Here is a 72089-nt window from a genome sequence, read left to right on the forward strand (position 1 = left end):
TAAAAATAGAACTTTATTAACGTATAAGGTTTAAGGACATGCAATAGTATGTACGTATCGTAATTTAAGAAAAAACAAACATCTAAGGTTGTTAAAACACAAGGAGGTTAAAAATATAAACATTAATTCTTTTGAGATCTGAGAATTTTGCCAATAACACAATAAATATTAGAATCGATAAATTTTTAGCTAAAGATTTCTCCGATAAATTAAAAAAAATATGTAGTTTGATCGAAATCGTAATCAGAAATATATGGCAGAGAAGGTTTCACCAAGAATAACTAATTATAATGGTAAATGACTTTGAGTTGGACCTTTCTATTATTTATAGCTTATAAATAAAAGGAAGGTCCAACTCAAAGTCCAAAATGTAAGGATATAGCTTATAAGAAAAGAGGTGAAGAAGCCCTTAGAAATAAATTAAAGAGGTTTTCGTTAAGGACTCTTTTACTGTGTTTAATTTATCCAAAATCTGTCTCCAATGGTCTTGTTTTAAAAAAACAAATATGCATCGAGCAATATCAGAAATGTGTTTCTTGTCCAATCGATTTCTTGTTAACGCCTTTTCACTTTTTAGTAGGTAAATAAATTATTTTTTAGGTGTGAATATTTGGAAAGTAACCTTTAGCTCCCACATTTACACAGCCTTTCCTGTCAATATTCATTTCGGCTGTGACACTCTCGCAGAAACGGACACCTAGTTGTCAATTTATCACACCTTGATGGGCGGTTCATTACCGAATGAACCCCTTTACGAATTCGGACCGTGTAATATATGGAGGCCTGAGGCCTAAAAAGAGGACTTGGCAAAAAACGCTCAGAAATATGAAACGCGAAATGATATTTGACCCTTGTCAAAAGGGGATCGGGCCCGACGATGTTATTTGCGAATAAATAGTGAATTTGCATGGGATAGCGTTAAAACTTTTATGAATATCGACGTGTTTATTATTCACTTGGCGCGCGTCCGGTGTAAACGTGTTTTTCAGTACAAAAAGCTTTCTATAGCAAGAACTCTTAAACTATAAACCACCTAGTGACACCACACTAAATTTACTTTGAATTATGTTTAATAACCACTTTAACTTAGATGAAAAGATGTTTGACAAATTTCAAATCCAAGATGGCTGCCACCACAGAATGGCAAAAGGGTTTAGACGATTACTACACGATTACACTGTAATGAAAGTCGGTGGTAACTAAAATTTTAAATTTACGTATTATCTTACTTATTCAAACCTGTGTATCACTTTTAGTAACAAGCTACAACACGACATTTTGATAATAAGTACTTCCATCTATAAAAATAAACCAAGACATACCAATGTCAACAATATCTATAAAACAAAAAGTAGTGCAAAGATTGCTGACCACTGCGATTTTCTGTTATTCCATTCCACTGAAATTGGTTGTGTCTTCTATTCGCCACTGCATTTTTCTAAGGTTCCTTTCTCTAACATATTTTGTTAATAATCAATAAAACCATAATCTTTAAGAGCCACAAAACTAGTGATAAACGACTAAGACACCGGGAGGTATCTTTGCATCGTTCGAGTCCATGTAGGACTGCCGTGCATCGATAATGCAGTCGTATTTATATCAAAATACCCACCAACTCAATGTCATGAATATTGGCTGTTAATCAAATATATAATTGTTTCTTGAAAACTATCTATTAACTATTTAATAAAACATCTGGCAAATATGAATTTATAATTATCTAAAGTTTAATTATTTACCCACTTTATAAATTTACTGTAACATTAGTGATTGTCTCGAATTGTTGTAGTTCAAGATACATGTTTATTTAGGATTCATATTGTGTGTAACCTACAAAAGTCCCTTAAATAAAAGAAATTTAGGCTCGATTTGAAAATCGGACCACGTGAGACTGAGTCGAAGATGCTAGCTACTAGAATGCTAACGATACATATAAATGATAAAGTCGATTTCACCCTAAAGGTCGCACGAATTGTGTGAACTATATTATTTTCCTTAACAAGTTTTCGCCTGATAAAACAAACGTAAAAGTGAATTGGTGTTATGATACAAAAAGTATCGTCTGCAGCGTGTGCGGCCACAATAAACGTGGGCCGCCTCGTAAACATCTGGAATAGTTGCTATAAAGATATTAGCAGTGGCATTTGGGTTTGCCAAAATGGCTGCCGTGTTATACCTACATTTGACACGTGGTGTATCAATTATTTCAATAAGACCAAAGGTGTCTAATAATAGCAGTATTTGTATTTTTCTACATAATCTGATTTTCCCGCTTTGCAAGGTTTGTCTTTTATTCCATGTTAAAAACGATCTCCTTCTGACATTATGACATTCAGTTAGAAATATCAAGTGATATCTTTGCTTCGTTAAAGTCCATACACGACTGAAGTGTATCGATAATGCAGTCGTATTTATATCAAAATACCCATCAACTGATTGTCATGAACATGACATGATGGTTGTTAATGTAAAATTTTATTAGTTTCTTGAAAACTGTTTATTAATTAAACATTAATTATTGACATATTGAAATAAATAAATAAATATTTAAGTAAATAAATAAATAAATATATATACTACGACAAAACACACGTCGCGTCGTGGTCATCGAGCCCCAAAGTATGCGTAGCTTGTGTTATGGGTACTAAGATAGCTGATGAATATTTGTATGAATATAATACCCATAAATACTTATAATATACAGATAAACACCCAGACACTGAAAAACATTCATGTTCATCACAGAAACATTTTTCAATTGTGGGAATCGAACCCACGGTCTTGGACTCAGAAAGCAGGGTCGCCGCCCGCTTTGCCAATCGGCTGTCAATTCGTTTAAAAAATCCAAAAAAAATTTACAAAATCAATTTTTTAAAAATCCTGATTAATTTTATAAAATATCTGGCAAATATGAATGTATAGTTATCAAAAGTTTAATTATTTACCCACTTTATAAAATATGAAGTAAAAAAATTAAACTTTTCTCGTAACACAAGGTTAATTTAGGATCATACCGAAAACCACATCTGATTGTAGCTCGTAAAGTTCTGAAATAAAGATATAAGCGTGTGTGTGTAAAGTGGCATTTGGGTTCGCGAATATGGTCACCATGTTTGTATAAACATGGTGACCGACTGGACAGGTGGGGTATCAATTTTTTTAATAAGGCCAAAATGTGTAGCACTCCTGAGAGTTCACCGTGATGTTGGCGTGTGAAGTCTACCAATCCGCACTTGGTCAGCGTACTAAACTACGCCTAAACCCTGGTGTGGACACCCTGTAGCGGGAATGGGTTGAAGTATAATAATAATAAAGAAGGTTCATATATATTTGAATATTTATGAAGCCTCTTCTTCACAGCATTTTCAGCTAGTTCAAAACTGAAACAAAAGAACAACTAAACATTTACTTTATGAGTCATGTCTGTGTGTCAGTAGTTTACTATCGGTTTCAAAGGCAGATTCTAAACTGCATCTTAACATGAAATCAGGGATCATCCCGTTGAAGCTAATTATATATTGAAAAGCAAGTAAAATAAAACCTTAAAAATAATTCTCGAAGTCTACGTACCCCTTTACCTGTCAAGGGGTGAAGCCTTTGATATTTTGATCCATCCGATCCATCTTTCCATCTTAATTGAAATCGTAAAGTCCCCTTAAACGGTGAACAGCTAAACGTTACGTTAAGGATCGTAAAAATGGTCCCCTATTTTATATTTTTGATAAGCACACTGTTTTATGGAGGCTATATAGTGGGGTTTTAGAGAGCAGCGATTCGCAGCTACGCTGTCGATAAAGAATCGATGATAATAATAAAGTCGCTTTTACAAACCGATTAATATTATTGGTCCGTTCGTAACAGCTTTTGAAATATTAATTTTCGGTACAGAAATGATCGTATCCATACAAAAAATCAAGCTCTCCGGCCAAAAGAACGATATAATCTTGAGTACAGATATACATTGATAGGTAGACTTTGAAAGGTAAACATGACATTATTGATGGCAACTATGCCTTCACACTTACTAGGAAAACTAATAGTTACCTAACTGTGGTTTCTTTACCCTTCCGGTGAAGAGTTTCTCTTTATATTTTTGCTATTAGCCACATCAAACAAGCTATAGTTACTCAAAGGCCTATTAAAAATCAAACAAGAAATTCAGAGAACTGAACATTATTGAACTGAAAACTTCTCTAGCTGACACAGCTTATAGGATATGGGTATAAACGACATGCTGTCATATATGTATGCAATATTTATCACTGCAGTAGGCAGTTCCCATCACAGCTTTTAAGCTAGTCCAAAACAAAATAAGAATTAAACATTTAATTTAATCATCGTCTGAACCTTGAATGTTTCCAAAAACACACTTCGTATTTTATTTTCCATAATATTATATAAGTTCGATCAAGCAAAATACATTTTTCGTGTACAAAGCATGACACTAAAAATGGCTCATTTACTGCCGTCACAAAACAGCGCACTTCAAACGAATTTATTAAGAGTCATCAAACAGGGATTCGCAACTTTAAAAGCCAGCCTTTTGACGCTCAGAGAAATGAATAATCCTTTTAAATTTGACTCCGTTCTTTGTCCAAACAATAGACTTCATCAGGAACAACGGCGGCCTAAAACAAAACAGGCCATTTGCCCGCTTCAAGATTGACGATGAATGCCAAGTTCACTTTGAATTAATAATTTGATTGACGAGTTTTGATTCACGAGCTACACTAGCCTTTTCTGTAAATAACATAGTTCTCTATTAATTTATTTAAAGATTTATTGCGTGATTCATAAAACAAACACACATAAAAGTATTAGTGCAAAGGGTGACAAGAAGTGGTATCTTCCACTGCACAGCAATGAGCTACAGGAAATCGCAATAAAATAAACATATATTCAAAGAATAGTACTAATAATGAAGGTTTGTTTAACGCGTTCAAAGTATCAAAAATTTAAAATTTTGTTTGATTGAACGCGCAACTCTCAATTGAATATTTGAAAGCTTAATTTATATTAGGGTAGTTGCAAACACACTTAAGTTAAACTTAAATTAATGATCATGTCTAAATCTAAATGAATGAACTAGTGTTACTATTTTTAGTTTTTTAAGCGGTCATAACCCAGTCTGGAGGACTTCGACTTCACTTTCGGGGGAGCGAGTACGAGAACGCACCCTAAAATTTTCTAAGTAATGTGCGTTTTAAGAAGTTAAAATATCACTTGCTTCGACGGTGAAGGAAACACCATGAGGAAACCTGCATGCCTGAAAGTTCTCCATAATATTCTCATAGGTGTGTGAAGTCCGCCAGTACGCACTGGGCCAGCGTGGTGGACTACGGCCTTCGGGTTCTAGATTTCACTCACCTTTGAGAACATTATGTTGTTATGTTTATTTTCAAAGTAATTTTGTTATTTATGTTCAAAGTTGAAGCAAGTGATATTTTAATTTCTTAAAACATACATACATTGATTATTCTACTAGCCAAGCCCATATCCATATTGAGGAAGTGGTGAAAAAATGTCGGCGGCCATCTTGGACTGATTTTCATCAAACATAGCTAAAAAACCCCGAATGAATCACCTTTAAAACACAAACACCTTCGTTTTTTATGTGAAATATCTTCGTGAATAGATAGTTGAAATGCTATAATAAATAAAAAAAATAACTCGCTATTGAGTAAAATGTATTTCTTTTTATAACTCGAGATAATTAAGATTGCACTGTTCACTGAGTCCTATTATCTAATAGGCATTACGTACCGCAATACGAAATTAATTATTATGAGCCTCGGCAATTTTCTATTCTCCGAAGAAGGTATTACGGCCATTCTAACAATATATTCTGTATTTCTTAGGGGCATTTTGCCATACAATTTTCTTTTCTTCAAAGCATACTTACTTTTTAAAATATTGTGCTCATTTTAAATCTGTTTCACTATTCGATTTATTTAACACTGAACTATTAGACATACAGATTTTTACTGTTACGTGGTTGATACCCGATGTAGTATAAAGCTTCCTAATTCTAATTTACACTAAAAAAAGTACACAGTTCAGAACATAGTAACACAGTACACAGAGAGCTACACAGTTCAGAAAAGTAATGTCGCCTGTTACCTTCACTGCTGAAAGTTAAATAACGAACTTTATGTACTGTTAATGAAACCCCTTTGGTGACATCAGGTCTGACCGATGAGCGCTAGAGCTAAAAAAATACCTTATTATCGGCATAGTCGATAAAATAAATGTACTTGAAAAAGATCTAAAACTACTACTATTCATGTACAATGTGGATTAGTATTATTGGATGGATACGTGTTTATAATACGCTCCGCTTCTTATGCCATACGTCACGTGCATGTCGAGGTCATCGGCGATGCGAATCCATATAATCTTCACTACCAAAAAACGTTGCTTAAGAAGTTTTCACTTCAAAAATAGGGCTCCTTTTAGGTTCCATTGTTCCTTAATGAGGTCCGGAACTCTAAAGAAGCAAGAAAACTGAAGTACTCATTTAGTTAGGTATATATTAGCTGACCTACTAAGGAACTACTCGCCATACTAACTCCATTTAATTTCTGCGGCTGATAGCGGTCGTGTTTATACCTAAGCGGTGACTTCTACGCCAACAACCATTTGTCAAAACTTTGTTAGTTCTCCGTGTTTACTTTTTTACCTCAAACGCAAATTAGCGGTGATAGCCTAGTATGTAATGCATGACTTCCCTTTTGGGGACCGAGTAAGACCCCGGCACGCACTTCTAACTTTAGGAGTTACGTGTTTTTAATTAAAATATCTTAAACGGTGAGGGAAAACATCGCTAGGAACCTGAGAGTTTTCCATAATTTTCTGAAGGATGTGAAATGTACCGATCAGCAGCCAGCATGGTGGACTACGGCTCCAGGAAGCTCAAGGAACAGTATTTTGAAAATATAAAGCAATTAATGGGAAAATCCCTTTATGGAGCACTGGGTTGGTACACACTCATACACAAATTGCTCAAGAGGGTACTTCCCTTAATTAGCATTAACATATCTCATGTTTGGCCAATTTTAATGAATGATTGTTACAAGCTATGGAATTTTATCCGAAATAAACGTTTTTTTTTATTATACGAGCCTTTCTGATTGTAAAAGGCGACCGTGACTTGTAGTGGGTTGATGATGAAAATAATCGCTAAAATATCGTATTTTTCTAATGATACATGATTCATGAATTATGAAAAATGTATTTTTAGTCATCCCTACTAATCCCTGCTAATATTATAAATGTGAATGTAAGTTTGTTTGTTACGCTTTCACGCAAAAACTACTTAACCGATCCACATGAAATTTTGTACACATATTCTTGGAAGTGTTAGAAGTAATATAGGATACTTTTAATCACGACATTAAGCTCGGTTCCTTTGGGAGAGGGGATGAAAGTGGTTGACGATTTTACACCATAACTCCGACAAATTATAACCGATTTAAATAATTATTTTTGTCTAAAGAGGTTATAATTTGTGTTTTATTTTGCCCAAACTGTGGTTGGAGATATAGGATAGAATACTGAAAACTAGAAGAGGGGATACTGAAAACTTTAAATTTTTTTTAGATCTACAACTAAATTTAATGCCACATCAAAAAACCAAATCAAACGCAGACGAAGTCGCGGGCAACAGCTAGTTGTATATAAGTGTGATTGGTATTACTTATTATTAATTAATATTGTATTAATTATTATTACTTATAACTTAAAGTCTGATCTGTGACTATATTTCCACTATTCCAATAAAAATTTCGAAATTTTTACATCACTTACACAACTTTTAACGGAATTACGAAATACTGTTGCAGGGTGCATAAGTATATTTCATAAGGAATCACCTTGTAAAAAAATAAAATCAAAAGAAGCATATTTATTTTTTCATACCAACTAATTCAAAACATTTTAAGTGTTTACTTCTGACAACCCTATTGAAGATAAAAGACTGACACGCGCATAGTTCTTACGCTACGCGTACTATTGCATGTGATGTTAGGGCTGCATCTGATTTCTTTGCATGATTGCATGGATGGCAAAATTTACTCAAAAGCTATTAGCGTTTCGGTTTCACAGATAAGTCTCATAGACAGTAAATAATTTACCTCTAAAGCCTCTGAAGTATTATTTCGGTTTTCATTTACACGTTGTATATACACATAGTTTTGCACCGAAGAACTGAGAAAATCTCTGCGTGTATCAAGTATTTTTTGATTTCAAACTATCAGTTACTAATTTTTTTGCTCTTGCAAAATTAAATAATCTTTAGCTATGGAACAAAGACTTTCTAAAGATATAATTGGCTGATATTTTCACGAGTAGGTACGGCGATGACACCCGCCGAGCGTTTTCGCGGGAATTAATTTCATTAAATATATTTTTTATCAATAAAACGTTTAATTTCAATAAAAATAAAATATTTTTTGGATACATTAGATTGCCTAGGGGTGCTTTAAGTTTCACTGATCTAATAATAATCATGCCATCGGAATTAGTGGCCCTTATTTTGGTAACTCGTTTGGGCCTGTGCGGTTTTTCAACGTGAGAAAGTTAATATCTACAATTAAAATGGTAAAATACGTGATTCAGGATTTAAAATATTCCACCACCAATTGGGTTAAAGAAGGAAAGATATGTTTTTTGTTTGTACGCGTTCATCTTTGGAACTATCAGTGCGATTTTAAAATCTTAGTTTGGCAATTTCAGAGGTATTACGAAACAAACCTAAAGGGTCTAGCAGACCTTAAAGAGCCGGTAAGTGCCGTGATCAGATTGGTCTTGGAAGTTTATATTGTTTAGAATAGCAAATAAAAATGGAAAACGAACGAACGGGGAATTTCTAGTTCACTAATAAAATTGGCAATGTTAGTGCAACATTAAAATGAAAGTGAAGAAAAAAAAAGTAATTATTTTGCTTCTAGACTGTAAAAATATATAAACTTTTTTTTTAATTCCATCACAAGTTAGTCCTTAACTTATGACCTGCTGCGCTTCACCAACAACTGGCTAACCTGTTAGGGGTAATCAGTTTCAGTTAAATCGCTTAGCGGCGCAACTTTGTCGGTAGGGTGGTTACTATGGCCGAAGACTCACACAAGATCAAACTTCTATCATATTACGATCCTTTATGTTACATTACAACAAATCATGCAGTGTTCACAGAAATCCCATAATCGATTACTAAACCAAGTGAAGTCAGCGACTAACTCGTAGTTACAGAGGCTCGTTAAGAACGATGTAGCTTTAAATCCATCCGTACCAGTTCTTAATGACTTTACTTATTTGCAATGATAATTTGCAGTTTTTAAGGCTAAGCACCGAGACACTTAACCTAGAAACACCTAGCACTTGTTCATTTACCCAACGCAGGTCAACTATTCTAAAAAATGAGTTTTCCATTCGTCAGTACCGTTTCAAACTAGATTTTGACATATAAACGAATGAGCCACTGAATGCAAAGTTTAATTTGTTTAATTAATTTTAATGCGGACAATATATAATAATCTAGGTTATTTTTTGTTCATTAATTTTACTGCACAACTAATTAGGTATCATCATTATGACAACCAATGGACGTCCACTGCTGGAGATAGGTCTTTTGTAGGGAGTTCCAAATACCACGGTCTTGTGCCGCTTGGGTCCAGTGACTCCCTGCAACTCTGTCCATGCGTGTATGTCCTGTCATCTGTCCACCTCGTCGGGGGTCTACCAACACTGCGTTTACCGGTACAACATCGCCATTCCAGCACCTTGGGACCCATCGGTTCTTCAAGCAATTGCCCCGCCAATTGCCACTTTAGCTTCGCGACCCTTTGAGCTATTGAGCTATGTCGCTAACCTCAAATTCATACGAAAAATTAAAAATATGATAACAATATGATATTGTTGCATTAATTATAGAGAATTTAGGTTTTATGAGTTGCCGAGTGAAAACCGATCGGTAATATAGGCATTGCATTAGTGAAATCGGGAATAAGCCTGCGATTGTCACACAGTTTATTTTTTTTTATTCCACTACAAATTAACCCTTCACTGCAATCTCACCTAGTGGAAGTGATGGTGCAGTCTAAGATGGTAGCGGGCTAACCTTTTAGGGGTAGTCATACCCCTAATCGGCTTCTACGCGACATCACACCAGAACACCAAATCGCTTAGCCCCACCTCTTTGTCTGTAGGGCGGTAACCAGTCACGGCCAAACCATAGAAAATTCAGAAGTTCGTCATATGTAGCTAGTTTAGATCCAACTCACGATGTTTTGCTTCACCGTTGAAGCTGGTGATATTTTAATTGCTTAAAACGCACATAACTTAGAAAAGTAAGTGGTGCTGGGATTCGAACTCCGCACCCCGAAAGTGAAACTGAAGCTTAAACCACTGGGCTATCACAGCTTCGTCCGGGGGTAGTAAGTAATACGAGAAATTATTACTGGTAGTATAGCTGGTACTACTGGTATGACACATAACATAATTAATTTATGAAGGTTTTTTTAAATACATTTCCCACAATCAGATTAAAATGTAAGATAATGTGTAGGTACAGCTTGATCAAGAAGTCTTAACTTATCCTCGACCCTAGCCTTATGCTTATGTGGATTAGGATAAAAAAGCTTGTTTATCCACTTGTGTACAGTCTTTTAAATTTCATCTATAAAAAATATATATATATATACTACGACAATATACACATCGCCATGTAGCCCCAAAGTAAGCGTAGCTTGTGTTATAGATACTAAGATGACTGATGAATATTTTTTTATAACATACATTATACATAAATACTTATTATACACAGATAAACATCCAGACACTGAAAAACATTCATGTTCATCACACAAACATTTTCCACTTGTGCGAATCAAACCCACGGCCTCGGACTCAGGAAGCAGGGTCGTTTCCCACTGCGTCGGCCGTCGGCCGTCAATCTCATCATTTATATACATCCATTCTTTTTTTAATTTGCAACAATGTTAAATTATATAAAAAAAATACAATACTAATAATTCATAAAAGAAACCCACTCCTCCGCTTACGGGGCTTTTGAGTGCCCAAGCAACCGGCGCTCAGGGCTCCAGAGTTTGGAACCTTCTCACTACGCCGTTTCAAGATCTACTGCCTTCTGTATACGACCTTGATCCAACAACCAAGCGAAAGCTTGTTAAGATGTTGGTCGAAGCTTTTCGCGTGAAGAGTTATTAGGTACTTCCATTCTCTAAGACTTAGTATCTACCTTCTAGATTATTTGTTAGTGTTTGCGTTTGTCTTTATCATTAGCTTCATAATGTAGATTGAAAATAAAAAAGTTTTTAATGTGGATGTAGGGAATGATAAAGCTGACCGACCCAAACATGCAACAGTGGAATTTTGAACCTTCTCTTAAGCCGTTACGTAAAGCCGCGCTAAATTATAAAAAGGGGACGAAAACCTCCGGAGTTTATTTGTACGCCCGGAATAAATCTCTGAGATTCATTTGTACAATTTTGTTTTTTCAGATTGCCGTAAATGCGAGCTACAAATACAATATGAAACAAACATTAGATTTCTCATGAAGATTGATGGGGGTTTTGTTTCAAGCTTAAATATTAAGACCGTGTTTACCTTTGGGGTGTCTTAACTCTGTTTCATTTCTTACTCATATATATTTAGAAGGACATATATTTATCAATTCACTTGTTACCTGCCGACGTTTATGCAAAATTTCATAAAGATCGGTTGAGTTTTTAAGGCTGAAAAGTTGATCTATCCCATAAGAGTGCATGTTTATTGGTAAAATATAATATAAGTCTTTGTTATGCCCCACTACCAGCCACTAATCTTTCTTTATCCAGAATCTCTATCGATCAGTTGCTCTATTGATTTTTGAAAGAAAGGAAACAAAAAGTCATACTTTTACATTGGTAATAAAGTCAAAGTCAAATATTTCTTTAAACAAATAAGCACATAGATAATAGTCTAATCCTTCCAAGCACTTTATCAGCAATAGAGTTATACAAATGTGGAATGCCTTGCCTGAAGATGTAGTGACTGCAGAATCACTGAATCAGTTTAAGAATAGACTGGATAAACATCAAAAAGACAAAGAGCGCAAGAAATGATATAGACGCATCAGCGAAAGCTGCTTAGTCTATTATATAATAATAATAATAATAATAATAGATGGGCACTTTGGTTGCTTTAATTCAATACAAAATGTGTACATAGTTGTGAGTAGTGATGGCGATAACTACATTCGTAAACTTAAAACTAAAGTTACGAGGGTCTAAGAAGAAGCCCAAAACAAACTTAGTTCTCAGGTGTATTTTTGTTATCACCACCTCACATTGTCATTTGAACATATTTAAGAAACAACCTATTTAGAACAATAGTGCACACCCCAGCTTTTTTACCAATTACGTAATCCTTTATACAATAATAGGTCTTTTTTATAATCTTTCGTAATATTAAAAGGGAGTATTAACGAACCCCCTTTGATGTAATAGAAAGACACAATTCCTTTATTGCAACCCGTAGAAGAACCAGAGTTACCGACATAGCTCAGCGAGTTGCAAAGCTGAAGTGGAAATGGGCGGGGCACATAGCTCGGAGAACCGATCCCGCAAAGGTAAACGCAGTGTTGGTCGGCCCCAAACGAGGTGGACCGACGAAATCAAACGAGTCGCTGGGAGCCGCTGGAAACAAGCGGCCCAGGACCGTAGATTTTAGATCTCTCTACAAAAGACCTATGTCCAGCAGTGGACTTCAATCGGTTGAAGTGATGATGATGTTGAAATAAGTAGAATATTTTTATTAAAATTTAAATTCTATATTTTGCAGAAACATTTTACATAAGGTTTTTCAGAGTTTTTGCAGTAGGTATAGACATTGTTTCGCCTTAACAATTGGCATGCAAAACTGTTTAAATAACTAACACAAAGTCACATTATACAATTGCAACTAAATAACAGTTAAAATAAATTCCGAAATTAATTCACTGTTCTTACCATCTTGGCAATTAATACACCTAGAAAAGCTGCAGTTAAATTAATAAAAAATAACGAAATTATTTCATCGCAAACATTTCATACCAAAATTTTTTCTCAATATTTCTTAACTAGATAGATCATTGTCTACAAGATAATTATTCTAGTTGGCAACGAGCCAAGAATGCGTTTAATAACAAGTATTCATTACACTTTTTCCGATGTTATATAACAAAAGAACATTTTAAAAGGTAAGATGCTTAAAGACTGTGTAATAAACCCTGTACAGTAATTGTAATAGAGTGAAGAGCTGGTATTATGGCGCTATTCTGAATTCATAATATGCTTCATTCATTGACTCCTCCGAAAGTACAGGCTTATTTCCCCTCCCCGGCGTTTGTTCTCTTCCTGGAGATGTATTTTCGGAGGCTACAATGTTTATCTCGACTTTCAAAGTGATACACTGTTAAAATGAACTGCCAATTCGCTTAGTTATATTTTGGGTATTCAATTAAAATGTTTTGATGCATCAGATCACATTATTATTTTGTACTAGTGGAGGCCTAGTGATCATAGTTCTACCATAATTAATTAAAATTATAATTTTGAACATTATTTAGGTTAGGACAACAGTCAAAGCTTATGTCTTATGTCTCTTGAAATTTGATGGCACTAATGAAAGAGTAAGTATATATGCGTGTGTGGCAAACTCTTTGTTAGTGTGTGTAATGTTTTTTTCTTATTAATTTAATGTACTTTTAGGGCTTAGTTAGAAACATTCAAATAATAAATAACATTTTGCACTCCTCCTCTGTATAAACTATAAGTGTGGGAAATTTCATACTCCTCCGTCTGCGTTTTTGCTTCACGTATCGAAGTTAGCTTAAATATATGGATGCAAGGATGTCTATTTAAAATTATATATTTAAGCTAACTTCGATACGTTATTTTACTTGGAATGTTGTGTACATTAGTACAAAGGCACTAAATTTTGCACGACAACCTTTTCGTCCTTGTGTATTATGAGTAACGAATTGTCAGGGGTGACGGTAATCTGTTTTTATTGTCGCAAGTCTAATGGGGTAATTTTTAAGTGCCAACCTGTGTTATTATGTTTGTGTAATAAATATTAATAATACTGTAAAGATCTGTTAAGATAGATACTGGTCAAGTCTATTTCAACGTTAAATCTTAAAAACAAGTTGCACGCATAACAAAAAGACATGCAACTCAAAATTTGTGAGTTTATAAATTATCTACTACAACGATAATTGTGTTTGTACAACGTTCATTGTGTAAAGAATAGGTAGTTTTTTACAGCCGTGCAGTTCCGTAGTTCCGGAAAAATTCTTTGTTAGATCGTAGTTCTCTTCTAAATTTCAAGTTAACATTTAATATAAGTTTGTGAGAGAATAAGCGGTACTTTTAATAATAAAAACCATTTATCATTTATTGGGAGTTCTAAAATCCACGGTCCTGGGCCGCTAGTTTCCAGCAGCTTTCAGCGACGTTTGATGTCGTCTATTTACTTCGCTGGCACCAGCGCGGGGCCGTGACATATGCGGGGTCACGATCACGATGTCACGGTCACGGCCACGATGGACGGTGCAGTCCCAAGCACCTTGGACCTGCAACGTCCATCGGTTCTCCGAGCTATGTGCCCCGCCCATTGCCACTTCAGCAACTCTAGTTCTTCTATGAATTTGAATACTTTAAACAGCTATGACTAAAATCGCTCGACCAACTTCACATCCGTGTGTATCTCGAGTTACGTATTTAAAGAGTGGCGGTAATCTGTTTTTATTGTCGCGCCTATAATGGCCTCATTTTTAAGTGCCAACCTGTATTATTATGTACAATAATTAATATTAAACATTAAATATTATATTTCGTTTTCATCGAAATTAATCAAATAAATGTAAAGTAAACGCATCTATTGTCGTGGTGTTTAAAATACTCGTATGGGTTTCTCTAATGTATCTTGCTGAAAGCATTCTAACCTGAATCTGTATAATTATTTACTTTTTTTTTTATCAAAGATAGGCCAGCGCTTGACGACAATCATGACCGTTAGAAAGCAATGATGAGGTCTAGATTGGAGCACGCTTGCCTAGAAGAAGCCTATTCAATCTAGCCTTGAAGGTACTCAAATTATACGTGACAGGAAACACAGTTGCCGGGAGGGCATTCCACATCTTAGCGGTGCGTACCAGAAATGTGGATAAAATACGTTGCGTGCGTGTTGATGGAATATCAACCACATAAGGATGCCACCGCTCACGGTATCTAGATGTTCTGTGGTAGAACGGGGAAGGAAAATACTATGCATATTAATACTAAAAAAAAAATTGTACTAATGTTATAAATGCGAATGTGTGTGTGTAAAATTAATCAATAAAATGTAAGGAAAACGTATCTATTTTCGTAGAGTTTAAAACACCCGAATGGTTTCTACTGTATCTTTCTGAAGGTATAGACATTCTTAACTGAATCTCCATACTATGCATATAAATACTAGAATTACTAATCCTTACTAATTGTGTTTGTTTGTTTTTTGTACATCTTTAACGCCCAAACTCAAGTCCCAATCAACTCGTTTTTTGGCTTAAAATTAGTTTAAAGGACGGAGAGTAACATAGGCTACTTTTATCCCGGAAAAATGACTAATGTTTTAAATACGAAAGCTCGTTTGATTGTTTGTTTGCTTGTTCTTTCTTTACGCTGCAACTAGTTATATTTAGGGTCGCAGCTGGGTGCAGAGTAAAAGATGTTCAGACTGATATAAATTCATTAGTCTAAGTCCTAAGAGTTACATTACTAAGTATTATAAACTAAATTTATTAACTATGCTCGGCCGAATTGTGGCACGAGCTCCCTAGCCTAGGTAATTGATTCCCATAGGAAGCCTGGTCAAAAAGGTATCGCATCACGATTCAAAGCTAGCCACCGAAATTTGCTGCGCCGAGGTAACTTGAACATAATGCGATCGGCCGCTTCTTGTTTAGCAGGCAGTGGCGTGCATAGAGGGTATGCAGAGGGTATGCAGATGATATAAAATAAAGGAAATCTCCAGTACGAGTTATAAACACTTAGTGGTTGGTTATTATAACTCTTACAATGCCTATCCTTAAGTTTTTTATAACTCGTACGCGAGATTTTCTTCATTTTAAATCATCTGCATACCCTGTGCATACCCTCTATTCACGCCACTGTTAGCAGGTATACTATGGCTATCCCGTGGGTATGCCTGCGTAACAAATTTGACAACTAATCAACTTTATTTTTGGAAAATAAAATTAGTTTAAAGCTACTTTACGTCGCGTCGTTTCACCTATTTTTAAGACCAGAAAAACAACGGTTGCCACGAAGAAAGCGGGCAACAGCTAGTATTATATTATAAATAGTAAAATTAAATAAAAATCTTCTATCATTATCACTTAGTATAAGCTGTGAATGCAGTCAAGTGCTGATTGATACATAAAAATGTAAATCTAAAGCGTATATAGACGCCATCTTGCTTCAAAGAGCTCTATATACAATTATTAGATAACTTAATAACATTTCCCGGAACTCTCCGAAAACAAATGGCGGAGCAAATCAGCTAATTTGTAAAATTAACAACACTAAGATAAACGACCTATATTGAAACGCTTACAGCTTTTACTGTGTAGCCATCTGTTTCCGAACTCTCCAAACTGTACGAATTTCAGTGAGCACCCACTCACCTACTTAATTATCAATTCATGCATACATTTTATTTATATAGGGTAAGATTTTAGGAAGGCTCAGTAAGCCGAAAAATGAAATCACTAGAAATTGCAATGCCGATTATCGCAGTGGCTAGTTCGATTCCCAAAACTGTAAAATGTTTGTGTAATGAACATTTAAATGATTTTCAGTATCTGGGTTTTATTTGAATGAATAAATAAAGAATATACTTTTATTGTACACCACATAAACATATAGAAAAATTGTAAATAAAAAAATTACAAAAAAAGTATACAATTTGGCGGCCTTTTCGCTACATTGCGATCTCTTCCAGGCAGTTTGGATTATCTTTTATTTTGTGTATTATAAATATAATGATATTAATAACAATAGTATTCATCAGCTATCTTAGTACCCATAACACCAGCGTCCATGTGTGCAGTGTCGTGATATATATTTATTAGAACGAAAAGACATACAGAAATTAAGCGTTAGGCTGCGATTTTGTGGTGTGCCCAGTGGGCGTTTAGTTTTGTGACTGTTTGCCCGAGTAAGTAATGACCAATCAAACTATCGTAAAACTAAACAATACGCAAATAGCTCGCTAACTCAAAAGTCAATACTGTTGTCTGTAGCTACTAAAGTTGCCGACTGAGTTGATCAGGCATACCACAGCTTATAGTCAGTCCCAACTGTACTGTTACAAACTTATTTTTATAAGCGTCATGTATTTTTAAGCTGTTTTTTTTCTTTTAAATTTCCCAACACAAATCGTAATCCTGAATCACATGTTAACATTGTGCTGCACTAAAGAACACGTTTTATTTGATAAAATTTGAGGTTGTTATTCTTCTCAGTCGGTTCGCTCTTATCAGAGCATTCGTGGCCGTCACTTAAGTGTTGTGGCACGCTTGACTATTCGTCGCCACTCCTCTCTGGCAACTGAATTTCTTGCACTCTCATGTAAGGTGAGAGCTACTGCAGCCTTTATTTGGTCAGCCCATCCCATGGGTGATCTTGCGCGGGATCTGGTGTCCTCGATTCTTCCTTGGACAACCAGACGTCCCATGGAGTCGTTGTCTCTTCTTGATACGTGACCAAAGAAAGTGTAAATACGAGCCTGTACTATGGGGAATAGAGAGGTTAGGCATCTTTAAAGGCAAGCTCATTCCAATGCAAATTCTTCATTATTGCTTTCGATCAGGCATAACATATCAAAACAATTTTTTATTTACATTGTTGGTTCAATAAAAATCTATCGATTACTACGCAGTGTCCGTACTCAAACGCATAATCGCTTGGTTCTATCAGGTAAGTATTTAAATAGAATGGCAAACAGCATTATTGCTTTAGTCCCACTCATAAGAAAATAGCGCATACAACAGCAAAAACTTTACTTTGATGACATACATTCAATAACGAGGTATTTAAATTTGTACCTCAATGAGCGTTCCTAAAATTTCACCTTATAGCGCTTAAAGCAAGCTTATTCCGTGTAAAGTAAATAAAATGTTATTTAACTAGGCGTCTTCGTTAACTGAATTAGTTTATTCCTTTATTCTAGCTAACACGATTTTCTACTCGACTTATTTAAAACAACGCAAATGATTTTGATTATACTCTACAGTTGCTGGTTTCTGTGTAGTTTTTGTTTGGTATTATTCTCTCGCTAGCAAAGGTTGTTTTTCAATGGTCCAAAGGTCAGTACATGAGAAAATCTATTTTAATAGTAAATTAAAATTTTGCGAACATAATATTATTGAAGTGTAACTTAATTATATGCGGTAGAAACCAATTATAATGAAGTAGTTAACAAGGAATGGACAAATTCAACGATAATGTAAGAAGCTTGGTCGGCCACAAAGTTGTTCTACTATATCTTGTCAACTGAGGGCATTATCAATCCATTATCGCGGGTGTCGGGTCAAAAATATGAAAGGTTCAGAACGTAGTCTACCACGCTGGCCAAGTGCGGTTTGATAGATTTTGAACGCCTTTGAGAACATTGGACGGAACTCTTAAGCGTTCGGGTTTCATCACGATGTTTTCCACCACCTTTAAATCAAGTTTTACCATTTAATTGTTTAAATGCACATAAGTCAACGATGTAATTTTTCTACCATTTTCTCATCCTATTTCTACTCATATTTACTTCATAAGGTAAGATAAGAAAATAGGTAGATATACTGTTACGTGGCGCGCATTTTTACCTTACTGGACTAAGTGCCAATCGCGTATGAAACAAACCAATGCAGGCACCCAGAGAGTATGGAAAGTAATGAGAAAATAGGTGCTTATAACGTAGTTTTTTTTGCACTGCAAAGTAGTTCTTGACTGCAATTTCACCTGCAGGTAAATAATAATGTGGTCTAAGGGCTAACCTTCCGCGTTGTTAATGATAATATCCATTACATCAAAATTATCAAATCCTTTAGCAGTTCATTGCTGGACTAGAGGCCTCTTATGGTGAGAGAGATTGTCCATAATTACCACACTAAACCCGCCTAGGGTTTGTATCGCAGTAGATGGTGGTAGTAGCACAAAGGGCCCTCCCCCTTCTTCGTTATATTTCCTTAGTCGCCTCGTACGACACCTACGAAAAGAGAAGGGTTGGCCACAAGTGTATTCTGATCTGCAGTCACCACACTGCATAATGTCTTTTAGGTATGTCTATATAATCAAGCAAAAAGTAGGCCATCATTTTTCCGCTCTACCATTAACCAATTAAAAGGAGATAATAACATACGTTTGGTATACTGACATCTACCAACTTACCGTTCGGCGACCTGTCGACCATTACTTTGATCCTTTCCGGCCCCTTTTCATCTTCCAAATGATAACAAATTCGCTATCGAGGATTTACCTGTCACAACTAATGATATAATGTTCATAGCTTCTTCAATTTAAGATTAATATTTTGGCATGATAGATTTATCAGTACCAGGAAACAAGCAAACACATTTTTTTTATCCCGCTACCCTTGTCGTACTAAGGATAGTTCAAAGATACCACAATTAATTACCAGGAGATAATAACAAACGATTGCTATTCCGACATCTACGAGCACGCCACTCGCCCACCTGTCACCATAACTTTGATCCCTCGGCTCCTTAATTTATCTTAATACGAATCATTTGCTTGCTTCTGAGGATTCACTTGTCATAACTATTTACTGATGGATAACTATTATTGTTGAAATATATTTTTGTCTATTTTTGTCTAGATATAGTGTTCCTTTACCTAATAATCAGAAGTAATTTGAATATTTTTTTTACTTTTCTTGTCTATTCCTTCCGATAACAAATCTAGACGAGGAAAGGACATTAATTACCAGGGCATAATAACAACGATAGATATTCAGACATCTGCGAAATCGCCGCTCGCCCACCTGTCACCATAACTTCGATCCCTCGGCTCCTTCATTTATCATCCCGTGAATCATTTGTTCACTTCCGAGGACTCACCTGTCAAAACTACGGACCATCTGTTTGCGGTTATCTCGAGTTCGAGATTGGAGTGTCTTATTATTTTCATGATAATATAGTAACGAATTATTTGACCAATGACAATAAATTTATAATCCTAAAAACCCCAAACAATACCAGTAATAAAGGGGTGGTCATAGACCGAACACATAGAAATCTGACTACATTCATTAATTCCATTTAACTTAAGTTTATGTTCCAGATTAAGGTGTAGTTAATAAAACAATGGGTTACTTTAAACATAATACTAAAACCTGCGTGTGGCATAAGAACCAAGAAACCTCATAAGTCCTTGTCATGTCTTTTCCTAAGCTAATTAGAGACCTAGAATTTGATATCGACGTGGCGACGTGTGACCTACTCGTAGTTGCTCCGACAGACATTGTTACTCCCAAGGGCATAATTTATAACTAAGCATCAGCATTCAACCAATACAGTAAATTATAATCTACTTGTGTAAAAAAATACCTTCTTAAACGTTATAATGATGCAGCTGTCAGAATAGTAAAACTCGAAGTCCATTCCATTCTAGCGCAGTATTGCTAACTTTAGTCTTTTATTTTCAAATATAACTTGTGATGCGTGCACACAATTGGGTTATGATATCTATTCATGAACTTCAAAATAAAGCTACGAAACTTCCTCAATTGCACCCTAATCTTAGAAGTAGTCCATAAATAATTTTTTTGTTATCCCAATGCTACGCCACAAGTTTTATGACCAATTTAACAATTTGCAATTCTAATGATAACCCTTAATGTAGCGCTAGTGATATTGTGAGTTGGTGTTAACAGCGAATACTTTTGTGGACTTTTTAAACAAGGCGTGTTTGTATCCTCATAAATTTAAAAGGATAAACGCCTTAAGTTGAGCAAAAGATTGATCAGTATCAGCCCCATAAAAAAATATTATAAACTACAGTGTTACATAGCACTACACATTACTACTAAAAGTATATATATATATTATACTATATATTATACTACACTTAGCACTTTACATTTATTTTCTTTATAATAATAATTGATGGACTGAAAACCATCGCCAATATAAAAAGCAACACTTACAGATGAATGATGAATTTCAAAATTCAAAATTCATTTATTTCAAGTAGGCCTAATACAAGCACTTTTGAAAAAAATTGCATACATATTCCTAAATATGTCTTACAAAGTGTACCTACACATTTTTCGTTTTCATTTCAAAGTGCCGCCCAACACTTAGCAGACCGTGTATTACACACATATTCCTAAATATGTCCTACAAAGTGTACCTACACATTTTTCGTTTTCATTTCAAAGTGCCGCCCAACACTTAGCAGACCGTGTATTACACATATTCCTAAATATGTCCTACAAAGTGTACCTACAAATTTTTCGTTTTCATTTTTTCGTGTTTATTTCAAAGTGCCGCCCAACACTTAGCAGAACGTGTATTACACACATATTCCTAAATATGTCCTACAAAGTGTACCTACACATTTTTCGTTTTCATTTCAAAGTGCCGTCCAGTGCCCTTCAACCTGAGGCGTTGACTGAGACATTGAACCTGTAATGTATATTTTATTGTAATTTAGAGATTTCTGTTTCTGGTCATATTTGTAGTTGTTATTATAGCAGTTTTAATATTTTTTTCAAATTATTAACCATAATGAATCATAGGATCGATGATACGGCGGGATTTGAATCTCTTAGGTCATTAGGCTTCTACAATTTGATTAATGTCTCAGAAATTACAGGCATTATTAATTATTTTTAATCACTCAATTACTGTGTGATATAATCTAAGTTGCTTAAAAAGTTGAATAACTATTCATACATTTTTCTTTCTTTTATTAAAACCATTTTAAGAGCCTAGCACACTAAGTTATACTTAAAAAGTGTCCTCTGTGAGTTTGGAACTTTTTTAGAAACAAGAATTTATTTCAGAATAGGTAGGTACTTTCTCATTGGGAAAAATACTTCTTTTTGGAAATATATAAATAAAACAACGAAATGCCGTCATAAAAACCATCAATATATTTACACTGTTATTTACATATTTACACAACGCCAACTAAAGTTTACATTTATATTATAATTGAGTTATTTTATTTACACCGCGAAATAATGTTTCAATGTTTTTATCATACAAGTAAATTAATTATAATACTTAAAACTACAGCAGTGCTTAATATCACAATCATAATAATTATAATTGTAATTAATAACATTTTTTGATTGACTCATTGTATTGAACACCACAATTCCGAGTTTACAAAAAAGGGTAAAGAGCTTTATAAACGGGTTATGCATCGTGTTGTACATCATAAAAATTACAGAATCACGCGCATGGTTTCGATTGCAACTCCATGGCTATGCAATCTTGTAATTGTAATAAAGTAGTCCGTTTAAAAGCTCCTTTAGTTACTTACATTATCATTTTTTATAAAAGTAAATTTAAAGTCCTATGGTCCTATTCACATAATAGATTTGGTTCTTAAAATGAGTAAACTCTTAATTAAAAGAAAAAAAATACATGTTTATATAAACAAAATTATTAACTACCTTAACAAAGTGTATAAATACTAGTCGGTATATGCTACCAACCTCCGGATTGCATTGTTTAAAAAATACAGATACCTATCTAAAAGATCTAGTGGATATAATATTGCATTTAAAATAAGCTAAACATGTATACCCGGATCTGAAAATTTATACGTACATTCCTACGGTAGGAACCAAATAGTTGAACGACGGACGCGAGACGCAGATACCCATACATGTTTTGCTCACGTCACGATAATTCCCGTAGCCAGCACGTAAAAGCTCGAAGTCTGCTTGTTTTGCCGATCGGCACAAAGTGTATGAGAGCAAAATGCTTCGAATGGCGTGCATAGGTTTCATTTCTTCATTTTATATCTCCAGTACGATTTATGAAAAACTTAAGGATAGGGATTGTAAGAGTGATTAAAATTCTACCCTTAAGTATTTATAACTCGTACTGAAGATTTTTTTCATTTTATATCATCTGCGTACCCTGTGGATACCCTCTATGCACGCCTTTGCGAGAAGGTATATTATACCGAATCTATTGAGTTTATCCGAGTATGACTGTAGCTCTGAAGTAAAATTGCGCGCTAACAATGAGACGCACTTTGCGATTAAACATTCCCCTATCTCACAAACGCGTGTTAATATAAATAACAAAAGAAATCTCCATAAAGTTCGCCACTATCATAATTCACAGTACCCTCGATCGTTAGTCAAAGTCGCTAGCATGAAGTTTCAACATTAGTAATGAGTAAAGAAAATATTATCGCGTCTTATACCAACTTGTTGTTACTGCGTCTTATTTTCATCTAAATTGGATTATATTCTGATCAAGTTAATTACAGTGATTATGAATTGATTGGTTATTCAAAATTCGTTAATGTTCAGTTTGAAAACAACACAAAAATTAATATTTTTTAAATTAAAAGCGACTGCTTATAAGAAATTTGCCTCGTATTTTATTTTGTTATGGAGTAATTATTTGATTAATGGAATTACTGAAAATAATAACATAGGGAATACAATGTACGATAAATAATTGTACATTGCTGAACATATCTGTTTAAATGAAATAAGGCTGGCCATCATTTGGGAATACGATATTATGATATATCAGCGTATTGTATTCGATACGGAATAATAATATTGTTACTAGTTTACCGTCATCCTATATTAAAATATTCTTTCTTTGAATAAATATGTTTGGTACCATCTGCTGAATAAAATTTGTTCGAAAAAACTTCGATGGAATAGAATTTTATCTCGCAGACCTTTTTGTCTGAGTTTCCTAAACTTACATTGCGATTTCTGTGAAAACCGAGAACTCTATTCTATATCAAACAGTACGGTTTAAGGTGTAAAAGCACAGTACATCACACAGCATAGGTTCCGGAAAAGCACAGAACACCGATAAAAAATGTGTGATTTTTTGACGTGACAACGTCTTATAATTCGATGGAGCCAGCTGCACGCACGAAGACGTATGCGGCGTTACCTCGCTCTGAGGCGTTCCATTCAAGGCTTGAAGTGCAAGCGAGAGCGCGGAACGACAAAGAGGCACAATCGGCCTTCGCGTTCGACATCTGTCTCTCAACTACTTGAGTGAGCGATGCGTCCGCGTGGACAGCTTCTATACAATAATACATTTACATGTTTTCGGCAAGGATGAAGTGCAGTGAAAAGTGAATGTGGTGTCAATTGTTTATAGCAACGATAATATCTATCAAACAAATAAAATTAAAATTGTCTTTTGAAAAATGCAACCATTCCATCAGTATTTTCTTACGACGTTGTCACGTTCAACTATCTTCAGTAAGCCGACTTTACAGACAACCAATTTTTTATCTGTCTCTATGTTTATTTCATTGTCAATAGGATGGGTCGATTTGAATGAGTTTTTCTAAGGACAAAGGTCTAGCTGTGAAATGCTACAAGACCATTTTCTAAACTGAGAATGCATTTCTTTAGGGTTTATGTATGTATGTATTGACGTAAGAGTATGTATGTATGTGAGCTTCATAATTCAACCATAATTTATAAATGCCTGAACCAATTTGAATGTATGATATACCTCTCATTAGCATCTTTATGAGTGACACTGGCTATAATTTTATTAAAAAAATCAATATGGCGGCTTTGTGACACTGTTTTCAAAATATGTTAAAATTTGTATAGTGTTCGGCAGTCGTGTTTTTAATTTAATGCTACCAATCGTCAGAAAATCGACGCCCATTTTGAAGACGTTGATTGAATTGCATAGCTATAACTTAAAAGAAAATTTTCAGATAGTAATGTTTAAAGTTAATAAATAGGTCACCGTGGGAGTCGAAATTTGGTTTAGTGGTCATTATTAAATACGAAAAAAATATTTATCAAATCATAAACTCTACAATCTTTAGTGTTGCCCTTAAAATGCAATCTTCCGTGGCTGGCAGTAATATTAAATTTTTACATCCCCTTTTATATTCATCCGACTCGGAGCATAATTAAAAAGATAATGAAATATTTCATCACAAACTTTACAGCTTGCGCTTAGTTATTATCTTGTTTTTTTATGTAATTATATTAGTGCAGTAACCTTTGTAGCTGGCAACGAAGTGTACAAGGTTTTTCTAAAGGAAATACTAGGACTACATTCATTTTGCGAAATGTAGTACAGCCTCCCTGTAGAGGGACAGAGTTTGATACTCAGCACGCACCTGTAACTCTTTTCGGAGCTGTGTGCGCTCTTTATTAAAGCAATTGGATTATCATTTGCTTTGAAGGAAATCGTCATGAGGAAACTGGTATATCTGTCAGAGAGTTATACATAACATTCTCATAACACTCTCATTCTCTCATAGTCGTGTAATGTCTACCAAACCTGACTTAACCCGTCTCATTTTGATGACTACGATGATGTACACAAGCGATACAGAGTGGATGCAGTAATCATTTACTGTTTCGGTATACATACCTACTTAGGGCTTAAGCCCACAACGTAATATATGTTTGACGTATGTGTGTGTGTCTGTCAAATTCAAATTCAAATTCAAATTCATTTATTTCAAGTAGGCCTACTTTATAAGCACTTTTGAAACGTCAAGTATGCATGTTTGTGTGACTCTACCACCGGTTCGGAAAGCAGATTCTACCGAGAAGAGCCGGCAAGAAACTCAGTAGTTGCTCTTTTCCAACATCAACATTTACAATCATTTTGCTATCTTGCGGGAGATGAGAGCGAGGCTGGCTGCTTCCATTCTACCTTGTCATTGAGGAATTCATCAAATGTATAGTAACCTCGCTGTACTAGATGCGTTTTTACACATTTTTTAAATGTATGCATTGGTAGGTCAAGAATTTCCTTAGGAATCATGTTGTAAAAGCGTATACTCAACCCCACAAAGGAGTTCTGCACCTTTCGCAGACGATATGCAGATATCACTAATTTATGACCGTTTCTGGTAAGTCGATTGTTAATTTCAGCTTTTGATTTATAAAGAGTAATATTTTGCCTCACAAAGACTATATTATTATAAATGTGTGTATGTGTGTATGCGTGTGTGTCTGCGTGTGTGTGCTACCGAACGGATGAACCGATTTTGATTTTGTTTTATTTTGTTTGAAAAAAAAATAAGTCAGGAGTTCTTAGCTATGTTTGATTAAAATCCGTCCAAGATGGCCGATCACATATTTTTTCACAACTCCCTCAATATGGGTATGAAATGGCCTTCCATTTCATACCCATATTGAGGGACTTGTAGAGTAATGTTACATAAAATAAAAATAAACTAGAATTATACAACAATTAAAATAGATAGTTAGATAGATACTTAATATAATTAATGTTCTTTTATTTTTCAAATCATTATTTCATAATGATCCTCAATTTATATTAAACAAAAGTTTACAGACGCGACATGGCTTAGATAATACGATATAATTTACAACTTTATAAAGTTTAATTTTGATTTTTATAAGCAAAATAGTTTATAATACTTCACTTTACTCAATTTATATGGCTGGCGTGAACCAATACACCAAAAATCATTGATGGCCTCGCGGAAACCGCTGTTTTATATAATATTTTAATAATAACACACGTATTACGACTTAAATCTAAAATGCGACTACGTCTTGATTGCGCACTAAGGAAATAAATATGTAAACTATAACATCTTTTTATTTCCCTGATGTTTTATGATGATATATAGTCTAAGGTAGTAGTGGTATAACCTGTTAGTGGTATGACAGTTATATTAAACCCAAAGAAACCCCTACCCAGTTTCTACGCGGTATCATACCGCTTGGCAAATCACTTACCGGCATGTCTTTCTCAGTACGATGGTAGCTAGCCACATAGAAACACAAATTTCATTTCATTCCATTTCCACATCCAAAGCATCCCACCAGACCAAACCAGAGAACATTGAGGAATTTATTATTTGACTAAATTGCCCTCTCCGGCGTTCAAACCCCCCCGGGTTTGAACGCCGGAACGCCTTCCGCTTATAAGACTTACCACTTCGCATGAGATAAACTCATACTTCAAGTTTATTGGGTATTTTCGGTTCTCTAGCTCCGAAAATCCCAATAAACCTTTGTTTAAATAGGACCAACAAAACAATACAACCTTTTGAATGAAGTAGAAAAACATATATGAATCTTTAAGAAATGAAACTTTTGAAATTTTCACTGAGAACTAAAACGTTTTTAGTTACCTGAAGTTTGGTAAACAACAAAAACCTTGGGATGACGATTTAAGTAGCGGTAGCCTCGTGGTTGTTGCTTCAGGTCACTTTCGGGGGGCCGTGTTCGAATCCCAGCACGCACCTCTAACTTTTCTAAGTTACTAGCTGACCCGTGCTTCCGCTGTGCTCCGTAACGTCGTTGCACCAAATCGGTTATTACCGGAAAACGCAAATAAAATGACATTTTCTAAAAATGAAACCTAGATGGATTTATCGCCCCCGAAACCCCCTGTATACTAAATTGCATGGAAATCAGAAATAGTGGGTGCTACAAAAAAAAACTGGGCCACTAAATAAAGCCTATCGAATTGGTTTGATACTAATGTGCTTAAAAATTACTCGTACCGATCACCTACGCGCCGTAGCACCTAGGATTTAAGTCGTAGCACACGTCGAATAAATTGTACCTATAGAAACTTCTACATATCAGTCTGCAGTGTAAAATTTATTCTAATTGTATTGACTTAGAGTTTAAATTACTATGTTGGTTCTTCGTTCGCATTACTGTGGTCGACACCATTCAGTTTCACCCTCAAAGTAGTGCTCGATGAAAAGCTGGCTGCCGTGAAATCCTCATCCATTGAGTTCAGTTGTGAGTAAACCGTTTTTGGAAAGGGCGTTGGGTGCTTGCGTCTTTTTGATCGGAACTGAAATAGAAGAATTATATTAACACTAGCTGTTGCCCGCGACTTTTTTTTTTATGTGGCATTCAATTTAGTTGTAGTTCTATAAAATTTATACAGTATTCAGTATCGCTAAGCCTTAAATGAGGGGTTTGCTGCTGTCCGCTGAGGAGTTCTATCCTCTATCTTCAACCACATTTATCAGATCTACACAAAGTTTGGGCAAATTTGAATACCTATTATAACCTCTATAGTAGAAAAATAATTATTTAAAACGGTTATAATTTGTCGGAGTTATGGTGTAAAATCGTCAAACACTTTCATCCCCTCTCCCAAAGCAGCCAAGCTTAATGTCGGGATAAAAAGTATCCTATATTACTTCTAACACTTCCAAGAAAATGTGAACAAAGTTTCAAGAGGATCGGTTAAGTAGTTTTTGCGTGAAAGCGTAACAAACAAACTTACATTCACATTTATAATATTAGTAGGGATAGGGATAGGGATGACATCATAAGCGGTCATAGCCTCGTGGTAGAAGCTCCTGCCTCCCTTCTACCTTAGTGATGAGTAAAACATCGTGAGGAAACCTGCACGCCTGAGAGTACTCCATAATGTTATCAAAGGCGTGTGAAGTCTACCAACTAGCACTCGGTCAGCGTGGTGGACTTCCGCCTTTATTAGAAATAAAAATAAACTTGTAGCGCAGTTTACTAGGCTGCAAAAAATTTGTAATTCATTTAAGGGTAATTGTATATCATTTTACAAAAAATTACCAGATTAAATCCTTAACATGTATCTCAATAAGTTCAAAGTTTATATAAAACGTAAGCTTATAGAGAAATCCTATTATAATATTAAGGATTACATGTATGATAAAAAAGCTTGGGTATAAATTTCTCTATCATCTTAGCTAAACATTAACTCGACTTCGAGATCGTGATAACAAAAAAAACTGGCTAAGTTTGTAGTGGGCTCTTCTTAACCAGGGCGCGTGTGGAACCCTCCTAGCTTTCGTTTTAAGTTAACCAATCCAGTTATCACCATTTAAAATTAGTGTTAACATGTTAAATTTATGAACGCTTCACAAGTGCCTGTGATAAGGTGTACATGAATAAAACATTTTTGAATTTGAACTTACTGGTCTTATCATATTTTGTACGACCTACCGCCTATCTGACGTTCTTTCCTTGGGAATGTTTTTGAATTGTGATTCTAACACTTATACCTATATAAATAGAAATATCGAAAAGTCCAAAAATATTATCGTGGTATGTACCCGTTGAACTATATTTAACAAATGTTGATTAACCACGAACATCAAAGTTTAAAATCTTTAAACATCCACACTTTCACATTCATAATATTATATATTAGTAGGATTAAATAAAAAATACCAGACAGCTCTCGGCCTGTAATTTTTTACAATAAAAGTAACATCTTTTGATCTACGACTTTTTTTTAACTCGATAGTTTGTGAAATATTAAATATTCCATATTTTACATAGCTGCTCTATTGCTTGTTACTCTGTAATGTACCATTGGCAACAACGAGCGAACCACGACTCTATCGTGCCTGCTCGCAGCGATTTGGCAGGGACAGTGGACTATGGTGACTGTTTCGCTGATCACATGTATTTGGTTTCACAGTGTAATGTTACTACAGAAATAGCATGATTTATTATTTTTTTAAATTATTACTGAATATTAGAAAATCCGAAGAACAAAAGTCTGTTTTAATTATAGGAACTACAAGGCCGAGAGCCTTTTGGTTGTGAATCTGCCTTCCGAACCGGTGGTAGAATCACTACAAACAGATAGACTTGACGTTTCAAAAGTGCTTATATTAGGCCTACTTGAAATAAATGAATTTTGAATTTTGAATTTTGATTATTTAACCCTGTATAGTATAGCACAAAATTTACTTCAGCGCAACTAAGATTATGAAAGTCTGATTTCTTCACATTAAAAGTTTTTTTGTCTTGGTTTGCGACATAATTTTTAGTAAAATAGAGAGTGGAAACGATAAGTAATTATTTCCTAAGTCTATGGGACATCTAAAAACATGGTAGGTACTGGTATTTAAAATACATCAACCAGAGAGAAAAAGACTACATACAGAGCGCACGGTTATAGACTTATCAATGACCTTTGCTTTCAACAGAATTTACTTCAATTTAGATCTGAGTGCGCCTTTATACCGTATTAAAGCTTGACGATTAGGTATAAAGTTTTTCAGACGACAAAAAGAAATATCGCAGAGGTTTTATGCTGAGCGTAAATAAAACTGAGGAATAATTTCGTTGAGTACCCGCCTCTGGCGCTTATAACCAAATGGTTTATTGCGAGCCAAAAAAATGGCATTTTACAAGAGAGGTCGTGTATTGAAAAAAATGTAATAAAACGTGCTAAAAGAAGTATTTTCATTGTAACGTTAGAAATACTTTTGTTTTGATATGTCAACTTGCGTTTTAAGTAGAAAGCTAGGCATTACATTATAATTAGATAAATAAATAATAAATAAATATACTACGACAATACACACATCGCCATCTAGCCCCAAAGTAAGCGTCGCTTGTGTTATGGGTACTAAGATGCCTGATGAATATTTTTATGAATTATATACATAAATACTTCGAAAATACACATAAACACCCAGCACTGAAAAACATTCATGCTCATCACACAAACATTTTCCGGTAGTGGGAATCGAACCCACGGCCTTGGGCTCAGAAAGTAGGGTCGCTGCAAACTGCGCCAATTGGCCGTCGGCCGAATTATATGTATGTCGGCGCGAAGGTGTTCTAAACCTCATGTAGCGGCGTCAAGATTTATCGAATTATCTTCTTTCAAACTGTTTGATTCACAATCATGTGTTAAAACTCACAACATAATTTTGTAAACGCAATTTAGCCGGTGTCAACAAGTTTTTAAAACAGATGATTGTACAAGCATGCTTTAGTATAAGTACCGGTGGCCGATATCTCGCAGCTCTTTATTACTCGAGAAGTAGGACCGTTCGGACGTCTGAAAGTGATCGGAAAAAAAGAGAAAACTGACAAGTTGTGGTTTTAATTGTGATGAACGGAAGTATTGAACATAGTGACGGCCGATTGGCGCAGCGGGCAGCGACCCTGCTTTCTGAGTCGAAGGCCGTGGGTTCGATTCCCACAACTGGACAATATTTGTGTGATGAAGATGAATGTTTTCAGTGTCTGGGTGTTTATCTATCTTAATATATATAAATCTCCTGTCACGAAGTTTGTCCGCGATGGACTCCTAAACAACTTAACCGATTTTAAATTAAATTGACACACCGTGAGCAGTCTGGTCCAATTTAAGAGATAGGATAGCTTAGATCTTTAATTATAGTCGCAATTTTATTTTATTGCAAATTATTTGTCTATAATTAATTGACAGTCATATGTTATATATATACTCATTTAAGGCTTGGCGATACTGAATACTTTAAAAACAATATCAAACGCAGACGAAGTCGCGGGCAACAGCTAGTATGTTATAAGTATTTATGTATATTATTCATCAGTTGTCTTAGTACCCATAACACAAGCTACGCTTACTTTGGGACTAGATGGCGATGTTTGTATTGTCGTAGTATATTTATTATTTATTTATTTAGTGACGTCAGTATCGCTGACGTCACCCTTTCTCATATACCATATATTTATCATACGAGGCGACTAAGGGAATATAACGGAGAACGGACGGTAGCGTCGTCTGTGCTTCTGCTACCATCTACTGCGACCAACTACCTGTCTGCCCAGCGTGGTGATTCCCCCGTAGTAAGAGGCTTTCAATCTAGCAGTGCACTGTTAGAGATTTTTTTTATTCCACTACAAGTTAACCCTTGTCTGCAATCTCACCAGGTAGTTAGTTATGATGCAGTCTAAGACCGGGCTAACCTGTTAGGAAGTATGATAGGCATACCCCTGATCGCGGCATCGGACCCGAACACTTAATATCTCAACGGCAAGTCTTTGTCGGTGGGGTGGTAACTAGCCACGGCCAAAGCACCCCACCAAAACAAACAAAAAAAAATTATAGATTCCCAAATTGCGCCTACAGGGAATCGAACCCGGGATCTAAAGGCTATCGACTCGACTCGACACCGACACGACATCAACTTAACGGAAGTGTAAATTATTACAATCGAAAGAACAAAGAAAATGATGAATTCAAGGATATCCCAAAAACCGTCCTTGAAAATAAGGAAAATCGTTTCGCCTTTTGAAACCATTATAAACGGATACAACTATTCTATGGCGTGTTATGATGATCACATTTCCGTAAAAGACGCGGTTAAGACATGCTATACGCGTTATATACGCGCACGCACGCACAACGGAGTCGAGAGCGCTAGGCTATTTTTCGTGACGGCATGTAGGTTAATTTTAAGGCGAGTCAATAGATATTTTACATAAAAAAAGCCTTATTAGTGTATTCATAGATAAAGATTATTAAATAAGTTTTTCTTTCTGACTTGTTCTATTCTATACAGGCGTATGTAAGTTTCACAGAAAAGTTACGCATCTACGGTGAATAGGCAGCCCTAAAAAGGCAACTTTCCTTATACATTAACTCGGCTATCTTTTCCACGTCCTTGCACAATAAAGACTCCCCTTAAGTACTATCATAGCGACGGGTATAACCACAACTGTCACCCGCTCTTAGTAGGTATCAATAAATCATTGTTTTCAGATTGTCTAGGGGTCCGTAAGTGCGATATCGACAAAACTTTACAGTCTATCCGTTGTTATTGTCAAGATATTTTACAAGTGTATTACTATGTGTGTATTTGCATAAAACTTTGATCGCAAAACACGACCTCTATTTGTCGTGCTTTATTTTCTCGTATTCGCAATTCATCTATAGGGCTAGTATGTGCACCACGAGAAAGTTATTTCTACACAATATCTGTATAGAAAAATATACGAGTAACGGTAGAGATAATTATCTCGCGGCGCGCATGCTAGACCTACTGGGCACTAAGTCTCTTATTCTAATAATGATGTCGCAGTGCTCGATGTGTCGAATGACAAAAAGTGTCATTCAAAGGAAAAAAATTATAAAAAACGATAATCATTGTTAAAATTTTCACGTTTGTTTGCAATCTGCAGTTGTTTAGTATATTTCCAAATTTACCTATTGCAAACGAAGCGGTGATAGGGCAGTCGGTAGGACATCGACTTCACTTTCGGGAGGCCAAGTTCGAATCCCAGCCACCCACCTGTAACTTTTCTAAGTAATGTGCTTTTTGAGCAACTAAAATATCACTTGCTTCAACGGTGAAAGAAAACATCTTGAGAAAACCTGCATGCCTGAGAGTTCTCCATATTGTTCTCAAATGAGGGTGGAGTCCACCAGACCGCACTGGGCCAGCGTGTTGGATTACGGCCTTAACCCCTCCTCATTGTGGAAAGAGATCCGTGCCCTCTAGTGGGCCGGTAATGGGTTGATATCATGATGATGATGGTCACGGTTTTTTATAAGGATGCTTCTAAAAATGGCAACCCGACCTGGGAAAAGAACCCAAGACCTCGTGATCCGTAGTTGAACATGCAAACCACTAGACCAACCAGGCAATTGTCGAAATAGTGTAATATACTAAATAAATAATTCCCGTTGGTTCATTAATCCTTTTTGTCATTGATCGACCATTGAGACACATTTGTAATAGCAGACTTGGAGCCATGAAGCCGTGATCGATTTTCTGACTGTTTATTTAAAACCAGGATCTCAAACTTGACCGCGACGCGGTGTTTGAGCTTGTAGCTTAGTGTTTGAGCTACGCACACAAGGTGTTTAATTCCTTGCACAGTAGTAGAACTTCGGGCGGTTCCGGAGATGCGGGAACGGATCTCCGGAATCGCCCAAAACGCCGCGCCGCGTTATTTCGGCCGGTTAATAAAGTAGGTACTAACTAATTAATTTATGTGAACATTTTTAAAGCAAAACTTCTTTAGCGACTAGGGAGTAACTCAGATTTTTCTGACGGAAGAAACGCTTACGTCAGACGTCTGTGTAGTTTTTACGCTATTTAAAAATAATAATTTGGATTGGTCGTAAGTATAAGTCACATACTCCACGCTTCTTGACTTATACGCCAGCTAGTGGCAAATATCATAATCAATTTGGACTATTTATTTCCACTATTTTCCAACGGATCAATTGTGAATAGAAAACTTTCTGACGATTGCGACATTTTATAATATTCAATGACAAGGTTATATTGCCATGTGCTGATCTAACCTTCAATTTTCTACTCTCAATTATTCCTTTTAACAAATGAAAATATTTATAAAATTTGAAAGTGATATTAATGAATTTTAAATAGAATATAAGATGAAATAGTGAATATAAAATGAAATGGCGGAGACACAGGAACTTTTTAATCTTTCATCAATAAATAATAATAAAAGTTTACTTCAATCACGCGTAAAGGTTACACGCCCACACTTTTTTTGTGCATTCGTATTAAAGCGATGTTTCAACTTATATAAAATTTAACTAATAATATGTGAATCCTCACTAATAATATAGATGCGAAATTGTATCAGTTTGTTTGTGTGTTTTTCCTTCCTTCACATTAACTAAGTTTCCAATTGAATACACGATAGTTAATACGCTTTATTCTTCTACACGTCAAAGTCAAAGTCTAATATTTCTTTATTCTAATAGGTACATAGATGGCACTTTGATGTAAAATATGACATAGAAGTGAATTGATGGCGATGACTAAATTCGTCAACTTAAAACTAAAACTACGAACTTAAAGCTAGAACCCTCGTAGTTTTAAGAAGAAGCCCACAACAAACTTACTTGGTTGTTTTTTTTATCACCATCTCACATTGTTATATAAAACTATTAAAAAACACCCAAGCATTTTTGTCGTTGACGTAGTGCTTAATACTATAATATGACTTTTCTATAAGCTTACGTTTAATACAAACTCGCGTTAGCCCTTAACTGCATCTCACCTGATGGATGATGCAAGATGCTAACGGGCTAACCTGTTAAACTTGCAGCAGTTACCCCTAATCGGTTTCTACGTGACATACTGGAATGCTAAATCGCTTAACAGCACAGCTTTGTCTTTAGGGTGGTAACTAGACACAGCCGAATCCACCCACCAGACCAGTCTAGAGAAAATTCAGAAATCATAAATTCCCAAATGCAACTGCCACTGGGAATTGAACTCGGGATCTACCACCTAAAACCTAACGCTAACCACTGCGCCAAAGAGGTCGCCTTAAAACTTACTTAAAATATGTTTAAAAGACTTACCATGAGTGTTATCATAGCTACAGATATGATCAGAACGGTCGCTCCAGCGCTTATCACTATCAATAAATCCCGGTCCCATATGTTCGTAGGGTCTGTTGCATTGTCGACGAAGAACGAAGCTGTCATACGCGTGCCAATGTTGTCTGCAATGCGTCGTTTGCCAGCTGACGAGCCGTTGAGACAACCACCTAAACCATACTAGTGTTTAAAACAACGAAACAAAATATTATGAAAATTAAGCTTAATTTGCTATACTCCGTGAACAGCAGGAGAATCTGTATGGTGTTATTTATAATTTCTTCATATGGAGGGTAGAGGTAAGGAGAGTCATCTTATATGGGAGGAAAGTTGAAAAAGTGTCCAGTTGTATGCGCTAAATAACAGTTCAAAAATCCTCCACAATGGCGCTGGTGGATGCACAGGGTATGGTATGAATGTAGCAATCGTAGATGAATTGAAGTATGCCGAGTTCGAAAAATTTAATGTCATTATCGACTAAAGTAGTTAATTATTGAGAATTTCAACAACTTACGTTGTACAAAATATTGTGGTAAATATAACCTTACTTCCTTGTTTATTTTTCAAGCCTACTCTAACAATATTTATATTTGGCGCTTCTTTTAAGAGTTACCTTGATGCAAATGTGGCGCCATCCTAATTTAATACATTTCGACGACACTTTTTCATATACACAGATGATCCTCCTTACCTCTACCCTCCATATTTCTTCAATCCTTATACTCCACAGCAACAAACAAAATTATAAAATTTAAGCGGGTAGGTGAATAATACAGTCCAACCGCCAGCTAACAGGCGGCGTATATACAGGTTGTTCCCAGAATAAGATATCAATATTCTTCTACTTTCTGAAAATACTTTTTGAAAACATTCTTTATATTTTTTTCGATGATGATCTACAATAACTCTCTAAACATTATTATTATTATTCCAGGAAAACCAATAGTCAGGAAATAGCTAGAATTCAAAATATTTAAAGTTTACTGCAGTTATAAAAAAATTAAATTTATTTTGTAATTTGAATGCAGCTGATCCAATTGCTACCACTGCTGCATCGTGCCCTAGATATTTAATATAGGATTATCCTTAAACACCAAACTATTAAAAAATGTTCCTAATTAACGGTACTCGTCATACATGCCTCCCTAGTACCAAAGACTCCTGTTATTCCTTTCATAACATAATTATAATGCAGTTTGTATATTTTAATATTAATAATGTTTAAAAATTTTGTTTTTAATGTAAATAGTCATTCGACAGATTAACTGGGCCACTGTTGTCAGATAAAAAAAAAACCCTTTAAATATACCCACTAAATGTATTCCCAAATTACCATAGTTGATAAGTCGGGAAGCATTTTAATTACAATGAGTCTGATGCCCGGAGGAATCTCTCCGAAAGGGTCCGGAATTATGTCATGCGGATGCTCAGGGGAACTGATTGACTTTGCGATTAAAGGGGATTAAAACCTTACCCCTTTAAACCGAAAGGTACAAGGTATTCAACCAACAAAAACATACCTAAAGAGGATTGAGGTCAGGTAGGCCGGACGTAAAACATATACGAAAACCAATACATCAATATCTTAAAATTTGAAAAAGACATAATTGCTGACCCAGCATAACATGGGATACCATGGAATACCTTTCGAACAAAATAAACATAATTTAAATCGACTCTGCCGGGAGCTACCACACAAATACACACACACACACAAACACATATACACACCTCCCTCTATTTAGTAAGAAGTGGCAGTTCGAAATGGGAACAGGAAGGTAAATAAATCAACAAAGGTATTTTAAGAAGTTAGACTGCAAAATAATTCGTGTGAACAACCCATTTTGCTACTCGAGACGTTCGCTTTTCCGCACTAGAAATTCATATGCGAAATATATGAGCCGATAACTCGGTAGAGGCCTCTGTAGTGAGCCATGCAATGTGATATGTTAATAATGGTCTACGGTTTGTAATACAATCTATACGTTAAATGTAAGGCTTCCCGGACTGTCTTATATATGGATATTGATAAGGGACCTATGTAATTGATAAATTAGGGATCTATCGACTTACTTCTAAAATAGCAAAATCGTTACAGTTGTATTTATGATCAGAGGTAACATAGATAATAACTTATTATTATTTTACAAGATTTTTGTGGCCTGGAACCTAGTCTTTGTTTTTTTCAGTTAATACCGGTTAAAACCAAACCAAAGCCAAGCCAACCAAGCCCAAGACAAAAGTATACTAAAGTCTAAACAGTACAAGCTGTATTTGTGTTAAATTTCGTCAAAATCCAGTGGTTGAGCCAAAAATAGATAACAAACAAACAAACAGACACACTTATGGATACAATCCACAATAATAATAAATATACAAATAAAAAATACTATAAATCCGAATTTTTGTTTGTTTCCTTTGTTCGGGTCAATCACTGCACTGATTTAGATGGCATTCACCTCAAATATCGCTTGTATTCTGAAGTCGAACATAGAGATTTTTTTATCTTGAAAACCACTTGGATTACACAACAGCGTTTATTAAAGCAATTATTAATTTTTTGTCCAGTAAAGTCAGTGCCCTTATAAAGTTTATTGTACACAACAAATAAAAAAAATGTAAATAAAAAATTAACGAAACAATATACTATTTGGCAACCTTAGCAATCTCTTCCAGGCAACCAACACAGGAAAACACAGCTCAAGAAGAGAGGTAGGTGGTGCATATAAATAAACATATATATTTGCATATATACATCTATATAAATACATACGAAATATAATAAAGTTACACTATTATAAATAGATACTGATAAGTATATATAAATTTTATTCACTCACCCACATCTCTATCACAGTGGCAACAGTCAGTCGACTGATTGGTACTTAAATATAATGAAACCATGCTTTCTGTACAACACGGCAAGCATTTGTGATTCACTCTGAAATAAATAAAGAATTTTAGTAAAAGACCGACACAGTAAAAGATTTCAGTAAAATCGCTAAAACCTCCTATTGAAGCAAACGCATCTCTATAGAAGCGAAAAAATATTTAATACCGTTTCAAAGAGAACAATGGTATCAGATATAACGAAAATATGTCAATGATTTAAAATGTTTATGAATGATGCATTTAAAATTTTAATGTCTCATTTCTGCTTACTTTAATAAATGCAACGGAATCGTTTTGTACATTATTCATTAATTGTATTAAAATTTTTGATGAGTCGTAATTTATTCTTATAAATTGTTAATTTATAAACTTACTAAAAACTATCTATATTCTTCTGATGAAATAATTTTTTTACCGCCAATAATCATAATTAAATAATGAAATAACGCATACAATTATTTAGAGTATTAAATTGTACGGTAATTTTTTATTTATGAAAACATATGAATGGTAGCTCAAATACTTTCAAATGTATTCTATTTCTTACAACAAAACATTTTATCATCCATATAGCTAAAGTTACAGAGCCATGAAAATCTCTGTTTTGAGTATGCTAGTCGTGAATGAGGATTCATTTAGGGTTACCAAAATTTTAAATCCCGGGTACCTACTTTATGTCTGTGCCTTAACAATAATGACTCACAAAGTAAGTTTTTTTTAGTTTTGAAGTAAACCTATCAATTTTGTATGGAAATGTTAAATCATAGAACAAATAATGGGATTCTCACCTGTCTAAACGTAGAGGATGTGCGCAAGTAACACAACTAGTAGGCCCAGATCCCGAGCAAGACCTACAAGAATCGTGACACGGACGGCATGTCCTTGTTCTAGGCTCATAATACTGCGAGCTAAGGCACTCCACACATAATCCACTCTCTAGAGAGAAATGCGGTGGACAGGACGTACAACGCTGAGGCCCGGCCCCATGACAGTCTTGACAATAGTGGTGACATCTTCGACAACTGTCACCCCACGTAAAAAAGTTTTGCGGGCATTCAGGCCTACATTCTCCTGCTGCCAGTCTCCAATCCGGAGGACAAGAAGCGCACTGGTCTCTCCGCGGACCGGTACAAGTCTCACAGGATAAATAGCATTTAGAGCAGATCCCTTCATCAGGATAATATCCAGACGCGCAGGTCGCCCGACACGTACCAGATTGTAACCTCAAAGAGCCAGCGCAAGACGTACAGTTCAGCCTCGACACACATTTTGTGCAAGTGTGTGGACATTTGGAACATCTACCCGCCGTCTGATAATACCCTTGTCCACATTCCGCAACGCACCTAAAACGAAACGTTTGTTAGTCGAATTCCCGACAAGGGTATAGAAGGGTCCGCCTTAATAAAGAACCCTCACCTCGATCCCTGCAATAACAACGGGCTTGAACAAGATAAACAGTCCCACTCATTTGATCCGCTACATTTCTCGCAAGTGGAATGACAGTTTTTGCAACGCCCTCCTTCGTAATATTCGCCTGTAAATAAAAAGTTTTCAAACAAAGGGCTGTGACGGTGTGGTGTAAAAGCCTCGGTATGTTAAATTGACATTTTTCAACCCGTTTGCGCTTGTATAGAAATGCTTTGTTCAGCTTTGTGTTGCATTTTATGCTATTTCTTGAAAATGTGAAAGAGATATAGTCAAAACGTAATTCCAGAGCGTTGATATTTTTACATGAATCTTAAATTAAATAGTAGTACAACTGTTGATGTAACGATAAGTTTTATTATTAAAGTTTTTGTAATTTTGATAAAATTTAATATGGTTGTTCGCTTTTACGTAAATTAAATAAATTAAGCATAGCACTAACAAATATTGCCGTGGCAAATCTTCAAAAAGTCTTAAAAAGTTACCCCTTATTTACTTTCATTTGAAATTATACCTTTAATATTTATTGTTTTTTTATGGATTTGAAGTCACTACGAGTTTACTCTTTATCGAGTGCTGTATGTTGAGCTGAATTTAAAGATCATTATTTACATGTGACAAATAAGTTTATTTAGCCACGTTAAGCTCAGTAAATGAAAAGGTTCATGGTTAGTTTAATGTTTTTACAGTGGGATGGACATATTAAATTTAATTAAAGTTTTGAGAAAATACTTACTAGTGTCACATTTTTCATTTCCGTTCGGCTGACAATTGCCCCTTTTATCCAAAATCCATTTCTCCTGGCAAACAGAACACAGTGTGTTTGTGCAAATTGAACATCCAATCGAGCACCTAAAACGACATATACATTTATCTCCCAATAGAATAACTGCTGGCATAAGGACAATATTAAATCGGGGTTACTACTTACGGTACACATTCTCTTTTTTGAACGTCCGCATAGCTTCCGGTAGGGCAATTGGATATACAGCGATCTTTAAATGCGTAATCACCAATACGACACGAAACACATCCTGTTTCACTTGGACCGCTACACGATTCGCAAGATTCATGGCATTGCAAACAACCTAAATCGTCTTTTTGAAACGTGCTAGATGGACAGGTTGCTAAGCACGATCCGTTGTATAGCACATAGCTGTGAGCACACGAGGAACACATATCAGCTTTTTCTGAACATGTGTCACAATGTTCTGCGCATGGAAAACAGGCATTTGCATCTTGGTCTTCATAGTAACCATCTGGGCATTGTTGTAAGCATACAGCTAAATCTACAACAAGGAGGTGAGCTGGAGCACATGTCAAACAAGAATCTTGTCCAGCCCCGGCACACGTTTCACAAGACTCGTGGCATGGCCAACAGACTCCACCCTGATTAACAAAACTCCTAGGGGGACATCTCGACACGCAAGAGTTATCCAAGCGATAGTGTTTGCAAGTTACGCATTGCGTTGGTCCTTTCCCATAACAACCCTGCGAGTCACATTCTGGGTCACATAACCTCTGCACTTGCTTATCATTTGCATCTGCTAAAACATTTTTTCTCTGAGCCGAAGGAATATTTTTCTGATAACTACGCCTATCTGAAATGCCGAGTTCAATTTCATTGAGAAAGTGGGAATATTCCGACGCGTCATATACATCGTTAATGTGATAAGGCTTCTCCTCTTGTTGAACGTTATTGGAATTGAAATAACTTTTATTTCGTAATCTTATTGGATCCGTGGCTGTACCGTAGAAAATAAGCTGCCATTTTTTCAATACCCCTGGCTGGGTAACGTGATTATTTCCTGCGTTTATTATTTGAAGTGTCCATCTTCCCTCCGCATTTTCACCCCAAAAGTGAACACTTAAGAACGGCCAATCGTCGAAGTTTGAACTAGTGGCATCGTGCGTCCTTTCCAACAAAAGGGTAGACGTAGTACCCATTGGTGACGTAAGCAGTATCCGTAAGTTTCCTCTAGGAAAAAAACTCAGTGAAATTTTACATTGAACATGTTCCAAAAATCTGACCTCGTTTATCGTACCACTACAGCCATTTACGTCCATGTGAACGGATATCGTATAGCCAAAGGAAATCTCGATCGACCTGTCCTCGTTTATTTCTTGAGACTTACATATGTGTTGCGGCGGTACATTTATCCATTGTTCGGCCAGCGAAACCATTTGACCAGCGTCCATAAGTCCGTAACCAAATTTATGACTTACTTTTCGCATCACACCATTAACGATCCACCCTTCCTCTTTATCTAATGGCTGTGACCTGGAAGTCATTACGATAAGATGTTGCATATCTCTCCAAGTTAGTAAGGAGTTAGCTTCTAGTGCCAAAGCGCAAATTCCCGCCGCTAACGGTGCCGACGCCGAGGTACCCGTATGATCCACGGTGCATATGTGATCAGGCCTTAATTGGACATCCATGTCAACAGTGGCTACACTTTTATCTCTACCAGGAGTACCAGAACTATACGTCGAAGCTAAAGTTGAGGAACATTCTTCTAAGTACCAAGGCTTATAACCCCCTTGAGTAGCACTAGAAATTGATATAGTAAATATGCTATTTGCATAGCCATCACAGTTACAGGAATCGGTGTGCCTCCCGCCGTTTCCCGATGCCCATATAAAAATAGACCCTTTTCCTCCTCTTCCATTTGTTACGCCATTTATAAAAGCCCTGAAACAAAAAAGCTGTTTTTAATGAGCTCGCCGGCAGCTATCTCTTTTAATAGTATTTAGACAATACCTTCTAGCTAAGGGGCCCGGTCCGTCTACAGTTTTCCCGTCGTCCTCGGGTCCCCAGGAAGCGCTATAGATGTCTATGTGGTGTGTATTGAAGCCTAGCGCTTTAGCTTCCACTGCGTCGTTAACTAGGCCATCAAGCATTCTTATGCCTCCTATGCTAGCATTGTACGCTATGCCTACACCGCAGTATTTGTTGTAGGCAACCGCAGCGACTTCTCCCGCACATCGGGTGCCATGTTTATTATCTCCATTGTCCTGGGGCGTCGGATCCGTATCGTTCCCATTTATGTCAGTTGATGCCGCTGGATCCTAGAAAATATTATCACATTAACTTAAAAAAAAACATGCGGGGCAGATTTTAGGGACTCCCGATACAAGGGAAAAGTAAATAACGTGTTAATTATTGTATTGTGATTATAATAATTTTTATTTTATTTTTTTTGTAAAGAAGAGACCAATTTAAACTATAATGTATTCTTATAACGCACAGAGGTATATCCATGTACAGTATACATAAAGCTCGTGGGAAGCGTGTGGTGACGATAAAGTTCTATGATTTTGTTCACAGAAAAAGTGCTTCACGTACCTAAAGAAAATTTCACTTCAAAATATTAATATTTTATAAAGTATAAAGTAAGTAATATGTTTTTTGTTGTGACAACAGTAGATTATTGTTATATTTCTCTTTCAGTACAAATTACACATGGTGAATTGCGACTACATCAATATTTATCAACAAATATAAATACATTTTTGTAATGAAACCATCAGTAAAGGTTTTTATTTATTTTGGAAAATAAAATAGTAAAGATCAAAATTCTTTTAAATTCTTACTTTACGGAATTTTAATAAATATTTGAAATGTTGCAAACTATGAATATTATTCTTAACTTTCATTCTGAGATAGGTATTTGATAAATTTTATCAACATAATTAATGAATTTTATCAAACTAAATATCTCTAAAAACTCTCAGTCAAAATTTTAAATATTATCACTGGCATTTATTTTAAAAAAAATCGCAGATTTATTTTTAGGGTTCCATGCCCGAAAGGTACCAACGGGACTATCGCTTTGCTTCTTCTGTCAATCTGTTCATCCGCCTGTCTGTCAGCGGGCTGTATCTCATAAACCGTAATAAGTAAAAAGTTGAAATTTTCACTGAACTTGTATTTCTATAGTTTCGCTTTAAAAGCGAATAATGAAAATAAAGTGATGTTGAATATAAAAGGGGGCTATATAATATACAAGAAACGGTTTAGTTATTTCATCCGCAGTACTGAACCATTCATGTGAAAGTCCAAGTCGTATTTGACCATTTTTTTTCAGCTTTATTGCCTGTACTTTGAACTCTGATAACTAATAGTTTTTTATACACATTACAAGATGTTTGCCCTTGACTGCGCTCTTTTACCTTTGATGTTCTAAACGCTTACCAAGAAATGGGGAAAATGAGAAAAGTTTGTGAGCTAGCAACATTCCGCGGGTGTGAAGTGAAGCGCGTTTTCACTGTTTTTGGACACAATACACTGCATATACAATAATGGCTGAATGGGGTATGTTCTTAATTCTGTGATTAAAGGTAGAAGAATTCTATGAAACCCATACTCTTATGGTGTATGGGCCTCGTACCGAAACGCTATATTGCTTGGCGGCACGTCCTTGTGGTAACTAGCCAAGGCCAAACAAGACAAACTAATAACCCAACCTCTGCATTAAATAATTCAACCACCATTGAATACAAACAACAAATAGACTCAATAATCTTAAGGTGTAATAGTTATTGATACCGCAAACGTACCTCGAAATCCCTTTAAGGCAATGAAACTTAAGTACGAATGGGGCGGGAGATGCAATAACCCAACCCAGACGTAGTCTTAAATACTATTACATCGGAGATGCTGTTGAGCGTGAAAACAAACTATTGTCACTCGAGAGAAAACATTTCAAATTTTTTTAAAACACATCTTAACCAAATAATCGTCATTACCGGCGACCCTGCTTTCTGAGTCCGAGGCCGTGGGTTCGATTCCCACAACTGGAAAATGTTTGTGTGATGAACATGAATGTTTTTCAGTGTCTGGGTGTTTATATGTATATTAGAAGTATTTATGTATATTATTCATAAAAATATTTATCAGTTATCTTAGGACCCATAACACAAGCTACGCTTACTTTGGGACTTGATGGCGGTGTGTGTATTGTCGTAGTGTATTTATTTATTTTTTATTTATTTATTAGTTAAATTCCATTCATGGTTTAAATCCTCATTAAAAAACCGTATTTTAGAGAGAGTAACATACGGAAACGAATAACATCCTTGATGAAAAGAAAGTTAAATATTGAATAGAAGCAGGCGTTAGGCGGAATTCCATGCTATATTTTGAAAATTAAGGTTAGCTTGCCATACTCCCCGAAAAGCAGGAGAATCTGTATAGTGTTATAGTTATAATTTCCTCGATCTTTATACTCCACACCAAACAGATCTTCGGTAGTGTACCCTCATGGGATGGTGTAATGAAGGGAATGGAGGGTACATTGCCAAAGATCTGATTGGTTAGTAAATGTAGTGCTGAGTATAGCAAATAAGCATAATTTTCATAATACAAAAAAAAAACGCTGGTATGCACTAATGGCTTTCTGAAGGCATTAATAGATAGCTACGTCTGTGTAATTTACAAGATCTTTATCAAACTATATGTATTGTTTTTTTTAGCCAGAAATTATAATTTGTAATTATTTTGTATATTTAATATCTAATGTAATATTTTGATTCAGTTTTTAATTATTACCGTATTTTATTTATTCTGTTCTATAATAGCGTAGAAATCTTAATTAATCATTGTTACCAAATAATTCTAATAAAAAAATATTAAGCATTTATTTATAATATAATAAGCCAAATAATGTAATAATAATTCTTATTTCAATAAAGCGAATAAAATTATTAGGGCCAAATCATTATTTCTAAGCTGATTGAATAATGGACAAAATAATATTGAAAAACTATTTAAATGCTAAAATACCTATTATCGCATTTATAAAATTTAAGTTTAACTATAATTCTATCATTTATTTATATACTTTTTTTTTAAATTTTCAACTATGAAATTATAAAAGAAACATAAAAAACACTATTAAAAATTGATAAAAAAAGTATTACTTATTATGAGTAGCTGTCAATTAGCTAGTTGATATAGCGGTTAGTCAAAATATTGTCTCCTTTTTTAAGAAAAAAATAACTGTCATACCAAATTTTATTAGAATTTAGCTTGTTGAGTTTGATTGAAGGGTCCACATCCAAAAAACAACGTACAGGGTTAGTAAGTTTAATAATTTGCCTTTGGCGTGTCTTCTATGCGACAAAAAGTTTCGTAGCAAAAAGTCCCTAGTCTGATTAACTATCCCGTATAAAACTGGCTTCCTATTTCAGAAGCGGTGGAAATTCGTGACAAAAATTACTCTATTAAACTTTTCGAGCTGTGGCAGCTTTTTTCTAACTTTTGATAGCGTAAATTTTAAGCCACAACACTGTCAGACTCTCGCAAAGGCATGTTATGTAATATATGAAAATAACTTGGACAGAAAGTTCTAAATATATTTCAAGTTTTTTTTTTAATTTTATCCAGCTACAAATTAGGTAAGTGATGATGCAGTATGAGATGGTAGCGGGCTAACCTGTTAAGGGTTTAGACCACCAGACCAGACCAGACCAGACCAGACCAAAATTATAAATTCACAAACTGCCTCTACTGGGGATCGCATCCGGGACCTCTCAGTTATGGGACCACAGCGCTCACCACCAGGGATGTCGACAAACAAACAGACAATATGCTTCTACTATATTTTTATCAAATTAAGTTTACATGACGCTTTGTCAATGCTATGTGCACTTGCAATTGACGTGCATATCAGTCCATGTTTTTGTGTGTAAAAACGTGTAATATGCATTTTTTAGTGCTCTTAATCCCTACTAATATTATAAATGTAAATGTAAGTTTGTTTGTTACGCTTTCACCCAAAAACTACTTAACCGATCGACATGAAACTTTGTAAACATATTTTTGGAAGTGTTAGGAGTAATATAGGATACTTTTTATCCCGACATTAAGGTGTTTTACTCCGACAAATTATAACCGATTTAAATAATTATTTATGTACTATAGAGGTTATTAACTAATAAATAAATTAACTAATTTGTGTAAATCTGATGAATGTGGTTGGAGATAGAGGACAGAACTCCTCAGCAGACAGCAGCAAACCCCTCATTTAAGGCTTATACTGTACTGTAAGTATACGATACTGAATACTTTTAATTTTTTTAGAACTACAACTAAATAGAATGCCACATCAAAAAACAAAATCAAAGGCAGACCGCGAGTAGCGGGCAATAGCTAGTAAATAAATAAACGAAATAGTAATATACCGTGTTTACATACAAATATTATTACGAAGTGGCAATTAACAATTATGATTACCGATGGTGGGTTTTTAAATTTTCTACTATTTCTGTTGGTTATCCTAATTTTTTTTTCTCCTTAACCTCCCTGATAAAAGCAAACAAAACATAATAAATACTAATTTTTGCGAGACATTGCAAGAAAATCCTAACTAATTATTATAAATGCAAAAGTGTGTTCATTTGTTTGTACTACCTTTACGCCGCAACTAAGCTAGCAATCAACAAGATATTTTGCATTGATTTAGTTAAAAAAACGGAGAGCTACTTTTTATTCTTGAAAAAAAAATAAAAAACAATAATAAAAATAATAATAATTCTTTATTTGTTAACTATGACCCATCTACACTATTATATATAATAACACAATAATTAAAAACAGTAATAATCAAAAACGAAATTTAAAAAAAAATGTTCAAATGGTTCTACGGAATTAAATAAAACCGTAATAAACGCGAATGATGAACGCCGGTAACAGTTAGGTAAGTAATTTAGCTCGCTAGCTATAAATATAATTAATTACCCGCCTCGATATCGCACGGGTGCAATGTCTCATCTTTTACTTTTTTTTTTTTCATCATCATCATCATCAACCCATTATCGAGGGGTAAACCCGTAAGGCCGTAGTCTACCACGCTGGCCAAGTGCGGATTGGTGGACTTCACACGCCCTTTGAGAACATTATTGACGTTATTCTCAAGCATGTTTCCTCACGACGTTTTCCCTCAACGTGATATTTAAATTGCTTAAAAATTGGATTTGGGAGGGGCTTAGATAGATAAGGGGGGGGGCGGAATCAGAAAGGTATAAAAGGCGACACATTAAGTGAATTTTTCACTTAACAATTATTTATTGTAAAGTCAACATCGCCTGAATATGCTCCGGTTTCGGAGCGAAACGTGCGTAGAGGTTACATTGCCGAAAATCTGTTTTGTATGGAGTATAAGGATTGAAGAAATTATAAATTACTCCATACAGATTCTCCTGCTTTTCGCAGAGTATAGCATTTTAAAATTAAAATTGAAAAAAATAAAAAATAAATTACACACAAATACACACGCGCACACACGCACACACACATACAAAAACACGCGCACACCCAAAAAACAAATCAAATGAACCTTAGCACCCGCTTCAAAAATTTATATAATTATCTTATTTTTATTTTTTTTCCCTTTATATAATTTTCCCTGTAAAATTGTCAAACGTTTGTTAATAAGACCATAGATAAAGAGAAGACACTGTCTCCTGTAACACAGTTTAAACTACCGCAGGAGATAGGGCTTCACACTCATGAAATGTATACGTTTATTTTGATAAAATAAAGATTTTATTATTATCATTATTATTATAAATTGCTTTAATTGAAGACGCACGTAACTCCGTAAAGTTAGTGTGGCGTGCCTGGGCTCGAACTCGGTCTCCATGAAAAAAAAAAAGGCGAAGCCTTACTCAGTAGGCTATATTATCTATTATCTTTAGATACTAATGCTTTATCTTCATCAATCTATTTAAACGATCTTATAATGTAAGCGCACAAAAATATGATTGGTACACATGACCCTTAAGTATGTGAAGAAAAGAAATTCATAGATTTTTAATCTATGAATTTCTTTACTTCTCTCTACTATATTATTTATTTTATAAATTTTCAAACGCAGCTACAGTGGCTATAAAACGTATATAAAAGCATATAAGGACTTCGGAATCGGCAATATTAAGATAGACGTAGCGTATGATATGTATTATAAAAATAAAATGAACTGATATTTCATTCCATTATAGGTAAAAATTATATATTTTCACTTTATCCATTACTGATGGCTTCATTGAAATCCGTTGCGTATTCTACAAAATCTAAGCATACAAATGGCGCGAGCGACTTTATGAAAATTAAGCTTAATTTGCTACACTGCAGTAGAAGCCTCTCATTAGACCAGACCAGCGATATTATGAAGTAAAAAGTCAAAGTAAAAGTAAAATATTTATTTATTCAAATAGGCTCATAGATGGCACTTTTGATACTTTCATTACATAAAATATGTTTAAATAGTAGTGAGCGACTTCGCTTTCCTACTGTGTAAAGAAGATTAGAAAAAATCTTGAACTTACGTAATTCTGCAGAAGATCCGGATGATTAGGCTGTATCCCGTCGTCCAGTATTGTTATAACTACACCTTTCCCCGTATAGCCTTTTGTCCAAGCGTATCCCACGTTCATGTCTAGGCCATCCGCTGCTCCACCGTTCTACAAAACCAACACAGTTAATAACTCCTGCTACTTGGCAATGCAAAACATTGGATATGGGGCAACATCAATCTTATTTTGTGTAACTGACTAAATATAATAAGGATTTATTGTATTTCTTAATCTAAAAAATGCAGAATTCCAAGAAAAAAAATACAGCCTAAACTACTCAAAGCGTAGAGTACATCCTTATACACGGCGAACCTGTGGTCCCGGTTCACGTGAAAGGATTACAGCGCTTTGTGGGTACAATAAAATAACGCGTTGCGGCTGCCTCGGTTTGAAAGTGTATTAACGATATTCTCGAGGCAAGACAGACTGCGACTGACTTACGCTTATGGCTTTGACGCCATCTGGCGTAAGAAGACCGCCTCGCTTCTGAGCAGTGTCCGAGGGAGCATCAACGGCATCCTGCGCATGATTGTCGGCAAAATGCTGTTTCAAAAGTGCTTATATTAGGCCTACTTGAAATAAATGAATTTTGTTTTTTTTTTTTTTTTGGAATAGATAGTCCTCTGATTAATTTACTTAATTAGAGGACTCAATCCATGTTAGCTATAAGGTACTTACATAGTGATGAGTTTTATTGTTACTAACCTTATCTAGGTTACTAATATATAAGCTTCCATTGTTACTAATCCAAATGGACTTTTTGCTATCTATATATATATAATGAAAATGGTCTTCGTTTGAGGCTCAATCACGCCTAAACCACTGATCGTATCGACATGAAACTACCACCATTCGATGCGAAATTTTTCCTAGATGGTTTATGGCTATCTATTTTTTTGAATTCCAACATTCCTTCATTTTTTTATTGCTGTTTTACTTTTATGAACATTTATCCCGCTAATAAAAACAAAAGATAAGCATTTTTTCTTGATTCTTTTGTTTTCATGGATTTCAACAGATTGTATTAAACGGATTATGGTTTTTTACATTCAGCTAAGAATATACTCACGGTAGTGGAGAACGGCTGGACCAATTGGGCTTTTTTTTATCTTAAGAATTGTCAGGAGAAAGTTTTGTATGTAAGAAAATTTTAAAAAAGCCCGATAAAAAGTTAAAAATTTCGATGATAATCGAAGAATTCCCATCTATATAGTCACTCACCACGAAATCTCGGGAACCATAAGACTTAGAAACGTGAAACTTGGTAGGAATATTACTTTTGCTATGTAGAGGTCAGCTATGAATAGATTTTAAGAAATTCATTCCCCAAAGGGGATTGCGGGGGCGTTAACAATGAACAATTCCCGTTTTTAAACTATAGCTCCTATAGACTTCAAATTTGGTAGGAATCTTCTGTAAGAGGTGTAGAAATAGGCTATGTACGAATTTTACGATAGCTCACCCCACAGGGGGTTGCGGGGGTGGGTATTAACAATTAATATTTTTAATTTTCCAGCTAAAGCTCCTACAAGCTCCAAATTTTGTAGGAATTTTCTATAAGTGATGTAAAAATGATTTATGAACAAATTTTACGATATCCCACCCCAAATAAGATTGCGGGGGCGTTAACAATGAAAATTTTCAATTTCCGAGCGATAGCTCCTATAGACTCCAAATTTAGTGAGAGTGTTCTATATGTAATATAAAAATGATCTTCGAGCGGATTTTACAATGAATCACCTCCAATAAGGTTCGCGGGGGTGGGTGTTAACAATAAAAAAATTTAATTTCGAAATATAGCTTCTAAAAATTCTAAATATGGTAGGAATCTTTTATTATTCACATAAAGAACATCTCAAAATGGATTTCAATAAAGTCTACTTCCGACAGGAATTGCGGGGGTGGGTGTTAAAATCTAAAAATTTTATTTCTAACCTGTAACTTCTACAGACTCCAAATTTGGTGGGGATATTCGTGTATGTAGGGATATTCGTATATTTCCTTACAACAATCGTCTTTTTGGCAGCGGAGAAAAAGTCATTGAGAGGTTTCAAAAACTTAACTTTACATGTAGCTATCCAATCAACGGACTAAGAATTTTACATTCATTTTACTTTTGCAGACGACATAACCGACGAATTCTTTTATTGCGGGATCGCGGCAATGTAACAGATTAAAATGAATGCATTTTCCAAGCACATGAGATGTGGAAAAGAAATTTAGTTACTTATTCCAATAGAATTCATAAAAAACATGCACAATTAATTTTCTATAAGAGTTAACAGAAAATTCGTCGCACTTGAACCTAGACAGATTTCAACTTCACATATGAGACTTGCAATGACTTTAACTTAAACATTCAATGCTCATTTCAAATTTTTTTCTTCATGTCAATTATTATTAATTTTTGGAAGAAAGGCACGGAAATGTTATAATGATTGCACATTGAAAGTTACAATGAATATTAGTGAGAAAAATCACCTGGATGAAAGATACAGGCTAAATCGATGGAATTTGGAATTTGAGTAAGCCTAAAAAATATCGATGCTGTAAATACAGTTCTATCCGCGGGGCCTATTTATGTTCATACAAAAATAAAAAAAAGGAGAATAATAAAAATATGAAAAAAAAAATAAAAATGAAACATAAAATGTAATTTATTTCCTTTTTCAATTCGCCCAGCGAAGCGGGCGGGAAACGGCTAGTCTATAATAAATAAATTTGAATCACACTATGTATTTTCTTAGTTCAACTACAGTTAGCTTTGTAACTAGCTCTAGCTACAGTAAAAGCCTCTCACCAGACCAGACCAGAGACCGAATTATTAAGTCAAAGTCAAAGTAAAAGTCAAATATTTCTTCATTGAAATAGGCTCATAGATGGCACTTTTGATGCGGTCATTACATACAAAATGTGTGCATGAGTAGTGAGTAATGATGGCGATTACTACATTCGTAAACTTTAAACTACAGCTACGAGGTTTCCAAAAGCCCTGGTCTAAAAAGAAGCCCACAACAAACTAAGCTGGGTGTTTTTTTGTTATCACCATCTCACAATTTCATTTGAAAATATTTAAGAAGCAACCAATTTAGAGCCAACCAACCAACTCACACCCAAGCTTTTTTATCGTTTACGTAATCCTGTATACTATAATAGGACTTTTCTATAAGCTTTCACTTGACACAAACTTGTACTTTTTAAGAGACATCTTCAAGATATCAACCGGTAATTTAGTGTAAAATTTTATACAATTTTCAAATTTTCCTCAGAGGGAGATCGAACCCAATAATTATAACACCACAGGGCTCACCACTGTGCCATTATTGCCGTCAAAATTTATTTCAAAAAGCTTTTATTGCAATTTATATACGTTAAATCCCTCGGTTAAAATGAGAAGAAATACTTCTGCTACCCTGGCATTAAAAAGTCGTTATATAATAATGAAGAAGTCGCGAAATAATGAAGAACCTAAATGTGAATTTTTCAATAAATAAATGCTATTAAAGTGATAAAAATAATATTTATAATGTGTGAAACCGGTGAAAATACCTGAAAAAATATTCATACATATATACAGGTTTTATCAAGATGAACCGAATTGGGTCAATGTCACCATGACCTAATTTGATTATATCCAATATAATATTTAAAGTAGGGAATATTTAAATATTTTAAGTACTTTAAAAGCACTTTTGAAATGTGCTTGTATAACCTGGTTTTATGTTTTTAACACTTATCATTCTGCCTACCTTGGCAGAATGATAAGTTAAACGCATTGTACCTAACATAATTTTAATGATATAATTAGTAATAAATAATATCCAGTAATTTTAATAAATATTATAAATAAATAAAGTATTTTTAATCATTTGTGTGCGTGTGTATGTCACTGAACTCCTCCTAAACGGCTGGACCGATTTGAATGCATTTTTTTGGCACCCTGGATGGTTTAGATTCACAAATCAGCCCGACAGATGGCGCTGGGCTCCGCTAGTATTATTATAAATTATTTGTACGCCATATCACTATGGCGAAATGTGAGCATTTTAAAACGAACGAATACCAAAACTTTACTACATTTAGAAAATAAAGATGATTTGATTTGATTACAACGGTAGTTTCATATATAAAAAATATATGAAAGCCAAACACGTTAGGTATCATTTTGGAAACAGATATCTACAACAAACGCAGAGAAAATCTTCCATTATATATCCACAAATTGGTTGAAATAATTTAAAAGGGTTCGATAAACGCAAACTATAATAAATCATTCCAGTTACACATAGAGCAGTTCTACAATTCGTTCAACAATAAATTAATAGTTTTAAAAATCTAAAAAAAACACGCTTGTTATAAATAAACAAACTAATTTGTAAAGTGATTTTTAGTTTTTCTTAAACTACTTTTTTTATTATAGCTAAATTAATCGGTTAACTATTCACGATCAAATTTGTTAATATTAGAGAAATCGGCTAGAGATAATGCTTGGAAATTAAAATTAACATCATTCCTGCCCTATCCACTATAGATGAAAATTATATAAATTAACAGAAATCTTCAAAAATTGAAAAATTTAATAATCTTACCAAATACGTGAATTGTCATAGATTCTCGATACATCTACAAAGTTTGAACGAGATCAGACCGTTTGAAGAGGGTCAAAATCAAGTTCAAAGGAGTCGGTTACAAACATACATACAGGTGAAGCTAATATAAAGCGTGTAAAAAAGACCAATCAGCACCAACCTCAAAATAGGCTTATAGCTCGAACATTACTGTCGTTTTGACTCATTTTCACTGTTCTTAATAAAGCATTTAAAGATAAAGACTTTTTACTATATTTAAATTTATAAATATGAAACATTTCAATAACCCAAAAATAATCTGTCTCGAAAAAATACTTACTGGCCGGTATAGAATTACTATTGCCGATTACTAAAGAGTATTACTAAAGCCGATAATAACCTTAATTTTATTATGTATTAAGTACCTCCACTAAATAATTAATAAATTATCAATCAGCATGATAAATATATAATTCGACAAAATATCCACTGCACTGGCTGATGGTCAGCGATCATTTTCATGTCAGCTAAAGTATATAAAAAACCGGTTCAACTTATAAGGAATGCTAATATTTAATAAATCGACAAATTGAACTATCGTGTAGTTGGTAATTTTTTGACGAAAAGGCTGCTTGGAAGAAATGCTCCGTTCTCATCTCTCACAAGATAGAAAAAAAGTGTGTGTACTCATGTACACGCGTAAGAAGTTGTAATTCTTTGGCGTAACAAGATCTTATCTATATCTCTAGAGTAGAAGAGATTATCTTTCACCTTATTCTACGTTTGTATAAAAAATTACAATAGAAAAAGGGATTGTATGAATTATTGCAAGTCAATTATCAAACCTTTCTTAGAAAAACTAAAATGTTGATTACAATTCTAACTTCGTGATGTCGGTTTTTTGTGACAGTGTCGCATCATAAAAAATTACTCTCACCATTTTTCCCTAACGCGCCATAAGAAGTTAACTTCAAAAATTTTAAGATTTTTAAACTGTAAAAAGATGTTGAGAACAAGTCATCTGCTAAGTTTCTTGCCAGCTCTCTCTCTCTTAGGAATCTGCCATCCGAACCAGTGGTAGAGTCACAACAAAGACTGACTTGACGATTCGATAGAGCTTATAAACTAGGACTCATCATCATATTAACCCGCTACCGGTCCACTACAGGGCACGGGTCTCCTCCCACAATGAGAAGGGGCTAAGGCCGTAGTCCACCACGCTGGCCCAGTGCGGATTGGTGGACTTACGTTAGGTAATCAAGTTAACTTACCAAATACCACTGTTCTTTGAAAAGTGGATCAGGAAACGATGGCGTGCTGGATTGACGCATGACATGTCGAGGGTTGTGGTCTCGCTTCATTCTTCTAAGCTCCCTTTGCTGCATCACCCATCTCACCTGAAACAAAAGAAAAGTGTGTAAAGAAAAGGTTTTTTTTTATCTATACTTAAATTATAAAGCTATATTGTTTTATATATATTTATTTAAGTTATATTTATTTATTTTTTATGGGTATATGTATATGTGCACCACCAAACTATTATCTATATTTGTTTTCTTCGCCATTGGTTGAAATCCGCCTGGATGAAATCGCTATGAAGCGAAATGTATACGTTGTTTTGTTATACTTTTCTTTTTTTTATGTACATTTTGTGGTGTGCAATAATAGTATATTCATTCATTCAAAGCTAAAGAGTTCGTTTTGTAGAACGCGCTTATCTCAAGAACTATAAATTCGAGTTGAAAATATATTTTGTGTGTAGTCATTTTATCAAGGCAGGCTATGGGCTATATAACATCTCGCTACGACCAGTAAGAACGAAGCATCAATGAAAAAGGTTGCAAAAACATCCGATGCGTGCGATGCGTAAACTTTTATCATCATGCCGTTCCTATTTAAAAGTTCTAAAAAAATCACGAGAAAACATTTGAATCCAGAATCGCTTCCGTTTAGGAACAATTACGTCACTTTAATAATAAGATTCTCCGAGCAATGTGCGAGCACTTGCATGTCGTATTTTTTCCGGCATTCGTTGAAACAACATCGCAGTGTGATAAATATTGTAAATAATATTATCGTAAGTAGTAGGTTATATTTGTTAGTATATTTTTTTGTGTAATTCTCACTATCCTACACAATAAATAGGTTTCATTTATCCACGTGAACATAATAATCGAAATCCAAACTAAATCTTCAATTTCATTGGTTCATTTACGTCCGTACATTAAATGTAATTATCATATCAACCCACCGCCCACTACAGGGCACGGGTTTCCTCAGACAATGAGAAGGGTTTAAGCCGCAGTCCAACACGAGATGAACTATGAGAACATTATGGAGAACTTGGACCAGTAGGATTCCTTACGATGTTTGCCTTCACCGTTAAAGCCGGTGATATTTTAATTGCTTAAAACTAAAACGCAGATAACTTAGAAAAAAAAAAAAGTGAAGCGGAAGTTCTAACCACTGGGCCGCTTTAAGGAACTCCATACACTACAACTTAAATATAAGTTAACTTATCGAACTTAATGCATAAATATCCATTGCGAGTAAAGTACATTCTAGCCGATATAAGTGAGTTCGCAACTCTAATGTACACCATTTCTATGTAAATGTTCACTTGCACTATTTCGATATCGATACGAGTCACGTGAATTTAGAAATTATCGGTTTTCGTACGGAAATAAATTCCGTACCAGAACGTTCGATTCTCTTATTACAATAAGCTGGGTTGCATCCGCAACTGTGTTGAGAAGGTTATGGTTAAGGAATACTCGATTTCTGTCTTAGGATTTTAAATGGTGTTACTGTTTTTTTTTTTTCATTTTTTAAATATCACAAAGAGGAAAGATTTTTTAAATTTGTTTGTTTGTTTGTGTAGGCTTAGACCAAATTTAACCATGTCTTCCCAAAAAGAAAGCTTAACTATCACGAAATAACGAGGGCTATAGTTTATTGAAAAGAAAAAAAAGATTTTTAAGAAAATTGCAATAAAGTAACAAAAGTTCGCCTATAAAAATTATTATTTGGCGTGCGCTGAGCCAACTATTGACGATACATGAAAATTATGGTCTACGTGGCTAAAGTACCCATTATTACCTACAAAAAAATCCGGGAGGGATTAATATTTAAACCTTAATTGAATGCCATACATCTCCCAAATAAACTGTTTCTACGGTATACAAAAATGGGTTATATTAGTGTCGTAATATTCATTCTTATACTTCTTAAACAATAGTTTTATCGTGAAGGGTATTAATATGACAGTATTCAAAATTTAAGAAAACAAAACTGAACGAAACTTAAATTTTTAAACCTTAATTGAATGCCATACATCTCCCAAATAAACTGTTTCTACGGTATACAAAAATGGGTTATATTAGTGTCGTAATATTCATTCTTATACTTCTTAAACAATAGTTTTATCGTGAAGGGTATTAATATGACAGTATTCAAAATTTAAGAAAACAAACCTGAACGAAACTTAAATTTTTAAACCTTAATTGAATGCCATACATCTCCCAAATAAACTGTTTCTACGGTATACAAAAATGGGTTATATTAGTGTCGTAATATTCATTCTTATACTTCTAAAACAATAGTTTTATCATGAAGGATATTAATATGACAGTATTCAAAATTTAAGGAAACAAACCTGAACGAAAATTAAATTTTTAAACCTTAATTGAATGCCATACATCTCCCAAATAAACTGTTTCTACGAGATACTTTAAAAACAAAAACAAACGCGGTCGAAGTCACAGGCAACAGCTAGTAAACAATAAAAGTGCAGCGAACCCTTCAGTACGACTTAAGAGTGCTTGTGCTTACATCAGCGCTTTCGGTCGCACCAAGCCCTAAACCGTTCGTTCAACTCTCGAACAGTATTATCAAGATTGTCAAATAAGGATCATAATCGCTTAAAACAAAATTGAAGTTTTCCACGAAATTCCTATCACCATTGCGTACTTTTTATCCTATCAAAATTAACCTTAATTTGCTATACTCCGCGATAAGCAGGAGAATCTGTGTGGTGTAATTTATAATTTCTTCAATCCTTATACTCCACACCAAACAGATCCCCGGCAATACATGTATTGAGGATCTGTTTGGGATCTGCTCAATTCGAACTTTTTTTCAAGATTTATATATCAGTAATAAGGATTGATTTTCGCGGAGTATAGCAAATTAAGCTTAATTTTGATAATATATCATGGATTTCCGCAAAGTAACGCCACGCCTGCTTCTATACAATACTTTTTATCCTATCTGGTCTGGTTTAAGATATTTAATGTTCCATAAAGGAATTTCCATTTAAATGGAACTTACAGGCTAATTTACAAAAAGAGGGTAACTATATAAAATTGCCTCTTCGAGCGCACAATAAATGAATTGTAAACTGTAAGTGGGTAGTTTTGAAGTACCATCGCATCAAAATCATATCGACGGCCAACTGCTGACGCGAGCCGCGGCTATGTCACTGCATAGGTAACATGGATTCATCCACAGCTAGATGTGACAACTGAAACTGCTATTGGTTGGTTTACTGCTTGGTTATTTAGTTAGGTTTGTTAAAAGTTTATAACGAAAAAAGCACTGATTACGATAAAAATTCAAGCATTGTTGTTTGCTTCTAGAGACGGGCATATGTCAAAGAAAACGTTAAAAATTTCATGAGAAATTAGACGTTTTAACCGTCAGTTAGTTAAGTGTCGCTACGGTTTTGCGACGCGCTACGATTTGTGTTTGGAATACTCCATCCTAAAAATATGGCATAGGCGTCTGTCAGTGAATTTTAAAAACAACAATAAGTTTTCGGTGTAGACCCACTTAAGCATTCCATTACGATAACGTGTAGATACCGATTACGGGTAAGTATGCCGATTAACCCGGTACTATCTTAATTAAGAGCTAACTTTTGAAAACTTGAAAATCTATAAAGTTGCTAATAACTCAGTAATTTATAATTTCAATAATAAAATTTGCAGATGTCGGCATCGCTTCGCAAATCATCAAATATTTGTTCAATTGCCAAGATTTATTCTAATTATACTCTCTTGAAGTCCTGATAAATCGAGTATTTCCTCGTTACCTGTTGTCATCAACAGTGGCCGGTTTGTTTATTTGATTCCATTAAAGGAACGTTTCGAGTACATTGGGCAATTTGGTAAAATTCAATTGCTACTAGCTGTTGCCCGCGTTAAGCCATCTAGGTTTATAACGCTTTTTATACACGCGGGAACCGTTTGTTTTTCTGAGATATAAAGTATTCTATGTTACTCTTCGTCCTTTCATCTACTTCTATACCTAAAATCGACATGTTTATGCATATAATATATATATATATATATATATATGTATATATTTTTTATATATAATTGCGATTTCCCGTCTCTCATTGCCTTATTCCAATAGTTAAGGTAGCCTGGAAGAGATCACTGTTAGTGATAAGGCCGCCTTTTGCATATAATTTATGTTAATTTAAGTGTTTCTGTATGAGTTTCCTTTATTATGCAATAAAGTTGTTTAAATAAATAAATAAATAAATGTTTAATTAGGTTGTATAAAAAGGACAATGTAACCAACAAACTTTTGGAGTATTATTATTATAATCATTTAAAATTAAAGATGTGCAACCAATTTCAACTTAAGAACCAATCTATTATAAAGCATTATTGCCTGAAAATAAATGTATGTTATAATTGTTATTAATATTATACATGCGTAAAAGTGAGTATTAATGGATCACGCAAGCCTATTAATCAAATTTAAATATTTTGAAGTCATACGTACTTTTTTAAGAAAAAAATGATGAGTGTAAACGTATACGATGCGCGCGCCGACACCGTCACAAAAAACCGACACCATTAACTAAGCTATAGTCGACATTTTAGTTTATCAAAAAAAGCTTTGACAGTGTACAGTTTCAATTGTCAAAGTCTGCGGGCTCGTTCCGGTGATTGAATTGATTCAACTGTACAAAAATCCCGAATTTTAATGTTGAGTAAGACTTGGTGGTACGATAATAAGACAACTAGCAAATGCGCTATAATAAAACTTTGAATGTATTAAATACCTTTTTTCTATTGGCGAAAGACGACTTTTTTGAAAAGATTTTTATCTTGTAGTAGTTTTAAGTATAACTTCGAAATTTTTTTTAAGTTTTACATATCAGTAAAACGTATAACATATAACATCTTCGAGCAGCTGGATGTTGCGCATCTGTCTTCTTGCACGTCCAATCAATGCCCAACAAGTACCTACCGCAATTAGAATGAAGATCTATAGCAAGTATTATTTCATTCTAAAAGTGGAACTCAACCAACAACAAGCAGTCTTCGTGTTAAAAAAAACAAAAATTTAAACTTCTTTATTTTAGATAAAAATACATAAATGTTAACAACCCGATAACATAACGCTTATCTTAATTTAATTTTAAATCGTTGCCCAACAAGTACCGCTATCAAAATGAAAGTCAATAGTAAGTATTATTTCATTATAATAGTGGATCTCGGCAGACAAAAAGCAGTCTTCGTGTTAAGAACAAATAACAATTTAAACCTGTTTATATTAGATAAAAAATTATGTTAACATTCCGGCTACAAAACGCTTAAAAAAATGACATGTTGAATTGTTGCCCAATAAATACCGCTATTAGAATGAAGGTCGATAGCAAATATTATTTCATTCTAATAGTGGAACTCGGCAGGCAACTAGCAGTCTTCGTGTTATTTTTTTTGTTTGGATTTTCATTCTTGACTCCTGTTCAAGTAACCGGATGTTGCGCTTCAGTCTTCTTGCATGTTGAAACGTTGCCCAACAAGCACCGCTATTAGTATGAATGTCAATAGCAAGTATTATTTCATTCAATAGTGGAACTCGGCAGACAACAAGCAGTCTTCGTGTTCTTTTTTGTGTTTGGATCTTCATTCTTCATTCTTAGTCAAGTAACCGGATGTTACGCTTCAGTCTTCTGGCATGTTGAAGCTTTGCCCACCAAGTACCGCTATTAGTATGAATGTCAATAGCAAGTATTATTTCATTCAATAGTGGAACTCGGCAGACAACAAGCAGTCTTCGTGTTCTTTTTTGTGTTTGGATCTTCATTCTTCATTCTTAGTCAAGTAACCGGATGTTACGCTTCAGTCTTCTGGCATGTTGAATCTTTGCCCACCAAGTACAGCTATTAGTATGAATGTCAATAGCAAGTATTATTTCATTCAATAGTGGAACTCGGCAGACAACAAGCAGTCTTCGTGTTCTTTTTTGTGTTTGGATCTTCATTCTTCATTCTTAGTCAAGTAACCGGATGTTACGCTTCAGTCTTCTGGCATGTTGAATCTTTGCCCACCTAGTACCGCTATTAGTATGAATGTCAATAGCAAGTATTATTTCATTCTAATAGTGGAACTCGGCAGGCAACAAGAAGTCGTGTTATTTTTCATGTTTGGATCTTCATTCTTGACTCCTGTTCAAGAAACCGGATGTTGCGCTTCAGTTTCTGGCATGTTGAATCGTTGGCCAACAAATACCGCTATTAGAATCAATGTCAATAGCAAGTATTATTTCATTCTAATAGTGGAACTTGGCAGACAACCCAGCAGTCTTCGTGTTCTTTTTTGTATTTAGATCTTCGTTTATGATTCTTCTTCAAGCAGCCGAATATTGAGCTTCAGTCTTCGGGCATGTCGTAACGTTGCCCAGTAATTACCGCTGTTAGTATGAATGTATATAACAAGTATTATTTCATTCTAATAGTGGAACTCGGCAGGCAACAAGCAGTTTTCGTGATTAACTAAATTAAAAGTTTAAACTTTTAATGATAGTTACAAATAAATTAATGTTAACATCCCGACAACATTCGGCTTATAAAAAATGTTATGTTGAATTGTTGCCCAACAAGTACCGCTATTAAAATGAAGGTCAATAGCAAGTATTATTTCATTCTAATAGTGGAACTCGGCAAGCAACAAGCAGTCTTCGTGTTATTTTTTGTGTTTGGATCTTCATTCTTGATTCTTGATCAAGTAACCGGATGTTGCGCTTCAGTCTTCTGGCATGTTGAATAGTTGCCCAACAAGTACCGCTATTAAAATGAATGTCAATAGCAAGTACTATTTCATTCTCATAGTGGAACTCGGCAGACAACACAGCAGTCTTCGTGTTTTTTTTTGTATTTGGATCTTTATTCTTGATTCTTGATCAAGTAACCGGATGATGCACGTCAGTCTTCTGGCATGTTGAATAGTTGCCCAACAAGTACCGCTATTAAAATGAATGTCAATAGCAAGTACTATTTCATTCTAATAGTGGAACTCGGCAGACAACACAGCAGTCTTCGTGTTCTTTTTTGTATTTGGATCTTTATTCTTGATTCTTGATCAAGTAACCGGATGTTGCACGTCAGTCTTCTGGCATGTTGAATAGTTGCCCAACAAGTACCGCTATTAAAATGAATGTCAATAGCAAGTACTATTTCATTCTAATAGTGGAATTCGGCAAGCAACAAGCAGTCTTCGTGTTATTTTTTGTGTTTGGATCTTCATTCTTGATTCTTGATCAAGTAACCGGATGTTGCGCTTCAGTCTTCTGGCATGTTGAATAGTTGCCCAACAAGTACCGCTATTAAAATGAATGTCAATAGCAAGTACTATTTCAATCTAATAGTGGAACTCGGCAGACAACACAGCAGTCTTCGTGTTCTTTTTTGTATTTGGATCTTTATTCTTGATTCTTGATCAAGTAACCGGATGTTGCGCTTCAGTCTTCTGGCATGTTAAATAGTTGCCCAACAAGTACCGCTATTAAAATGAATGTCAATAGCAAGTACTATTTCATTCTAATAGTGGAACTCGGCAGACAACACAGCAGTCTTCGTGTTCTTTTTTGTATTTGGATCTTTATTCTTGATTCTTGATCAAGTAACCGGATGTTGCACGTCAGTCTTCTGGCATGTTGAATAGTTGCCCAACAAGTACCGCTATTAAAATGAATGTCAATAGCAAGTATTATTTCATTCTAATAGTGGAACTCGGCAAGCAACAAGCAGTCTTCGTGTTATTTTTTGTGTTTGGATCTTCATTCTTCACTCCTGTTCAAGTAACCGGATGTTGCGCTTCACTCTTCTGGCATGTCGAATCGTTGCCCAACAAGTACCGCTATTAAAATGAATGTCAATAGCAAGTACTATTTCATTCTAATAGTGGAATTCGGCAGACAACAATCAGTTTTCATGATTCGCTAAATCAAAATTTCAACCTTTTAATTAGAGTTACAAATAAATTAATGTTTACATCCCGACAACATTCAGCTTCTAAAAAATATCATGTTGAATTGTTGCCCAACAAGTACCGCTATTAAAATGAAGGTCAATAGCAAGTATTATTTCATTCTAATAGTGGAACTCGGCAAGCAACAAGCAGTCTTCGTGTTATTTTTTGTGTTTGGATCTTCATTCTTGATTCTTGATCAAGTAACCGGATGTTGCGCTTCAGTCTTCTGGCATGTTGAATAGTTGCCCAACAAGTACCGCTATTAAAATGAATGTCAATAGCAAGTACTATTTCATTCTAATAGTGGAACTCGGCAGACAACACAGCAGTCTTTGTGTTCTTTTTCGTATTTGGATCTTTATTCTTGATTCTTGATCAAGTAACCGGATGTTGCGCTTCAGTCTTCTGGCATGTTGAATAGTTGCCCAACAAGTACCGCTATTAAAATGAATGTCAATAGCAAGTACTATTTCATTCTAATAGTGGAACTCGGCAGGCAACAAGCCGTTTTCGTGATACGCTAAATTAAAATTTCAACCTATTAATGAGAGTAACAAATAAATTAATGTTTGCATCCCGACAACATTCAGCTTCTAAAAAATAACATGTTGAATTGTTGCCCAACAAGTACCGCTATTAAAATGAAGGTCAATAGCAAGTATTATTTCATTCTAATAGTGGAACTCGGCAAGCAACAAGCAGTCTTCGTGGTATTTTTTGTGTTTGGATCTTCATTCTTGACTCCTGTTCAAGTAACCGGATGTTGCGCTTCACTCTTCTGGCATGTCGAATCGTTGCCCAACAAGTACCGCTATTAAAATGAATGTCAATAGCAAGTACTATTTCAATCTAATAGTGGAACTCGGCAGACAACACAGCAGTCTTCGTGTTCTTTTTTGTATTTGGATCTTTATTCTTGATTCTTGATCAAGTAACCGGATGTTGCGCTTCAGTCTTCTGGCATGTTAAATAGTTGCCCAACAAGTACCGCTATTAAAATGAATGTCAATAGCAAGTACTATTTCATTCTAATAGTGGAACTCGGCAGACAACACAGCAGTCTTCGTGTTCTTTTTTGTATTTGGATCTTTATTCTTGATTCTTGATCAAGTAACCGGATGTTGCACGTCAGTCTTCTGGCATGTTGAATAGTTGCCCAACAAGTACCGCTATTAAAATGAATGTCAATAGCAAGTATTATTTCATTCTAATAGTGGAACTCGGCAAGCAACAAGCAGTCTTCGTGTTATTTTTTGTGTTTGGATCTTCATTCTTCACTCCTGTTCAAGTAACCGGATGTTGCGCTTCACTCTTCTGGCATGTCGAATCGTTGCCCAACAAGTACCGCTATTAAAATGAATGTCAATAGCAAGTACTATTTCATTCTAATAGTGGAATTCGGCAGGCAACAAGCAGTTTTCATGATTCGCTAAATCAAAATTTCAACCTTTTAATTAGAGTTACAAATAAATTAATGTTTACATCCCGACAACATTCAGCTTCTAAAAAATATCATGTTGAATTGTTGCCCAACAAGTACCGCTATTAAAATGAAGGTCAATAGCAAGTATTATTTCATTCTAATAGTGGAACTCGGCAAGCAACAAGCGGTCTTCGTGTTATTTTTTGTGTTTGGATCTTCATTCTTGATTCTTGATCAAGTAACCGGATGTTGCGCTTCAGTCTTCTGGCATGTTGAATAGTTGCCCAACAAGTACCGCTATTAAAATGAATGTCAATAGCAAGTACTATTTCATTCTAATAGTGGAACTCGGCAGACAACACAGCAGTCTTTGTGTTCTTTTTCGTATTTGGATCTTTATTCTTGATTCTTGATCAAGTAACCGGATGTTGCGCTTCAGTCTTCTGGCATGTTGAATAGTTGCCCAACAAGTACCGCTATTAAAATGAATGTCAATAGCAAGTACTATTTCATTCTAATAGTGGAACTCGGCAGGCAACAAGCCGTTTTCGTGATACGCTAAATTAAAATTTCAACCTATTAATGAGAGTAACAAATAAATTAATGTTTGCATCCCGACAACATTCAGCTTCTAAAAAATAACATGTTGAATTGTTGCCCAACAAGTACCGCTATTAAAATGAAGGTCAATAGCAAGTATTATTTCATTCTAATAGTGGAACTCGGCAAGCAACAAGCAGTCTTCGTGGTATTTTTTGTGTTTGGATCTTCATTATTGACTCCTGTTCAAGTAACCGGATGTTGCGCTTCACTCTTCTGGCATGTCGAATCGTTGCCCAACAAGTACCGCTATTAAAATGAATGTCAATAGCAAGTACTATTTCATTCTAATAGTGGAACTCGGCAGACAACACAGCAGTCTTCGTGTTCTTTTTTGTATTTGGATCTTTATTCTTGATTCTTGATCAAGTAACCGGATGTTGCGCTTCAGTCTTCTGGCATGTTAAATGGTTGCCCAACAAGTACCGCTATTAAAATGAATGTCAATAGCAAGTACTATTTCATTCTAATAGTGGAACTCGGCAGACAACACAGCAGTCTTCGTGTTCTTTTTTGTATTTGGATCTTTATTCTTGATTCTTGATCAAGTAACCGGATGTTGCACGTCAGTCTTCTGGCATGTTGAATAGTTGCCCAACAAGTACCGCTATTAAAATGAATGTCAATAGCAAGTATTATTTCATTCTAATAGTGGAACTCGGCAAGCAACAAGCAGTCTTCGTGTTATTTTTTTTGTTTGGATCTTCATTCATCACTCCTGTTCAAGTAACCGGATGTTGCGCTTCACTCTTCTGGCATGTCGAATCGTTGCCCAACAAGTACCGCTATTAAAATGAATGTCAATAGCAAGTACTATTTCATTCTAATAGTGGAATTCGGCAGGCAACAAGCAGTTTTCATGATTCGCTAAATCAAAATTTCAACCTTTTAATTAGAGTTACAAATAAATTAATGTTTACATCCCGACAACATTCAGCTTCTAAAAAATATCATGTTGAATTGTTGCCCAACAAGTACCGCTATTAAAATGAAGGTCAATAGCAAGTATTATTTCATTCTAATAGTGGAACTCGGCAAGCAACAAGCAGTCTTCGTGTTATTTTTTGTGTTTGGATCTTCATTCTTGATTCTTGATCAAGTAACCGGATGTTGCGCTTCAGTTTTCTGGCATGTTGAATAGTTGCCCAACAAGTACCGCTATTAAAATGAATGTCAATAGCAAGTACTATTTCATTCTAATAGTGGAACTCGGCAGACAACACAGCAGTCTTCGTGTTCTTTTTTGTATTTGGATCTTTATTCTTGATTCTTGATCAAGTAACCGGATGTTGCACGTCTGTCTTCTGGCATGTTGAATAGTTGCCCAACAAGTACCGCTATTAAAATGAATGTCAATAGCAAGTACTATTTCATTCTAATAGTGGAACTCGGCAGACAACACAGCAGTCTTTGTGTTCTTTTTCGTATTTGGATCTTTATTCTTGATTCTTGATCAAGTAACCGGATGTTGCGCTTCAGTCTTCTGGAATGTTGAATAGTTGCCCAACAAGTACCGCTATTAAAATGAATGTCAATAGCAAGTACTATTTCATTCTAATAGTGGAACTCGGCAGGCAACAAGCCGTTTTCGTGATACGCTAAATTAAAATTTCAACCTATTAATGAGAGTAACAAATAAATTAATGTTTGCATCCTGACAACATTCTGCTTCTAAAAAATAACATGTTGAATTGTTGCCCAACAAGTACCGCTATTAAAATGAAGGTCAATAGCAAGTATTATTTCATTCTAATAGTGGAACTCGGCAAGCAACAAGCAGTCTTCGTGGTATTTTTTGTGTTTGGATCTTCATTCTTGACTCCTGTTCAAGTAACCGGATGTTGCGTTTCAGTCTTCTGGCATGTTGAATCGTTGCTCAACAAGTACCGCTATTAGAATGAATGTCAATAGTAAGTACTATTTCACTCTAATAGTGGAACTCGGCAGGCAAAAAGCAGTTTTCGTAATCTTTTTGGTATTTGGATCTTCATTCTTGATTCTTAATCAAGTAACCGGATATTGCGCTTCAGTCTTCTGGCATGTTGAATAGTTGCCCAACAAGTACCGCTATTAGTATGAATGTCAATAGCAAGTATTATTTCATTCTAATAGTGGAACTCGGCAGGCAACAAGCAGTTTTTGTGATTCGCTAAATCAAAATTTCAACCTTTTAATAAGAGTTACAAATAAATTAATGTTGACATCCCGACAACATTCAGCTTCTAAAAAATATCATGTTGAATTGTTGCCCAACAAGTACCGCTATTAAAATGAAGGTCAATAGCAAGTATTATTTCATTCTAATAGTGGAACTCGGCAAGCAACAAGCAGTCTTCGTGTTATTTTTTGTGTTTGGATCTTCATTCTTCACTCCTGTCCAAGTAACCGGATGTTGCGCTTCACTCTTCTGGCATGTCGAATCGTTGCCCAACAAGTACCGCTATTAGAATGAATGTCAATAGCAAGTACTATTTCATTCTAATAGTGGAATTCGGCAGGCAACAAGCAGTTTTCGTGATTCGCTAAATCAAAATTTCAACCTTTTAATTAGAGTTAGAAATAAATTAATGTTTACATCCCGACAACATTCAGCTTCTAAAAAATATCATGTTGAATTGTTGCCCAACAAGTACCGCTATTAAAATGAAGGTCAATAGAAAGTATTATTTCATTCTAATAGTGGAACTCGGCAAGCAACAAGCAGTCTTCATGTTCTTTTTCTTGTTTGAATCTTTACTCTTGACTCCTGTTCAAGTAACCGGATGTTGAGCTTCAGTCTTCTGGCATGTCGAATCGTTGCCCAACAAGTACCGCTATTAGTATGAATGTCAATAGCAAGTATTATTTCATTCTAATAGTGGAACTCGGCAAGCAACAAGCAGACTTCGTGTTATTTTTTGTGTTTGGATCTTCATTCTTCACTCCTGTCCAAGTAACCGGATGTTGCGCTTCACTCTTCTGGCATGTCGAATCGTTGCCCAACAAGTACCGCTATTAGAATGAATGTCAATAGCAAGTACTATTTCATTCTAATAGTGGAATTCGGCAGGCAACAAGCAGTTTTCGTGATTCGCTAAATCAAAATTTCAACCTTTTAATTAGAGTTACAAATAAATTAATGTTTACATCCCGACAACATTCAGCTTCTTAAAAATATCATATTGAATTGTTGCCCAACAAGTACCGCTATTAAAATGAAAGTCAATAGAAAGCATTATTTCATTCAAATAGTGGAACTCGGCAAGCAACAAGCAGTCTTCGTGTTATTTTTTGTGTTTGGATCTTCATTCTTGATTCTTGATCAAGTAACCGGATGTTGCGCTTCAGTCTTCTGGCATGTCGAATCGTTGCTCAACGAGTACCGCTATTAGAATGAATGTCAATATCAAGTATTATTCCATTCTAATAGTGGAACTCGGCAGGCAAAAGGCAGTCTTCATGTTCTTTTTCTTGTTTGAATCTTTACTCTTGACTCCTGTTCAAGTAACCGGATGTTGAGCTTCAGTCTTCTGGCATGTCGAATCGTTGCCCAACAAGTACCGCTATTAGAATGAATGTCAATAGCAAGTATTATTTCATTCTAATAGTGGAACTCGGCAGGCAACAAGCAGTTTTCGTGATACGCTAAATTAAAATTTCAACCTATTAATGAGAGTAACAAACAAATTAATGTTTGCATCCCGACAACATTCAGCTTCTAAAAAATATCATGTTGAATTGTTGCCCACCAAGTACCGCTATTAGTATGAATGTCAATAGCAAGTATTATTTCATTCTAATAGTGGAACTCGGCAGGCAAAAAGCAGTTTTCGTAATCTTTTTGGTATTTGGATCTTCATTCTTGATTCTTGATCAAGTAACCGAATATTGCGCTTCAGTCTTCTGGCATGTTGAATAGTTGCCCACAAGTACCGCTATTAAAATGAATGTCAATAGCAAGTACTATTTCATTCTAATAGTGGAACTCGGCAGACAACACAGCAGTCTTTGTGTTCTTTTTCGTATTTGGATCTTTATTCTTGATTCTTGATCAAGTAACCGGATGTTGCGCTTCAGTCTTCTGGCATGTTGAATAGTTGCCCAACAAGTACCGCTATTAAAATGAATGTCAATAGCAAGTACTATTTCATTCTAATAGTGGAACTCGGCAGGCAACAAGCAGTTTTCGTGATACGCTAAATTAAAATTTCAACCTATTAATGAGAGTAACAAACAAATTAATGTTTGCATCCCGACAACATTCAGCTTCTAAAAAATATCATGTTGAATTGTTGCCCACCAAGTACCGCTATTAGTATGAATGTCAATAGCAAGTATTATTTCATTCTAATAGTGGAACTCGGCAGGCAAAAAGCAGTTTTCGTAATCTTTTTGGTATTTGGATCTTCATTCTTGATTCTTGATCAAGTAACCGGATATTGCGCTTCAGTCTTCTGGCATGTTGAATAGTTGCCCAACAAGTACCGCTATTAAAATGAATGTCAATAGCAAGTACTATTTCATTCTAATAGTGGAACTCGGCAGACAACACAGCAGTCTTCGTGTTCTTTTTTGTATTTGGATCTATATTCTTGATTCTTGATCAAGTAACCGGATGTTGCACGTCAGTCTTCTGGCATGTTGAATAGTTTCCCAACAAGTACCGCTATTAAAATGAATGTCAATAGCAAGTACTATTTCATTCTAATAGTGGAACTCGGCAGACAACACAGCAGTCTTTGTGTTCTTTTTCGTATTTGGATCTTTATTCTTGATTCTTGATCAAGTAACCGGATGTTGCGCTTCAGTCTTCTGGCAAGTTGAATAGTTGCCCAACAAGTACCGCTATTAAAATGAATGTCAATAGCAAGTATTATTTCATTCTAATAGTGGACTCGGCAGGCAACAAGCAGTTTTCGTGATTCGCTAAATCAAAATTTCAACCTTTTAATTAGAGTTACAAATAAATTAATGTTGACATCCCGACAACATTCAGCTTCTAAAAAATATCATGTTGAATTGTTGCCCAACAAGTACCGCTATTAAAATGAAGGTCAATAGCAAGTATTATTTTATTCTAATAGTGGAACTCGGCAAGCAACAAGCAGTCTTCGTGTTATTTTTTGTGTTTGGATCTTCATTCTTCACTCCTGTCCAAGTAACCGGATGTTGCGCTTCACTCTTCTGGCATGTCGAATCGTTGCCCAACAAGTACCGCTATTGAATGAATGTCAATAGCAAGTACTATTTCATTCTAATAGTGGAATTCGGCAGGCAACAAGCAGTTTTCGTGATTCGCTAAATCAAAATTTCAACCTTTTAATTAGAGTTACAAATAAATTAAATGTTTACATCCCGACAACATTCAGCTTCTAAAAAATATCATGTTGAATTGTTGCCCAACAAGTACCGCTATTCAAATGAAGGTCAATAGAAAGTATTATTTCATTCTAATAGTGGAACTCTGCAAGCAACAAGCAGTCTTCGTGTTATTTTTTGTGTTTGGATCTTTATTCTTGATTCTTGATCAAGTAACCGGATGTTGCGCTTCAGTCTTCTGGCATGTCGAATCGTTGCTCAACAAGTAGCGCTATTAGTATGAATGTCAATAGCAAGTATTATTTCATTCTAATAGTGGAACTCGGCAGGCAACAAGCAGTTTTCGTGATTAGCTAAATTAAAAGTTTAAACTTTTAATGATAGTTACAAATAAATTAATGTTAACATCCCGACAACATTCGGCTTATAAAAAATGTTATGTTGAATTGTTGCCCAACAAGTACCGCTATTAAAATGAAGGTCAATAGCAAGTATTATTTCATTCTAATAGTGGAACTCGGCAAGCAACAAGCAGTCTTCGTGTTATTTTTTGTGTTTGGATCTTCATTCTTGATTCTTGATCAAGTAACCGGATGTTGCGCTTCAGTCTTCTGGCATGTTGAATAGTTGCCCAACAAGTACCGCTATTAAAATGAATGTCAATAGCAAGTACTATTTCATTCTAATAGTGGAACTCGGCAGACAACACAGCAGTCTTCGTGTTCTTTTTTGTATTTGGATCTTTATTCTTGATTCTTGATCAAGTAACCGGATGTTGCACGTCAGTCTTCTGGCATGTTGAATAGTTACCCAACAAGTACCGCTATTCAAATGAAGGTCAATAGCAAGTATTATTTCATTCTAATAGTGGAACTTGGCAAGCAACAAGCAGTCTTCGTGTTATTTTTTGTGTTTGGATCTTCATTCTTGACTCCTGTTCAAGTAACCGGATGTTGCGCTTCAGTCTTCTGGCATGTCGAATCGTTGCCCAACAAGTACCGCTATTAGAATGAATGTCAATAGCAAGTACTATTTCATTCTAATAGTGGAATTCGGCAGGCAACAAGCAGTTTTCGTGATTCGCTAAATCAAAATTTCAATAATAATATTTCGCTAATAGTGGAACTCGGCAGACAACACAGCAGTCTTCGTGTTCTTTTTTGTATTTGGATCTTTATTCTTGATTCTTGATCAAGTAACCGGATGTTGCACGTCAGTCTTCTGGCATGTTGAATAGTTGCCCAACAAGTACCGCTATTCAAATGAAGGTCAATAGCAAGTATTATTTCATTCTAATAGTGGAACTTGGCAAGCAACAAGCAGTCTTCGTGTTATTTTTTGTGTTTGGATCTTCATTCTTGACTCCTGTTCTAGTAACCGGATGTTGCGCTTCAGTCTTCTGGCATGTCGAATCGTTGCTCAACAAGTACCGCTATTAGAATGAATGTCAATAGTAAGTACTATTTCATTCTAATAGTGGAACTCGGCAGGCAAAAAGCAGTTTTCGTAATCTTTTTGGTATTTGGATCTTCATTCTTGATTCTTGATCAAGTAACCGGATATTGCGCTTCAGTCTTCTGGCATGTTGAATAGTTGCCCAACAAGTACCGCTATTAGTATGAATGTCAATAGCAAGTATTATTTCATTCTAATAGTGGAACTCGGCAGGCAACAAGCAGTTTTCGTGATTCGCTAAATCAAAATTTCAACCTTTTAATTAGAGTTACAAATAAATTAATGTTGACATCCCGACAACATTCAGCTTCTAAAAAATATCATGTTGAATTGTTGCCCAACAAGAACCGCTATTAAAATGAAGGTCAATAGCAAGTATTATTTCATTCTAATAGTGGAACTCGGCAAGCAACAAGCAG

The 72089-nt window shown here is 35.1% G+C and overlaps 1 protein-coding gene across 1 annotated transcript; it reads right to left on the reverse strand.

Annotated features, from left to right (window-relative positions):
* Positions 1 to 27707: 27707 nt before the first annotated feature.
* On the reverse strand, positions 27708 to 54966 carry LOC120632816 (furin-like protease 2). Its single transcript, XM_039902837.1, has 10 exons — positions 54894 to 54966; positions 49028 to 49162; positions 42459 to 42766; positions 40629 to 42389; positions 40434 to 40549; positions 39689 to 39806; positions 39061 to 39615; positions 38221 to 38321; positions 35363 to 35550; positions 27708 to 28084 (listed from the first exon to the last, which is right to left on the reverse strand). Exons 1-10 carry the CDS (start codon positions 54951 to 54953, stop codon positions 27917 to 27919), a joined length of 3510 nt encoding a protein of 1169 aa, XP_039758771.1. The 5' UTR covers positions 54954 to 54966; the 3' UTR covers positions 27708 to 27916.
* Positions 54967 to 72089: the final 17123 nt, after the last annotated feature.

Source organism: Pararge aegeria, chromosome 20 (genome assembly GCF_905163445.1).
Source record: "Pararge aegeria chromosome 20, ilParAegt1.1, whole genome shotgun sequence".
Taxonomy (NCBI): domain Eukaryota; kingdom Metazoa; phylum Arthropoda; class Insecta; order Lepidoptera; family Nymphalidae; genus Pararge; species Pararge aegeria.

Bases quoted from the DNA above. Each gene is read 5' to 3' on its own strand.
- LOC120632816 (XM_039902837.1), bottom strand. From the start codon at position 54,953: ATGCGTCAATCCAGCACGCCATCGTTTCCTGATCCACTTTTCAAAGAA. The intron at 40,550-40,628 runs GTAAGTAGTAAC...ATGTCGTTTTAG, and splicing joins CAAAAAAGAGAATGTGTACC to GTGCTCGATTGGATGTTCAA. The intron at 39,807-40,433 runs GTAAGTATTTTC...TTTTATTTACAG, and splicing joins AAATGAAAAATGTGACACTA to GCGAATATTACGAAGGAGGG.